General features: G+C 43.3%; 2 long non-coding RNA genes across 2 annotated transcripts; one reads left to right on the top strand and one right to left on the bottom strand.

The window, feature by feature from the left end:
- The first annotated feature begins 37277 nt into the window (after positions 1-37277).
- Positions 37278-40249, top strand: LOC122459178. Its single transcript, XR_006279689.1, has 2 exons — positions 37278-37545; positions 40043-40249. It is a non-coding gene; the product is annotated as an uncharacterized LOC122459178 (long non-coding RNA).
- A 5123-nt stretch (positions 40250-45372) lies between these two features.
- LOC122459179 lies at positions 45373-60961 on the bottom strand. The gene is made up of 3 exons (XR_006279690.1): positions 60911-60961; positions 47091-47262; positions 45373-46478 (listed from the first exon to the last, which is right to left on the bottom strand). It is a non-coding gene; the product is annotated as an uncharacterized LOC122459179 (long non-coding RNA).
- Between the last annotated feature and the right edge of the window lie 11128 nt (positions 60962-72089).

The following is a 72089-nucleotide window of genomic DNA, read 5'->3' as shown; positions in this document are numbered from 1 at the left end:
CCCAAAAGCCTTAAAAGTATAAACATCAATCAGAACATGTTATTCTCGTTTGTCTATGATAGATGCAAACATTTTATACTGAGATATGACAGACCATACACACACACACACACCCCCCACACACACACCATGTAACATAGCTCCAATCTTGTACACATTTCTTTTTAGAAAACTAAGCAATAAAGTTGTAAAGAGCCACCATTTTGTTCTCATAGGAGTTGCACAATGATACAAAGGAGATGCATGCCCCATGCTCTCTCCTGGGAGGTTTCCTTTTGTCCTTCCTTTTTGTTTCCATATTCTTCAATGAAACAACAATGTGGACACAGGGGTGAGTCTGCTCATATGATGCCAAGCTGGCAACACAGAGAGGCTTTAAAAGGGGTTGCGGGAGACTAACTAAGATACATGCACAATACATGACTCACAGAATTGCCCTTGGGCTGCTCTCCTTGTAAGCACTGTCCTGGGTTGGGCTGGGTGTTATGGAGTCTAAGAGGCGCAATCTTTGTAGCACTGAGCATTGTGGAGACTCTGGCCTGCTCCAGGCTGTAGACAGGCCATGGGCAGCCTGGGTAAAGCAGCTGAAATTGTATTCTACTATCCGAACCCCAGATAGTCCAGAATTAGGGCAGCAAAAAAGTTTCCTTTGTCCCATGTCACAGGATTGTGATGTGTATTCTGGCTTCAAAGATCATTAAACAGCAGCTATGGAAATTGGAGACAAAAACATTCTGTTTACACAGTAAGGTCTGCATTGTCGAATCCTGGACTTACCCTCATCTACAGCAACTCTCCACAAAACCGCAGCTTCCAAATGGTGTGGAAAATGGGGGACATCTAAAGTGGCAGAAGCCCCCAGCACGTCTACATGCTTCGGGGTATGAGGGAGGACCTTGGGTGAATCCTGCACAGATAAAAAGTGACTTTATTTTCATTCACACAGCAGGGTAAACAAGAGCTGTGATTGCAGCATTTCCCATTAACTGAATTTCCAGTTCACTGAGATCAGGCCAAGTATGCCCAGTTATTTTCCTGTGCCTTTCACTAGATCTTTGATAATACGTAAATGCCAGTAGTTCTGTGCCCATTCAACAGATGCCCCTAAGAACTGAACAGAGTGAGTTAATTAAGCAGACGTGCACTGAGCATGGGTGTCCTTCAAAGCCCCATGCCTGTACACAATGGAAAGCAGGTAGCTGCTTGCATCACCAGCTTCTCACAATTACCACTGCAGTGGTTTTGACTCTTTCTGATGGCTAACAGAGATGTTCCAGACAGTATTCCAGACAGACAAATACTGATTGGGCTATGCATGGGGGTTGGACTAGATGACCTCCTGAGGTCCCTTCCAACACTGATATTCTATGATAAAAGGGAAGGTCCTCTCATGGATTGGTAACTGGTTGAATGATAGGAAACAAAGGGTAGGAATAAATGGTCAGTTTTCAGAATGGAGAGAGGTAAATAGAGTTGTCCCCCAGAGGTCTGTACTGGGCCCAGTCCTATTCAACATATTCATAAATGATCTGAAAAAGGGGTAAACAATGCAGTGGCAAAAAGTGCAGATGATACAAAACTACTTAAGGTAGTTAAGTCCAAAGCAGACTGTGACGATCTACAAAGGGATCTCTCATAATTGAGTGACTGGGCAATGAAATGGCAGATGAAATTCAATGTTCATAAATGCAAAGTAATGCACATTGGAAAACATAATCCCTTCTATACATATACAGTGATGGGGTCTAAATTAGCTGTCACCGCTCAAGAAAGAGATCTTGGAGTCATCATGGATAGTTCTCTGATAACATCCACTCAATGTGCAGTGACAGTTAGAAAAGCAAACAGAATGTTGGGAATCATTTAGAAAGGGATAGATAATAAGACATAAAATATCATATTGCCTCTATATAAATCCATGGTAGGCCTTCATCTTGAACAATGCATGCAGATGTTGTCACCCCATCTCAAATATATATATATATATATATATATATATATATATATATATATATATATATGAATTGGAAAAGGTACAGAAAAGGGCAACAAAATTTATTAGGGATTTGGAGCAGCTTCTGTCTGAGGAGAGTGTAATAATATTGGGGCTTTTCAGCTTGGATAAGAGATGACTAAGTGGCGATATGACAGAGGTCTATAAACTCATGACTGGTGTGGAGAAAGTAAATAAGGAAGTGTTATTTACTCCTCCTCATAACACAAGAACTAGGGGTCGGGGTCACCAAATGAAGTTAATAGGCAGCAGGTTTAAAACAAACAAAAGGGAATATTTCTTCACTCAATGTACAGTCAACCTGTGGAACTCTTTGCCAGAGAATGTTGTGAAGGCCAAGACTATAACAGGGTTCAAAAAAGAACTAGATTCATTCATGGAAGATAGGTCCATCAATGGCTATTAGCTAGGATGGGTAGGGATGGTTTTCCTAGCCTCTGTTTACCAGAAGTTCGGAATAGGCGACAGGGGATGGATCACTTGTTGATTACTTGTTCTGTTCATTCCCTCTGGGGTACCTGTAATTGGCCACAGTCAGAAGACAGGATATTGGGCTAGATGGACCTTTGGTCTCATCCAGCATGGTTGTTCTTATGTTCTTAAGTCCTTTCCAGTCTGAATGCCTGATTTTTTGTGAAACTATGCAGACATTCTTGTGAAGACTCAGCACTTGGGAATACTTAATGACCAATTGCCAGGGTTAGACATTCCAGATAGGCAGGTTCTTTTGAGAACATAGTCCAAATGTCCTTTAGGATATTTAGATTAGAATATTTCAAACTAGATTTCACTTGTGCTTTTTTAAAGTATCCTGTATTTACAGATATCGACTCAAGACCTAAACAGTATCGTCTCATTGCTTCCCTGTGCTCCACCTATCTGTCTGTGTTTTCTTTCTCATCTTATACTTAAGCTGTAAATTCTTTGCAAGAGGTAGTGTGTCTTTTCTCTACAACAGAATGGAACATGACACAATTGGGTCCCACTCCAAAACTGGGGCTCCAAGATGCTAACTGTATTATAACAAATAATAATCATCTTTAATAATACTGTTAAACAACAATAATATATGTGTATTTCCATTTCTGCAGAAACTGTTGAATCCCACGAAATGGCATTATTGGGAAAGTGGTCTGGCACATCGTAGATTTGGTTTCTATTCCCAAACTCTGCATTCTGTAATTGGGGCTGAGACAATGCCTAATAATAAAGTACCTAAATAGAACACTCTAATTGGCAGAAAATGCTAGAGTCCAATTCATGGTCTCCTGGTTCTCAGTGCAGTTCACAATCCCCTAGCCCAAAGTGTTTTTTGTTGGGTTAGGCCAGAAGAAGAGGAGACACCTGGTATGTGTCCCATACAGACATTCAGTTCTGTTTGGCACGTGGAAGCACACCAAGCAATGCATGCCCAGTTCTGATAGATTCACAGCATGTTCAGTGCTGATAGATTCACGTTTAAAATTTACACCTTGTTTACAGTCTGAATTTGTCTAGCTTCAACTTCCAGACCACATAATATCTTTCTCTAACAGAGTGAAGAGCCCATTATTACATATTTGTTCATCACATATGTACTTATAAACTCGGATCAAGTAACCCTCAACCATCTCTTTGTTAAGCTAAACAGATCGAATTTTCTGAGTCTACTCAAAGTCATGTTTCCTAATCCTTCTGTCCTGTGGCTCTTCTCTGAATCCCCTCATAAGAACATGAGGACAACCATACTGGGTCAGACCAAAGATCCAACTAGCCCAGTATAGTGTCTTCCAACAGTGTCCAGGTGCCCCAGAGGGAATGAACAGAACAGGTAATCATCAAGTAATCCATCCCCTATTGTCCATTCCCAGCTTTTGGCAAACAGACGCTAGGGACACCATCCCTGCCCATCCTGGCTAATAGCCATTGATGGACCTATTCTCCGTGCATTTATCTAGTTCTCTCCAATTATCAACCTCCTTCTTGACTAGTAGACACAGGAACTGGACACTGTTCCAAAAACAATCACAACTGGAGGTTCAAAATACAGAGGTAAAATAACCTGTCTACTCCTACTTGAGATTCCCATTTTAATGCATCCAGGGATTGGATTAACCATTTTACTAACAGGATTGCACAGGGAGCTCATTTTCAGTTGATTGTCAACCCACAACCCCAAAATCTCTTTTCAGGGTTACTGCTTCCCAGTATAGAGTTCCTCATCCTTTAACTGTGGCCAACCTTCTTTGTTCCTAGATCCATACATCTAGACTTAGCTGTTCAATTGCTTGTGAGCAGCTAACCAAGTGATCTAAATCACTCTGTATCAGTGATCAGTCCACTAATTTTTGTCACCTGAAAACTTTATTGGTGATGATTTTATGGGGTTTTTTTTCAGGTCCTTGAGAAAAATGTTGATTAGCATAATGGCAAGAATCAATCCCTGTGGGACTCAACTTGGTCAAATTTGGGGGATATTATTACAGGGCATAGTTCAGCTAAATCTGAATGGATTTTATAGGGCACATTAAAGGCACCTTTCTGACCCCAGGACTATTCTCCAATCAAATGTCAAGTATCTACTGCAAACTATGTAAACACTACAGTTCTTTAGAAAAAAAAGTTGGAAAAAAATTATGATACAAAGTTTGAGGAAACCTTAGTACAGACTCCCAAATGTCCTTCTATATTCTCTCTTCATTTCATTAAGATCTTACCTGGAGAGCTTTGCAGCACCAGGAAGAAGACAGCAAAGAGAACATAAAGTATCTTCATTGCTGAAGTTTGGTTGGGAACTCAATGTCACTGAAGAGAAGAGACTCCAAGATAGACAGGAGATGGAGATACTCTATTTATGGTCCGCCAGGGATTGTGAAATGCGGATCTGTTGAAATTTTGTATTGAAACATGTCACATAGGTTAAGTTTATGATGCAACCTGTTAAAATAATGATTATTATTTGTACAGCACCATAAAAATTCCTGGAGAATTTCAGGGAAATGCAGCTGAAAAATTCCTGCTTTGAAGAAGGCTCAATATGAATATTTATACCTAGCAAATCTGTGTTTTCTGGTTGAAATTCCTTTGAAAATAATGGAAAGCCACCCATTAACTTTAAATGAGGACTCTACTGCAGATAGGAATTATGGAACACCTAGGAAGCATTGGTAGAAAGGTGCGTGAATTTGTATATTTGTTTCATACAATATTTCTCAATGTCTTACACGTATTTAGGGAAATTTCTGAATTTAATGACAGGTTTCAGAGTAGCAGCCGTGTTAGTCTGTATTCGCAAAAAGAAAAGGAGTACTTGTGGCACCTTAGAAACTAACAAATTTATTAGAGCATAAGCTTTTGTGAGCTACAGCTCACTTCATCGGATGCATTTGGTGGAAAAAACAGAGGGGAGATTGATATACACACACAGAGAACATGAAACAATGGGTTTATCATACACACCGTAAGGAGAGTGATCACTTAAGATAAGCCATCACCAGCAGCGGGGGGGGGGGGGAAAGGAGGAAAACCTTTCATGGTGACAAGCAAGGTAGGCTATTTCCAGTAGTTAACTAGAATATCTGAGGAACAGTGGGGGGTGGGGGGAGAAATACCATGGGGAAATAGTTTTACTTTGTGTAATGACTCATCCATTCCCAGTCTCTATTCAAGCCTAAGTTAATTGTATCCACTTTGCAAATTAATTCCAATTCAGCAGTCTCTTGTTGGAGTCTGTTTTTGAAGCTTTTTTGTTGAAGGATAGCCACTCTTAGGTGGCTTACAGACAGCCCCCAATCTGAAGCAAATACTCACCAGCAACCACACACCACATAACAGAACCCCTAACCCAGGAACCTATCCTTGCAACAAAGCCCGTTGCCAACTCTGTCCACATATCTATTCAGGGGACACCATCATAGGGCCTAATCACATCAGCCACACTATCAGAGGCTCGTTCACCTGCGCATCTACCAATGTGATATATGCCATCATGTGCCAGCAATGCCCCTCTGCCATGTACATTGGTCAAACTGGACAGTCTCTACGTAAAAGAATGAATGGACACAAATCAGACGTCAAGAATTATAACATTCAAAAACCCGTTGGAGAACACTTCAATCTCTCTGGTCACTCGATTACAGACCTAAGAGTTGGTGGTGATGGCTTATCTTAAGTGATCACTCTCCTTACAGTGTGTATGATAAACCCATTGTTTCATGTTCTCTGTGTGTGTATATCAATCTCCCCTCTGTTTTTTCCACCAAATGCATCCGATGAAGTGAGCTGTAGCTCACGAAAGCTTATGCTCTAATAAATTTGTTAGTCTCTAAGGTGCCACAAGTACTCCTTTTCTTTTTTCTGAATTTAATGCATCAAAACCCATTACAAAGAGGCTAATGTCCTTTTTAAAATGAGAAATAACATGAATAAAATTGAAAAAACTGTGTGCCAGGAATGTAAGGGGTCTGTATTTTTCTGTATATATAAACTGAAGTTTGTGGTTAGTGATGGGAGAAAACCATGAATTTTCCCTTTATATTCCCCCAATAACAAGCATCAACCTTAAAGAAAACACTCTAAAGTAAACACATAAAATGCTGATGTATCAAACATGTGTATGCCAATGGAACTCGCAGGTACTAGCACTTCTTAGGGTTTGCCTCATTCTCTAAGGAAGGAGAAAATATGGAGAGATTGAGCTTAAACTGCAGTCAGGAAAATGTAAGAACATTTCTAAGGAATCTACACAGGAGTTTGAAACCTCAGTATTCCCTGGGGACTCATTGTAATCAGGGACCAGAGCCTACAAAATACAACCCCCCACAAAGCTTCACGATCCCTTTGGAATCTTCCTCCAAGTCACCTTCTTCTCTTCCTTCCTCCAGCCCATTTCCACCCACTTGTAGGCTCCAGATAGAAAATGTTTAGGGAGGGGACCAAGAATGAGAATCCATGGGGAGGAGGATACCAACAGGGGAATGAGGAGCTGTCCTTCTCATCTCCCAGTCAATGCCCTCTATTTCAACGGTCTCTCTGAGTATGAAGGGTGCTGTTCTCTTCACCTGCCATTTTCTCCACAGCGAAAGGACAAAGGGCACTGGATGCTTCCCTGCTTAGTGGGGACACAAGGAGTGGGCATGTCACCCTGGCTAGCCACCTCACTCGTCTTCTTTCCCTGCTATGCTCATGCCATACAAACAGAGACATTAGATAAAAAACAGCAGTACTCTTGAAGGAAAGTGGCTGGTAGAGTCACACTTGATCATGGCTTTATTTTATCCTTTATGATTTATAAATATTCTGTGGGTAATGGTACACCTTGTATTCTGCTTTTATAGATTTAAAGATGGCATTTGATTCTATTAATTGAGACAAATTTGGGGAAAAATTAAAAAAGATGTGTATTGATCAAAGACTTCTGCAAGCCAATGGAGAATGTACTAATGTTTTCCATTTTTCTACTGGAGAACCTTAGGGATGCCTTCTAATGCCTCTTCTTATTAATTTATATACTAATGATGTGGTGAATGTTTTAAAGGAAGATTTTTTTCTCTAGCAGAAATTAAGAGTAGATCTATCCCGCTCTTATGGCATGCCAATGTTGTGGTTGTTTTATTGCAAACTCCAAGAAGCCTCTTCTGGTTGTTAACTCAATTTTCTTTTTATTTTAACTCTGAAGACCTGGTTCTCAATTTCAATATGAACAAGTTATGATTTTTTAGAAGAACCCCAAAAAATTGAGTGGAAGATTGAAGACAAACCTGTAGAACAAATTTCATCTTTGATTTATTTAGGGATAAAGTTTCATCGTTCCAGACAATCATAAAGATTTTTTTAAAAGGCCCTTACCTCTGCTTAAGGTATGCTCTATTTTACTCACTCATATGATGGGAGCAGAGTTATCCTAGTGCTAAGAATTTTTAATGCTGAAGTAATATTAGAAATACTTTATGAGATCCAACTTTGGTTTAGGGATCAAATTTCCACCTTAGAGATCATTCAAAAGAATTTTTTGAGGAGACTTTTGATTCTCCTAAATTCTACCCTGCCTCATTTTCATGAGCCAACGTAGGTGTTTATTTCTTTTGGTAGTAGTGATTGTATTGCTTTTCTTAAATTTTGGTCTGAGGTTTGTACTCTTCTAGATGGTCCTATCTTTGCCTTCAGGAGATGGAGGATCTATTTCCACAGTAGAAGATCCTCCAATTTATTAAAACTAGGTGATTCTCCACGTCACAGAAGGGGCCTGCTCACTGCCAGTGAGGCCCATGTCAGAAAGTGAGGCCTCAATCCTCAGGGTGATTCCTGCCAGGATATCCAAAACCCTGATCCCCTTCATGTGCTTCTGCTCCCACATCCCTCTGCCCTCCCATTCCACCCCACCTTCCTCCAAAAAATCCTCATGTGCCTATGCCCTCTTTTCACCAATCCCTGGACAGCAAACTCTCAGACTTAGTTTCCCTTTTACCCTAATCCCCAATGGTCTCCTTTGCCCTCCTGTCCCATGACTGACCCCCATCTGCTGTCTCTGGGCACCCCAATGCACAGAGAGCCAGGATCAGTAGGGCAAGGGATGCAGACTCTTCACCTTCCGGAAAGGCCCAGGACCACAGGCAACTGAGCTCTTCCAGCTCCAGCCCTATTAGCCGTGGAGTTCCTCCACCTCCTTGCATTGTGCAATTTGGGTTCATCCATTTCTGGTTCCACACTTTTCTTGTCTACCTTAACACAGTTCTTGAGTTATATCAGGAGGCCTTTTTGTTGGAACTAATTCAGTCTGTCTGTCTCCCTTTTGTACCTTTTACCCCATCAACATTCGTTATTATAGGTAATTGAGACAACTTAAGAACTTACACTGGCTTTTTACAATTAGAGTAAATTTTTAAGCCCAATTATCACAAGACCCCTCCATCAACAGAAGTGGCTCCAATAAAAGATATGATCTGACCCTTCTTGTCTCTCTCATAATAATAGTAGGTGAAGATAGTGTTTGATTTTTAGAGCCTGGAGCAACATAATAACCAAAGAGTCAGAGGAATAGAGTTCAAGGCCAGACGGGATCACTTGATCATCCAGTCTGACCTTTTGTATATCACAGGCCACCAACACTGCCCAGCAGCTGCCCACTAAATCCAATAACCTGAATGTTCTGCATCCCATACCCTGCACGCACACACCGCAGAGGAAGGCAACTCCACCGCCCCCAAAGTCACTGCCCATCTGATCTGAGGGAAAATTCCTTCCCAACTCCACATTTGGCGATCAGTAAAAGCCTGAATATGTGAGCAAGAACCAGTCAGTCAAGCACTTGGGAACTGAAGACGTTCAGTAGCACCTCAGAGTCCTGACCCACGCCATCCAATGTGTCATCTCCAGCTGTGGTCTTTTCTGATGCATCAGAGGAAGGAGACTGAAAAAAAAATTCCCAAAATACACTGCCAGGGGACAGGGTGGAATCCCTTCTTGGCTGGTGCAGGTGGCCAGCTGAAACCCTGAAGCATGAGTTTTTAGAAAAGTAAGCCATGAAACAGAAGTCAGCCCTAGAACTCTTGAGCCCTGCTCCCTATCATCAATATATATATATATATATATATATATCACACTCATAAATTTGTCCATCTCTTTCTTAAAAATCAAATAAGTTCTTTGCACCCACAATTCCTATTGGGAGGCTATTTCAGAACCTCACTCCTCTCATGGTTACAAACCTTTCTCTAATTTACAGCCTGAGTTTGTTCATAGCTAAGTTATACACCTTTGTTCTTGTGCCAATGTTTTCTTTTAATCAGCTATTGATCACGACAATCTGCACCATTGCAGGATCTTGGGTCAACATAACAAGGTCTTTTCATGTTCCCTTATGATTGGGTCTTTGTTTCACAGCTCATCATACAGCAACATAAAGTCATTTAACTGATTTGCTTGGCTTACCACCAATAATGTGTGTAACAGATAATGGAATAGTAAGACAAAACAGCTGTGTATTCCTCTCTGCTGGTAACAGATTATTCTCTACACTTCATTTGTAGATTACTAATTTAATAAAATAAATCAATGAATAAATCATGATCTCTGTTATAGAATCCTAAACATAGCTTTCAAACACCTATATAGTTTCTTAAATTGTAATTGACCAATTTTTATATGTCTCTTCTCCCTCTCATAAAATTATAAATTATACTGCCATAGCAAATAAGAGCAGGTCTACACTACAGTGGGGATCGACACTCTGAGATCCATCCACCAGCAGCTGATTTAGCAGGTTTACTAAAGACCTGCCGAATCAACTGCAGATTGCTCTCCAGTCAACCCCTGTACTCTACTCCTGACTAGAAGAGTAAGGTAAGTTGAAGGAGGATTTTCTTCCATCAACCCCCAGTGGTGTAGACCCCGCAGTAACTCAACTTAAGGTACCTCAGCTCTAGCTACGTTATTCACTTAGCTGGAGTTGCGTAGCGTAGGTCAATTTACCTCAGTAGTCTAGCCATAGCCTGTATCTCTATTTTGAACATATAGACATAAAATATATAATATGGGCAAAAAAAGATAGAATCAGAATCTGTCTCTGCTAACTGATGCGGTTTAAAGGCTTTGGACTAATTTATGCCAATTATTCCAACCTCTTTATAGACAAGTATGGCATTAATAATACTAACAAATTCCACATTTTCTGTATCTTCCTTACAGCTCACAAGTCCTTGCCTTGTGAGTTGTAAGAAGCTACACTCTGATGATATATATATTGTAAATACGCCTGGTCTGGTCCATAGCCTATTGAAGTCAAAGGACAACATCCGTTTGAATGTTGTAAGCATTTTGGTGAACTTTGATGCAGGAATAGTCCTGGGATTGGGAAGGTTCAGACATGACTGAATTTTGACTAGTCAAAATGTTTCCATTTTCCCTCAATTTTTCCTCTTGCTAGAGGTTTGCTACTAAATCCCAACATTCTCTTTACACTGAGCATGCTCTTGATTCTTTCTAGCACACGGAAATTAACATCTGGATGTGACACCGACAAAATGAATCCTCCATTGCTACTCTTGCTCCTTTAAAAATATTTTCTCTCGGGAAAGATGGGAACCAGGAGATCATGAATTAAATTCTAACTTTGTCCACTGAATAGTGTTAGCAGTTCTGTTTCTTTCACGCTCTGCATTGTAAGCCCACACTTCATGCTGTGCTGAGAGCTTACTCAAGATGGAAATAAATCCGAAACCTCTAATATGGCTAGTGCTGTTCCAAATGTATGGTGCATTTTGGTAAATTTAACAGTCATAGGATTTAAAAAAATCTTAAATTTCATGGTGTTAGATATTTAAATCTGAAATTTCATGGTGTTGTAACTGTGGGGGTCCCAACCTTAAAAGGCAGTTGGAGGGGGGGTGTCACAAGGCTATTGTGGGGGTCAGGGTATTGCCACCTTTACTTCTACACTGCTGCTGGTGGCAGCGCTGCCTTCGGAGCTGGGCACCTAGCTAGCAGCCACAATGTTTCCCGCAGCCAGGATATGTTTCCTGAGGTGGGTCTTTCCCTGGCCCAGGAGCAGCCCATACTGGGTAAGAGGAAGTCCCATCCCTCCTCATCCTGGCCAGACTGTAGGGGCCCCAGCCATGGTGCCCCCAGCCCTGCCCCTCCCTGGCTCTGGGTCTAGTGCTCGGAGTTAAAAGGTCCTTGGGCTGGCTGTATGCATGTGTGTGTGTGGGGGGGTGACCATGGCACCCCCCTGACCACAGTACCCTGGGTGGTAGCTCACATCACTCACCCATAAGACCAGCCCATGCATCCCTCACTTTGGCCTTGCTGATGGCCATGGAACTGCTTTTAAAGCTAGTTGCCTGCCTAGTAGCTTCCATTCTCTGGCTGTCCAGCTCTAAAGGCAGCACAGAAGTAAGGGTAGCAGCACTGTGACTCCCCTACAATAGGCAGATTTCATGGCGGAGACCAGATTTCATGGTCCGTGATGCATTTTTGATAGCCATGAATGTAGTAGGGCCCTAAATATGGCATACTCTTCTTTCAGTGTTTTAGCAACACTGTTTCACAGAAAAAATCTGCCGCACTATGTGGTTGGCTTTGTTCTTAGAAATGACATGATCTGGGGTGAAACATATTTACAGAAATGGCAATATATTAATTTAGGTATTGGGCTCAGATCTGAGGGTAATGGATATTTTTGTCAAAGTACAACCTACCTCCATTTTTAAAATATTCAACCTTAAGTGTCCTGAAGGATATTGGTCACAAGGAAACTATTCTTGAGTATTGAGTCTTCACAAGGACATCTGCAGTCTTATAAACTGTCACACATTCAAACGAGGAGGGATTTATTTAATCCTTTCTCATTCTAAAAGTGGTACTTCTCCAATCCTGTGCTGAACTGCTTCAATTGTACTCAGTCAATTAGCAGTTATGATACTGCCTGCTGCATCACTTTTATGAGCTGCTTTCCATCCCTTAAATGGAAGACACTAGGTGTGAAGGACACACTTGCACAGAGCTGTGGTACTTGAACTCTGCAAGCTGGGACTCAGCACCCCTGTTTAATTAACTCAATCTGTTTCCTTCTTAAGCCTGCCATTGAATATGCACAGAACTACAGACAATTCTATAGTGTTCAAACTATGGTAAAGTTGTGCACTGGAAGATAATTAGTGTGACTTGCAATTGGGCTTGTAAATTGAAGTAATTCCCATCGCCAGCTTCTCACTCGCTCCATGTACGCCTCTATGTGGGGGTCTGCATTTTCAGGCGTGTTTGGCGGTTCCTCCACAGAACCATCAGGTGTGTCTTCTATATCAGACGCTACTGGAGAGTCAGCCTTCCAGGGCCAACTGCAAAGGTCATCAGGAGTAGATGAGAACCCCTCAACAGAGCGTTTTCTGGGAAATGTTCTAAATCAGACTCTAAGTGAGAGTCACTAGCACCCCCCCAGGAGCCCAGGACCAGATGCAGCCTCGTCATTCTTAGACATGACAGTTTGAGAGTCTCCACTAATGGGCATCTCTTTTGTCTTTTTTTTCCCTCATCACCACGTTAGCCTTTTAAAACAAAATTTACAGTGACACTGGCCTATAACTTTTTAGCAACCATCTGTTTATCTCCCAAACCCTGACCCCCAGTGTATTTACTCCTCAGCTGCTGTGTACCCTTGAAGTTGTCCCCATTTACCAATGCACCTTTCCATGACTAGACTTGCCTGCTCAGAACTAGAATCACACTCTGGAAAAAGAAAGTATTTTTCAAAGACATCCAGAAGAACTTTTTGGCACACACATGTAGTATGTATTTATTCCTCTGGTCCTATGGCATGAGAATGGCCATTTACCTGAGATATCAGAAGGCATAAAAGCCCAATGAACCTATCACAACAGAAAGAATTTGGAAAAAAGGAACCTGGTCCTCTTGTGAGGAGGAAGGCTATGGTGTGTATGTGTGTGCGCGTGTGTGTTTATAAGAAAAAGAGAGGGAGGGGTGGGTTAAGTGGCTTGAATGTTGTAAATTTCTCTAGTTGTGTTTTAAAGAGTCTCCCGACACCAGTTTGGATTTCCTTAACAAAATACTAGACTTTGACTTAAGTAAAGAAAACTTGCAAGTTGTTTAGGGACACCCCCCCACCCCCCCTCCCAAGTTAGCAGCCACCTTTCTTCTGAGAAGCTCTCAACAAAGCTCCATTTCCACACAGAGGAAGTTCCTGACACGCCAAGATTTAATTAGACTGGTAGAAGACCAGCACCACTAGAGTTACATTGGACATTCTCACCTAATAGGGACTGATATAATTATGATCAATTAATAATGGGAGTGCCTGACACCCATTAACATCTTCCCTCAAGGAAGGTGAAAGCTCCTTCCATACATGAATTAACCATAATTTTGACCCTGTAATTACCAAATAAAAATGAAAAACATGTAACACATCAGAAATGAAGGCACACTGCAGACCTTCTGAGGCTTGCAAACCCTTCCTTGCATCCAGCCCTGTGACCATCCACAAAGAAGCTGATGCCTTTCTAGGCAGCCTTCAGTGAGTATTTATTTATCATGTGTTATTTACATGCTTTTAATTTTTATTTTAATTTGATAATTACAGTTTTATTCCTAACAACCAGCCAGTGGCTCATTGCACCAGACAGTGTCACTGCAGCCTATACAATAATAAGCTGGGATAGGGAGGATATGAATGTGATGGTTAACATCACTCACTCTCTCTGGGACTGGGTAAGATTTGTCAAGATTGATCCCAGAGCTCCAACGGCAGCACAAGAAACGCAGAGTGCACAGTGACTAGACACATGGCCAGATTCTGCCACCCTTCCTGCCAGGGAATAGCTCTTAGTCTGTGAACTATGGCATTGAAATCATTAGGGCTGTCGGTGGAATACGGCAGGATGCCATGTGTGTGCCAAAGCCTAGCTCTTAAAAACTAGCAGGTCTCTTTCTCTAAGGGCTAGTCTATACTGGCAACAGCTGTGCTCAGGGGTGTGATCCTACTCAGACCCCTCAGTAGGCAGTGAGAGTCCAGCTTCTTTATAGAAGCCATAAAAAGTTCTTCAGTTTCCCTGCCTGCAGTTGTAGCCCGGTCACTTCACATTCTCTCCTCTCTCAATAGTTTGAATGAGACAAATCTTGAAAAGGCGCTTTGTATCTGCAGGGGCCATTGGCTCTCACAAGTCCAACGCCTCAACATTTTGAGTCTGTACTTTTCCCTTTTATTTTAAAGCTACTGGTTGTCACAGCAAGAAAACCCAAGAAAAGTAGAGTGACATTTTGTTTTCTTTTTCCAGATAAAAATTGTTAATTTCCTTAGTTTAGATTTATAGAAATCAAACAAACTCTGGACTTCGGAGCATATTTTCACCATCATTATTTTCCATTTCTAAGGCTCTAACTCCACTCTGCAAAGGGTTTGTACAGGAGGTGGTGATACCATGTGGTTGGCGGGGAGACTAACCATCCCGCAACGGAAGTCTTGTGGGAGTTCTGCCCCTAAGAAAACTCACACATGTGCACAGGGTTGGGTGCTATGGAAACAACAGAAGGACTTGGAGGGGTGGATAGGCCATGGCAGTGCCTGGGATCAGGCCAGGGGTCAGGTAGGAACTGCTGAGACCCCATTTCCCACCCTGGAGCTAGCTGGCTCTACCCCAGTTTCAGTAGCTCTTCTTGTTCCCCCTTCTATCCCTCCACACCTCTGCTTGCAGCAAACTCTCTCCTTCCTCTAGGTTTGGATGCATAAAAATAGGAAAACACCCTAAATACACATAGGAAATTGATACAATTTTTTCACAACAAGAACACACCTTGCTGCCAAGCCTCTCTCCACAGAGACCTGTTTCCTGCAATTCCTCTCTCTGCCAAAGCCTAATGAAGTCAATAGGAGCTTTACTGCTGATGTCATTGGGCATTGGATTACACACCAGATTTTAACAAGTGCAACTTTCTCCAGGCAGGGACTTTTCAATTGTATTTCCCTGAAATGTTCCAGGAATTTTGATGGTGCTGTACAAATAAAAACAATTTTAATAACAGATTGCAGCACATGTCTGGTAAATATCAACTTGCATCAAAAAATGTCTGCTGTTCAGTTTATTACAATCCCCAGAGCCCTGTGAATTTAATGGTTAAGAACTTGTGTTAATGCAGAGTTAATGTTGCTCAGTCGTTCCCCTGCAGACCACTATGTTGAGCCAAACTCAAATGACTGAAATCAGGGACGAGCCTCCTTGATACTGGCACATACACACACAGGGGAAAGCGAGACGGGCTCAGATGCCACTCCCCATTCTCAATTTAGGTCTCCCAAGGATGTTGTAGGGGCCATGAATTTTCTTTCGTAAAACTCAAGAGAGTGAGACCATTTTGACCCTCATCACATCAATCATTCTATCTGCAGCTCTGCACAAAAATATATCCCTAAAAATGTTTTTAAAAATAGCTATTTTTGGGGGGTGGGGGTTACATCTATGGAACTCCTTATTCAAAATGACCCCACATTTGGGTTACTAACTCTACCCTATGTTGAAACGGATCTTTAATGGCCCACAGCTGGGCAGATTGTTGTTGGTACCAGTGAAAATTCGGAAATAGTATGCTTAATGCACAGTAATTTATTTAAGAAAGAATCACACAAGCAGTAAAGGTAATATAATCTCCCTAACGAGCCTCAATTCCCAAGTCTCCTAAGTAACTATGTTGGCCTTACACAATATCCTGATTAGCAAACAAAACAGGTATAGCTACCAGTCCTAGATGAAGACTTATTTCCTTCTCTTCTTCTCCCCTCTCAGGTACTTGGTCTGTCAAAAGTCCCTCATAGCAGGGTACTGGTTCCCCAAGGACTTCTGTTTCACATTATCATGGATCTCTTCAGATGTTAATTGAGGAACTAAATAACAAATTTACTCTGCTTAGCATTTATACCTTTTGTTCTCAAAGGAGTCACATGTCCCAAAAATATGCCCTGTAAGTGTTTCACTACTGATTTTCTTTAATTAATATTTCAGAAGGGACTGCAAAATGGAGACAGATGAAAGATCAATTGCTGTTTGCCCTCTAATCAATCATTCAGTTGAGCTCTTAGCGTGATGCCATCCAGAGGGGTCACTTTAACCCGGTCACCCTGTACCAAGCTCACTGATGGTGTGTTTTTGCATTTTCTTTACTTAGTGAGCTGGCTCCTGGCTGATACATTCCAAAGTTCCAAGTTGAAGCATACACACAAACGAGTCTCAATTAACCCATTTAAGTGCAATCTCAGCACTCTTAGTAAATTTCCATACCAACTGTCTGATGCTAAGAGAATCCTGCTCCCAGAATCCTTTAGACAATTCAGACATCCCAACCCATACCAAACTCATGCTTACCACATTCATTAATGTGAATCACAACAATTCATAATAATTTTGCACCGTCCCAACAACCTGCACCATCCTGATTCACACCAAATTTCAAAGGAATTTGACTAACCAAGTTGATTTCAGAGGACGTAGAAAGGCTGACCTTTAAACAGAAATCATGATGTAACCTTAACTAAAATGGAACTGCTGCACCTCTATAATGCAGGCACTCTCTGTCTCCTCTCTATGTTAGTTCCTCTTGTCTCTAGTCAAACTAAGTGCCCAGCTGAACTTAAGCCATATAGGTATTTTACCTTCTCTTTACAGTTTTTGTCTTCATGCTCCAGATAGCACCAGGGAAGAGGTATATAAAATGGAAGGGTAATATTGGGCAATATTTGTCATCCTCTATTAAAAGGGACAATTAATATGTTACATTATAATAATGTATTCTATATTTATTATTCTATATTTATTCCATATTTATTATTATTAATAATAATTATTATTATTATTCTATAATTTATTCTCACTGTTTTAAAGAATTCAAGAAATGACTCCATAGGAAGTACCAGAACTTGAACTTTGACAGGGGAAGAGTACTGGGATCAGGCAAGTGCCTTGGCTGCCCCCTGCCCTGCTCCCAACTCTTCCTCACAACCCTTACCATGACCTCTCCAGGGACCAGCACTGGAGGGGCTTGTCCTTACTGGGAAAAGGCACTGTGTGAGAAAAGGCATTAATAAAGGAACAGGAAAGGTAGTGTAGTGTAGTGGCTATAGCAGCGGACTGGAACATAGGAGAACTGGATTCTATTCCTGTCCCTTGTCTGTTGGGTGACTGATAGGCCTGCCCCAAGAGAGAGTTTGACCAATTAGGGCAAGTTCCAGGGTGGAGATTGACATGTAACTGGAAGCAAGAGTTGGCATGTGACCCAGTCTAAGAACCCTCCTACAACTCTTTGCCAATGAGAGTGTGGTTCAAACAGCTAATAAGTATTCATGAAGTACAACTGCCTTGTCTATACAAGAAGATTAACTTGTAATTTACCACATTAAAAACACCCATTTTTATCTAGTGAAGGCAAGGAATTTCAAGGCAGTAGTCAAGGGGTCTACTGTCACTCACACATCCCACTTCCTAACCCACAAGGCCCCACCTACCAGCCACCATAAACTCCACTCTCTGAGAGTATTACATGTGACATGTGACTGAAAGACATCTACGGCATGTGATTCCTCTACAAATTCCTCCCACTGCCCTCTATCAGTTGTACTGAGTTTCAGGCCTATCATTCCATTCAGAAATATTTTTTATGCTGGCCCGGTTTATTGAGCAGTACAAGTGTATTTTACTTATGGCGTTTATTCACAGTATTCAACACTTACTGAGCAACAAAGTCACAATGCTTTGTGGTTTCTGGGGGGATGGCAGTCACCCTTTGTTCCTGTTCTGGTAGAAACAGATTTATTTTCCCTTTGTCTTGATCACTCTGACTCGTGTACACTAGGTGTCTTTGAAGCACCGCAATGTAAAGTTTACCCTCTTCATATTCATCTAAATTGGTATTTTCTGAGGTGACCGCTACTAAATCATCAGAGGCCAAATACAACATAACCTTCCTTTGCTGTGGGGGTGATTTGCCAAGCCATTTTCACAGGGGCAGGTTTATCTTCACACAGCAAGACATGTTTTTGGTCAGAAGCCTCGGCTGTTAAAAAGGGCCTGCCAATCATTCATCTCTTTTTATACCTGGCTGTTGTTCTTTTCAAAGTATAAATCAATGATTAGTCTGGAGGAAAAAGCCTGTTTCTTAATCTATAAACCACTGAGAAGCTGGAGAAATGTGGGCTTAGCAGAACTATCTTTAAGTGGATACAAAATTGGTTAAACAACCGCAAACAAAGAGTAATTACTAAATGGAAGGATATCAGATTGGAGGGAGGTCTCAAGCTGGGTTTCACATGGATCTGTTCTGCATCCAGTATGGATTTACATCTTTATTCATGATCTAACTGTTGGAATAGAGAGCATAATGATCAAATGTACAGACGACACAAAGCTCGTGGGGGTTGCCTGTACTTTGGAGGATAGAGATAAAATTCTCAAGGGATCTTGATAAATTGGAGAACTGGGCTATACACAACAAAATGAAAAGGAGTACTTGTGGCACCTTAGAGACTAACAAATTTATTTGAGCATAAGCTTTCGTGAGCTACAGCTCACTTCATCGGATCCAATAAAGTGAGCTGTAGCTCACGAAAGCTTATGCTCAAATAAATTTGTTAGTCTCTAAGAAGAAAAGGAGTACTTGTGGCACCTTAGAGACTAACAAATTTATTAGAGCATAAGCTTTCGTGAGCTACAGCTCACTTCATCAGATGCATTTGGTGGAAAAAACAGAGGAGAGATTTATATACACACACACAGAGAACATGAAACAATGGGTTTATCATACACACTGTAAGGAGAGTGATCACTTAAGATAAGCCATCACCAGCAGCGGGGGGGGGGGGGGAAGGAGGAAAACCTTTCATGGTGACAAGCAAGGTAGGCTAATTCCAGCAGTTAACAAGAATATCAGAGGAACAGTGGGGGGTGGGGTGGGGGGGAGAAATACCATGGGGAAATAGTTTTACTTTGTGTAATGGCTCATCCACTCCCAGTCTCATTCAAGCCTAAGTTAATTGTATCCAGTTTGCAAATTAATTCCAATTCAGCAGTCTCTCGTTGGAGTCTGTTTTTGAAGCTTTTTTGTTGAAGGATAGCCACTCTTAGGTCTGTAATCGAGTGACCAGAGAGATTGAAGTGTTCTCCAACTGGTTTTTGAATGTTATAATTCTTGATGTCTGATTTGTGTCCATTCATTCTTTTACGTAGAGACTGTCCAGTTTGGCCAATGTACATGGCAGAGGGGCATTGCTGGCACATGATGGCATATATCACATTGATAGATGCGCAGGTGAACGAGCCTCTGATAGTGTGGCTGATGTGATTAGGCCCTATGATGGTATCCCCTGAATAGATATGTGGACAGAGTTGGCAACGGGCTTTGTGGAAAGGATAGGTTCCTGGGTTAGTGGTTCTGTTGTGTGGTGTGTGGTTGCTGGAGAGTATTTGCTTCAGATTGGGGGGCTGTCTGTAAGCAAGGACTGGTCTGTCTCCCAAGATCTGTGAGAGTGATGGGTCGTCCTTCAGGATGGGCTGTAGATCCTTGATGATGCGTTGGAGAGGTTTTAATTGGGGGCTGAAGGTGATGGCTAGTGGCGTTCTGTTGTTTTCTTTGTTGGGCCTGTCCTGTAGTAGGTGACTTCTGGGTACTCTTCTGGCTCTGTCAATCTGTTTCTTCACTTCAGCAGGTGGGTATTGTAGTTGTAGGAATGCATGATAGAGATCTTGTAGGTGTTTGTCTCTGTCTGAGGGGTTGGAGCAAATGCGGTTATATCGTAGCGCTTGGCTGTAGACAATGGATCGAGTGGTATGATCTGGATGAAAGCTAGAGGCATGTAGGTAGGAATAGCGTTCAGTAGGTTTCCAATATAGGGTGGTGTTTATGTGACCATCGCTTATTAGCACCGTAGTGTCCAGGAAGTGGATCTCTTGTGTGGACTGGTCCAGGCTGAGGTTGATGGTGGGATGGAAATTGTTGAAATCATGGTGGAATTCCTCAAGAGCTTCTTTTCCATGGGTCCAGATGATGAAGATGTCATCCTTGTAGCGCAAGTAGAGTAGGGGCATTAGGGGACGAGAGCTGAGGAAGCGTTGTTCTAAGTAAGCCATAAAAATGTTGGCATACTGTGGGGCCATGCGGGTACCCATCGCAGTGCTGCTGATTTGAAGGTATACATTGTCCCCAAATGTGAAATAGTTATGGTGAGGACAAAGTCACAAAGTTCAGCCACCAGGTTAGCCGTGACAGTATCGGGGATACTGTTCCTGACGGCTTGTAGACATCTTTGTGTGGAATGTTGGTGTAGAGGCTTCTACATCCATAGTGGCTAGGATGGTGTTTTTAGGAAGATCACCAATGGACTGTAGTTTCCTCAGGAAGTCAGTGGTGTCTCAAAGATAGCTGGGAATGCTGGTAACGAAGGGCCTGAGGAGGGAGTCTCTAAGGTGCCACAAGTACTCCTTTTCTTTTTGCGAATACGGACTCACATGGCTGCTACTCTGAAACACAACAAAATGAAATTAAACAAAGACAAATGTGAGGTGCTACACTTTGGGAAGACAAACCAAATGCACAAATACAGAATGGGGGATAACTGGATAGGCAGCAGCGTGCTGGAAAGGTTCTGGGAGTTATGGTGGATCACTACCTCAACATGAGTCAGAAATGTGATTCTGTTGCAAAAAAAAGGAAATGCAACTTTAGGTTGCATTAACAGAAGCATAGATTGCAAGTCATGGGAAAAAATGTACAATGACACTGGCCCATAACTTTTTGGCAGCCATCTGTTTATTCCCCAAACCTGATCCCCAGTTTGTTTCCCCTCAGCTGCAGTGTACCACTGAGGTTGCCCCTTATACCAATGCCCCTTCCCATGACTAGTCATGTCTGCTCAGAACTAGAACCACCCTTTGGCAACATACAGACATTTTCAAAGTCATCCCAAGACCTTTCGCATTGTAGAGGTCATTTCCAGTCATCCTTTCTTTTAGAACCCTGGAGCCTACATTGACCATCAGTTTTTGGAAGAAAGCATTGCATTTTTTCCAAATTCTTTTAGAATAACGAAGAGCTGTGCCTCGCTTACTGAGGAAAGAGAATAGTTCATAACCATTTTCAGATACTTTGTAAAGAGCTATCTTGGTGCTGCATCGCATGAGCTTTCAGTCCTTGTTGTTTTTTTATTGACAACCTCTAAAGCAAATGCTCTGAGTTTGGGAATCTGTGAGTTTTCACTCACCGTTTTCTCAGGACTTCGTGTGGTGTTGACCACTGAAGAAACTGAAGTGTGTTTTCATTTTTCCTTTTTACCAGGGGGTTTTGTTTTGTCCTTTGGCTTTATGTAGCTGAGCTTGGGACTGTCCTAATGCTTTTTCTGTGCTCTTCTGCTGTTTTGTGTTGGTGTTGTTGTTAAAGGTCTCAGCAGATCCCCGGTTCTTTGTTGGCGGGGTCTCTGTAGCTGATTATGCTATCATCAGAAGAGTTGCCCAAGGCTGAATAGGAAAACAGAGATTTCCAATTGATCATGAAATAAACAAACATTTCACAGAACTGAAGCTGGGATACTGTGTCCAATTTTGGCACCACTGTATACAAATGATGTAGAGAAACTGGGAAGGATCCACAGGCAAGCGACAAAGATGATCAGAGGGATGGAATGCAAGCCATATGAGAAAAAGGCTGGAGGAACTGGGTATGTTAAATTTGGAAAAGAGGAGATTAAGGGGGGACATGATAGTGATCTTCAAATTGTTGAAAGGCTTCCCTAAAAAAAGTGTTGTGCAGTTTTCCTTTGAGGATGAGGACTGAGAGGTCAGACACAGAGTGACCTATCGCTGTAAACACTTTCCAAAGACGAGCCTGGGAGCTTAAGTTTATAACTCTGCTAAACACCAAAAATCAAGGACTAAAGAGAGACACTAGATTTATGGTTTATTACAACAATCTGTAATCTGGTTAATCTGTCACTAGCTAACCCCATCTTTTTGTCTTATGACTACAGTGAAGTTAATCAGCCACTCTGCCTTGAATGGTCCCTTACAGTATGTGCTAACCACTTATGCTAAACAATCTGTTTCACCTTGCATTTAGTTGTGATGCTGGGAGTTCCTTTCTCACATCTGAAGAAGAGCTCGGAGTCTGTGTAGCTGGAAAGCTTGTCTCTCTCACCAACAGAAGTTGGTCCAATATAAGATATTGCCTCACCCACCTTGTCTCAATAATAGTAATAGCTGAAAATAGGACTTGATTATAAAGGACCCCATACTAACACCATAATCACCATTGACCTTGACAGTCTGCATAATGGCAGGGCCTTGGGCCAATATAACATTACCATGCAAGGAAAATGCAGACTTATTAGTTAATTGCATAACTGTGTTTGGCACTGGGTGGAATTGATTGCTGATGCTCCAAACCCTTCAAGCCAGCGTGAGATACATGAGATGGAATTGAGAGAAGATGTCAATTACCTGATATCCACCTGACACACCCAGAGCCAGAAAAGACCCTCTGGAGTTCTCAGCCAGTACTCAAACCCTGGCCCCATTTCCCCAGTTCTCAAATCCTCCCTACACACTAAAAAGGGTCTCAGTCCCTTCCAGCTCCCCAAATCCCATTAAGACTCTCCCCCACCCACAACACTTCCTACTAATACCAAAAAGAAAAGGAGTACTTGTGGCACCTTAGAGACTAACAAATTTATTAGAGCATAAGCTTTCGTGAGCTACAGCTCACTTCATCGGATGCATTTGGTGGAAAAAACAGAGGAGAGATTTATATACACACACACAGAGAACATGAAACAATGGGTTTATCATACACACTGTAAGGAGAGTGATCACTTAAGATAAGCCATCACCAGCAGCGGGGGGGGGGGGGAAGGAGGAAAACCTTTCATGGTGACAAGCAAGGTAGGCTAATTCCAGCAGTTAACAAGAATATCAGAGGAACAGTGGGGGGTGGGGTGGGGGGGAGAAATACCATGGGGAAATAGTTTTACTTTGTGTAATGACTCATCCATTCCCAGTCTCTATTCAAGTCTAAGTTAACTGTATCCAGTTTGCAAATTAATTCCAATTCAGCAGTCTCTCGTTGGAGTCTGTTTTTGAAGCTTTTTTGTTGAAGGATAGCCACTCTTAGGTCTGTAATCGAGTGACCAGAGAGATTGAAGTGTTCTCCAACTGGTTTTTGAATGTTATAATTCTTGACGTCTGATTTGTGTCCATTCATTCTTTTACGTAGAGACTGTCCAGTTTGGCCAATGTACATGGCAGAGGGGCATTGCTGGCACATGATGGCATATATCACATTGGTAGATGCGCAGGTGAACGAGCCTCTGATGGTGTGGCTGATGTGATTAGGCCCTATGATGGTGTCCCCTGAATAGATATGTGGACAGAGTTGGCAACGGGCTTTGTGGAAAGGATAGGTTCCTGGGTTAGTGGTTCTGTTGTGTGGTGTGTGGTTGCTGGTGAGTATTTGCTTCAGATTGGGGGGCTGTCTGTAAGCAAGGACTGGCCTGTCTCCCAAGATCTGTGAGAGTGATGGGTCGTCCTTCAGGATAGGTTGTAGATCCTTGATGATGTGTTGGAGAGGTTTTAGTTGGGGGCTGAAGGTGATGGCTAGTGGCGTTCTGTTATTTTCTTTGTTGGGCCTGTCCTGTAGTAGGTGACTTCTGGGTACTCTTCTGGCTCTGTCAATCTGTTTCTTCACTTCAGCAGGTGGGTATTGTAGTTGTAGGAATGCATGATAGAGATCTTGTAGGTGTTTGTCTCTGTCTGAGGGGTTGGAGCAAATGCGGTTATATCGTAGCGCTTGGCTGTAGACTCCTTTTCTTTTTGCGAATACAGACTAACACGGCTGCTACTCTGAAACCTACTAATACCAAGTGTCCGTAAGAGGATTTGATAAATTGTGTACAGCGTGGAAGGGAGAGGCCAAGGGCATATCATCGGTGACCTAGCTTTATTTCTAAAGTGTCTTTCATTGGCACTCCCTCACAGCCACTAGATGACAGTAGCAGCAGAAAACTGTTCTTACTAATTGAGCATCAGTGTTGAAAAAGGAACCTGCTGTCTCACAGTGCAGCCTGCTGGACTATAGTGACAGTGCAGTTAAAATAATCATGGAAAGACAATAGCCTCTGCCTAGTTAAGGCCAGGAAGAGTTTTCAAATTCAGATCCCCCACATCTAATGTGTTAAAAAGAAGTCAATGGACATGATATTTGAGATGCATGGTCCAGTGACTGAGGTTAGTTTCAGGGACACTTTGGAGTGGAATCAGATAAGGCTTTTGGGAGATCACATGATCAATGTAAATAGCCAAGACATTTCCCTTGTGCAAACTTGTTCTAGTTTTTTTATGGAAAATGATGGGTCTGCTTCTGATCTCCCTTGGGCCAATTTCACACCAGTGTAATTACGATGGATTCAGTGGTGCCATTCCTTATTTACACCAGTCAGGATAACAGGGTGCAGAACTAGGTCCTAGACCTTAACAGAGCTTGGCCTGATTTTTTCTGTACTCCTTGACGTGGACTTGTGTGGGGAATTTCTCATAGGTGGGATCCCATGAGCATAACAATATGCTGTTATTTTAATTTCTGCAAGGGAACATCCTGGATATGGCCATATCTGGAGGCTCTGTCAGAAGAGAACAGAACCTTGATGTGGGTATGTTTCAGAGCAAAGGGACAGTCTAGGTGCCATGTAGCTCCAAAATGGGGGTTACACACTGTACAGTCAAGCTGTGACTGAAGCCAGGTCCAATAACAACACAAACCAAAATGATTTGTAACAGGGGTAAGGACTAAATGCAGATCTGCCCACAGGAACTCTCTGCTGTAAGGGCTTCCCCTTGCCCTCCCTTGGTTCTCGTCACAGAGACAGAAAGCAGAAGGCCAGAGTCCAAAGTGCAGGCAATGTGATGTTTACTGGGGCTATCAAGCAAGCATAATCCACAGCTTTGTACACCAGTAAAGCTTTTCCTTCCCCCCACCATCTCTTTTCTTAGCAGGCTAAATTATATCTGTAGTACATGCCCCTGGCACCACCCTTTACAATTTAGGGTCTTTTGGAGGGTCATGAGTCTAGAAGCTTTGGTGCCACCTCTTTTGTACCCCATGGGAGGGGTAGGGAGTGAGGCTCTGTTTCAGCCAGGATCATCGTTTCTTTGGCTTTTTGGTGTTCTTTATGCCTCCTCCATCCCGTGACCCCTTTGCCCCTCCTGACTGGTTGCTTGACCTTGCCTTGAGATAGGAGTCGAGGTAGTCATATATTAATCTCCCACTAAAAACAGCAACACTTAAAACTCTCTTCCTTATCTTTACTCATTGTGCTCTAAACCCCATCTGGTTGTGGGCAGATGCAGCACACAGTGTCTTTGTTCTTTATTCACACATTGATTCATAGATTCATAGATACTAAGGTCAGAAGGGACCATTATGATCATCTAGTTTGACCTCCTGCACAACTCAGGCCACAGAATCTCACCCACCCACTCCTGCGAAAAACCTCTCACCTATGTCTGAGCTATTGAAGTCCTCAAATCGTGGTTTAAAGACTTCAAGGAGCAGAGAATCCTCCAGCAAGTGACCCGTGCCCCAGGCTACAGAGGAAGGTGAAAAACCTCCAGGGCCTCTTCCAATCTGCCCTGGAGGAAAATTCCTTCCTGACCCCAAATATGGCTATCAGCTAAGCCCTGAGCATATGGGCAAGATTCAGCAGCCAGATACCCAGGAAATAATTTTCTGTAGTAACTCAGATCCCACCCCATCTAACATCCCATCACAGGCCATTGGACCTATTTACCATTAATATTTAAAGATCAATTAATTACCAAAATCATGTTAGTAAGACTATAACAATATCAAAAGTTAGATGGGCAAACAAAACCCAAACTTCTATCTTAGGTAAATATACAAGCCTGAATGCTATATTACTCTCACTAACTGCTGAAACATACACAGATGTTTAGACTATTGTCTGAAAACACCCATGTGTGGCATTAACATGCAATAGGGACTTTTTAGGGTATTATTGTTATTATTATTATTATTATTATTACTATTATTGTAAAAGAAATGGATTTCTAATAAGAAGAAGAACAATAGAAACAGCCTCCAACCCCAACCACTGCACCTCCACCACAATACACACTTGCCCGTTGCAGCAATATGATCTCATGCCAATTTGATTTTATTGAAAGGAAAGTGACAAATTTTATATAGGTGATGTAAAGGCTCCCCTCTGGAGTTTCTCCATCTTATTGGGTTCTTTACAGCCAAAATTATTTTCAGAGAGCCTGCCTAGACAGTCAGACCCACCGTTGCCTGTTCAAAGAAAATAGACTCAGATATATTCATGTGTATAACAACAGGGATAATATAACATTTTATTTCAAATCAAAGACACAGCAGGTATTGCCCAGTCAATGAATGATGAGTGCAGATGGTTGTGGTTAACTCCAAAGCAGGGAATTCATTTTCCCTTTTGAAAGATTTCTTACAGAGTTTTAATTGGGATAGTCATATGCATCTAAACAGGGGAATTGGCGATCTCCCTGGCTTAATGGGTAAATACCAAACTTCTGAACATGGGATCTCCCTTGCCCTCACCAATTACTCTCCAGTAAGGAAGATAGGTCCTTTGCTTCTATTAACATGCTTCTTGTTAACATTCTGCAAAGTTAAAATGGTGATCACAAAAAATAAATCCAGCTGTCACATGATAGAAAAAAGAACCAAAAAATAATTAAATATCAGAGCTGGTCAAAAAAAGCAATCCAAAATTGTAATTGAAATTGTGTGCCTCTTGTTGGTTAAAATTAAAAGCTCTATGGAAAAATTTAGTTGAAATTTGAAATTATATAATAATTTTTTAAAGAAAATTATGCTGTAGAATTATGGCACTCAGATCCACACACAGTTGTTATATAAAAAAAACCCTTTGTCCGGTGCTGAAAAAAAAAATGACAACAATGTATTTAGGTGATAACTAATTCTGAAAGAATGGAGAGAAACTTCAATTCCTCCTGAAGACTGACCCTGTTCTTGTGGCCACTGAAAACTAGCAGCATTACCTGGTGATAGAACAGATCTCTGTGCATGCTCAGTGAGCCAGGCAGGAGGCAGCCCTGCATCTGCTAGCATGGCCAATCCAAGCTAGCTCCCTGGTTCCCATCTGTAGACCCGAGGGGCTCCCAGCTTCATATTACCTGACTTCAAGCTGCCTCTCCAGAGTTTCTCTCTCTCACACACACACGCACACACACACACACACACTCATTCTCTTTGAAGTCTAACGTAGCTCAAAACTCTAAGATTTTTCTTTTTTGTATACTACAGTGTCAGAATTGGAAAACAGCTGCCTGTCTGCAGAATGCAGCCATTTTGTCTCCAAGTTGCTGCAGACTGAGGTGGAGCGGGCACACGCAGGTATGCGCTGTCTCCTGGACACTTTACATTTGTTCTTTCCTCTTCTTTTCCCCATTCAGAAATGAAATAACAATGCTCTGGCAACAGATAGGGGCTGGGAGAGAGTTATTCCAATGCATGAACAACCCATGGCTAAAGTAATTAACCCTCTGCTGCCCTTTTTGCAGGGATATGTCATGCTAGAGCTGGTACCGGGTTTCCAATGACTATAGGTTGATGGTGGGGACAGCTACCTCCTACTTGTCTACATCTCAAGCTGTCTCTGGGACCCTGTGTGAATCCTGCACAAAGAAAAAGAGTCCTGTTTACATTCACAAGACAGGGTAAATTAAGAGTTGGGATTGCAGCATGTTGAGTGTTTCCCATTCACTGAGAGCCAGCCAAGTCTTCCCAATTATCTTCCCATGCATCATTTTACTACAACTTTAACAGCTGTATCTCTGTGCACCTTCAGTGACCACCCCTTAGGAGAGAACAGAGCGACATAATAAAAGAGGTGCGCTGGTTCCCTGGCTGCAGAGTTGAGAACTGTCGCCGTAAGCATAATTGTCCTCCACAGCCACGCATCTTTAAGGGATGGAAAGCAGGTAGCTACGAGCATCGCCAACTTTCCTTAATTGCTATTGTGGTGTCTTTCACCCTTTCTGACTCCTAACAGTGATGTACCAGTCAATATCATAAATGCTGATAGATGGGTTGAATGACGGGGTGCGAAGAGCAGTTTGGGTGTATGAGGGGGCTTGGGGCAAGGGGGTTGGGGCCACAGTTCCTCTCCAATGGGAACCGCGGAGCCAGTGCTCGGGGTGGTGCAGGGGCAGTGTATGGAGTCTCTGTTGCTGTTCCTCCATCTAGGACATGTTGCCACTTCTGGGGAGCCAAGCAGAGACAGATAGGGCCCTGCGCCAACCGGACATTTAATGGATATCAGAAATGATGGTTTCTAGAGCTTTCTGGTTGGTAAAGTGCCAGATAACACAGCTTTTACTCTACTAACATATAGATATAATGTAGGTCTAATGTAGCACAAGTCTGTATCCTCATACAAAATGAAAAATGATGGCACTGCTAGTAATACTAACAGCATACAACTACCTCATGATGTCCTACCAGTACCAAAATATGTTCATACTGTTCACACACAGTTTGGACTGGTTTCCTCCACAAGATTGCAATGCAGAAGAGCACCTACACAGCAGCTTCTTATGCAACTATTGTGGGTGCCAAACCAGACAGGGCCACAGTCTCTACTACAACCTTGAAATGTAAGGAAATGTCAGAAGCTCTAGGGTAGCAACATGCCGTTCAGACAATGGATTGGCAGCTGTATGCTGTTGCTCTACAAGTGAAATAGACTGTCCCAAATAAGCTTGGTTCCAATGTGATTCCCCCGGGGTTTTGTTCACAGCTTGTGCTGTTTTATTGCATGCATTGGGAATTTTGGGGGAGACTCAGGATTGCTAGAACTTCTTGTTGATCCTGATGTGCATGCAGCTTAGCTGCAGAATGAATGCTTGCTGATGGGCAATTCAACCATCCTCTTACATGGCTTGACTCAAGAATTTGAGACCCTGAGTGCTCTGAAATATTATTCATTTGTTAAATGGTGTCAGTAGGGAGGAGGTACTCATGTAATTCCAGTGTTTTCCTGGCAAACCTTCAAAAGGCATTTGAATCTGATGACACTGAATCCTTGCAACATGTAATTAAAGAGCTGATCATGCTGTAATTTAACATATGCTACCACAAATGGAGGCCCTCCAGACACAGGGGTGTGCCCAGTCTCCTATATTCAAGTTCTGGGATCATTTTCTTGATGTTATGCAGATACTACTTCTAAATGTACATGCAGAGCGAAGGGCTCATCGCACCTACACACACAGCTTGCCATGCTTCCATACTTCTTTACGACTAACAGGCCTAGCATTTCCAGATGAATATCAATCTACATTCTTGATATGTTAAATCTCCCTGAAGAAGTGCACAGTGCCTCTGAATCAAGGAAATTTGCTGTGTCAGAGACTCCTGGTTCTTTCAGTGGAATTTGGAGTGACATGGGAACAGAGAAAACTGCCATCAAAGGCTCAAAGTACAGCAGTGGGATTGCTGGACTGACAAAAAAGAAGCTATCCCTTGTCAGATGTACCCTCACAAGACATGTCCTCAGTAAATATACAAAAATTATGAAAAAAAGAAGCGGTCTAACAAGAAGTAATGAAGACAACTTCCACAAACAAGTCCTTGCCTCTACATTGAAGAATATGTTACAGCTCTTACCAGCCATGTTATAAACAACGTGACTAACCCATTTGACCCTGAACCTCAGCCAGAGGTACTTATCCACATATCTAGTGCATGTAATATCAACGTACAAAAGTCTCTACTGAAAATAGCAGATCTTGGTGAAGTACAAAGGGAGAGATTTGTGAGAGGTGCACTTGATTCTGATTGGACACTTAGCTTCTTCAGCCCATTCAAGAAATCTGGCTTCAAAGCATTTGCTGACATGGCCAAGATGGTCAAATTTCAGTCTGGCACGGGAAGAACAATCACTGCAGGTTTCAGTCCAGAAATTGTTTTCTGCAGAGCCGTATCCTTAGCGAGATGCAGAGATGACATTTCAATGGCAACTGCTGTTAGTCACCCAAGAGGACCTGTACCTATGCCCCTCTTTCATGCTGATGGGACAATGAGAAGAACAGACAAAGGTGAATTAAGGCATCAGATGGAAGTTCACACTGAAAGAATCCACGAGCCAAGAGCATGCAACAAAGAAACCACAGTGTCCATCAGAGATGCCCTGGCTGTCAGACAAATGATGGCTGGACACAGATTACACACATTCTATGGATTGAGTACTTCTGGAGATCCTAAAAGGATTTGGCAAAGCTTATTCTTTAATCAAAGTTTTTGAGATATATGACAACAATAACTGTGAAAACTGCAGAAAGACAGCACCAGAGAGGATCTAAATTTGGATGCAAGAAATACCAAGTGATTGGTGCATACCCTGTGCCTTCATGGAAAAAGTTTCTATATGTAGCCTCCAACAAGCAATCACTTGTAAAATTTCTCTGTGAAAATATGGTTCAAAATACAATTGAGAGAGTAGGAGCCCACCCAAAACAAAAAGTCCTTCTTGCTGGAGGCTTTTCCAATGATGAAGTAGAAAAGCCCATCACCAGTAGTGTTATTGAACAAGCTCAAGACTTTTACAGGATTCAAGAGGAAGCAGACACAAAGATGCATCTGCATATGCATGTGCCATTATGGCTTTTGTATACGTGGTGTCAAAGGAGGCATAAGGACTCTGTCATCTGATGCAAATGCTTTGGTCCTTGCTGTTCTCTACTCTCTCAAAATGGAACACGTAGATAACGTATTGAAACAGGCACCACAACTGACAAGTGTCGCTTCATACCTGTGTATGCTATTTGTGATGCACTGATTCCTGACTTCCGTGTCATACCTCCTGTGGCGCATGCATTAACAGGATGTGACTCTGTCTCACACCTGTTTTGGGTTGGAAAAAAACAATCTGGGTTTAATATTGTCAAAACAAAGGGAGCTTATCACTTCTGAGATTGTGCAAAATTAGGCAGAGAGTGAGAGACAAGCCGCAATTTCTTCAGCAAGGAATTTGGTAGCTGCACTGTATGATCAGAGCAGGAAAGAAAAGGAGACCCACAACAACCTATACTGCCTGTACCTCAGTGTAGGTATCAAAAAGGACAAGTCAAGACCTTGTTTGTGCCTGTACCTGTAGGAGTAGCTGCACAATCAGCTGGGTCTGTAGTAAGAACAATCTTCTCTGCAGAAAACTGTGCACGTGCAGTGAAGACTGTGGTAACCCACACACTCTCAACAGAGATCATAATGATGAGCGAGACGGTGGTAATAAGACTAGAAATGTCACCACTGCTATTACATTTCAATGATACTTGCAAAATGTATTATTTTGTTTAGATTGTTGTTGTGGTGCTTTGAGATCACAAACAAATCCAATTTTATGTCCTGAACTAATACACAATCATTAAACTAACAGAAACAAATGCAATAATCAAAGGGATTATTTTAATGTGTTGATGGTGTCACTGTTTATCCTGGGAATGGCACCACCTGACAGCTCCACATCATACTCTTCTTGCAGTAGACTTAATAAGCTTTCAGATGCCATATGATGTGCTTGTGTATAGACAGGGTACATTAAATTCATCAAATCAATGGTGTCTGCCATTCCCTTATTATACTTGGGTTGTAAATTCTTTGGTGCAAGGACTGTCTCATTGTTGTGTTTTTGTACAGAGCTTGGCACAATGTGTTTCTGGTCTATAATTGGGGTTCCAAACTTAAAAGTAATCTAATAGTAGTAATAATAATAATAATAATTAATACACATCTATGACTTAGAAATACTAGTTTGGCAACTAGCAGGGTATAGCCTGCCAATCCACCCAATACAGAGATTGCAGGTAAATCTATAATTATTAAGAATCCTAGAAAGAGGAACTCAGAAGATCTTAGCTGGCCTGCAGGCTCCTGGCCCAGTGTGTTGTATGGAGGTGGGCAACTCCAGGTCAAAATCATGCAACTGTCCAAACAGAGCAAGAAAACTGGAGATCATTGTAGAGCAAGAACTACTCCCTGTGAAGGATGATGGCAGAATCTGCCTCCATATCTAGTCATTGTGCCCCGTGCATTTCTTGTGCTGCTTTTGGTGCTGTGGAAGCAAATCTACCAAATCCCAGGCTCTCCCAAGCAGAGTGGGTGCTGGTGTTCATTTTCTCCGTTTTCCAGCCTATTATTGCATATGCCTGCAGTGACACTGCCTGGTGCAGTAATATGGGCCAGTGGGCTCTTATACATTCTGATATCTTCAGTAAACAAATATTCTCATAACAATGGGACCAGACTGATACAGACATACTGGGGTGGGACAGGGGGAGGGGGAAGACAGGCAGGAAAGAGAGAGAGAGAGAGAGAGAGAGAGATGGTAAAGTCTAGACATGACATCGACTAAAGAAGAGTTTAAAACTCTTTGTTGATTTTTTTACACTTAAAAAGTGTTTCATTCAAATGCTTTTTAAGCACTTAGTAGAAAAACTTTATTGAAAAAAGATTCAAGAACTCCACCACTTCAGCTCAGGGTTAATGAACCTCACAGACATGTCCCCGAGGACTCCGAACATATCTCCAGCAAAAGAGGGAAGACCGGACTTGATTTTTTTAAAAATATTTCTAAGCTAAATAACAAGCAGAGGGGAAAACAAGAACAATTACTCTTCAGATCCTTAACGCTTTATAAAGAGGCCAAAAAGAGCACGGACCCAGTGCTATTTTCTTCTTTGTGCTTAGTTTGAAATAACCAGAGTTAAATATCATCAGTGCATTCGAGTATTAGGACATGCCTGACCTGGTGCATGAAGAAGAATTACCATGTCCTGCTACTAAAGGATGAGGGAGGGCATCTGTTTCTCAGAAGATATTGGTAGCTTCAATCTGTGAGGGGGGTGGCCAGACCCCTAAGATGATGGGAGAGGAGTAGTGGGCTACCGATTACCCTCTGGAAAGTCAATAGGGTGATGGGTCATCTCCTCAAGATGGGAAGAGGTCAGAAACGGATGGGCCTCCCCTCTGGAACAGAGCACCAGTAAGGGGAAAGGGTGGAGCTATTCAGAAGGAGGTTCCATTGTCAGGTACCTAAAGAAGAGGACGTTTGATGGGACACAGAGAGAATATTGATTCCCCCCAAATCCTCCTGAGGGATTGAGATTTTGGGCACCACTGAGAAAGTGAATCTTCCTCCAACTTCAGCAAAGTTTTGCTCTGGTTTCCAGTTGGCTGTGAAAAGAGGCCAAGGTGGAGTTTATTGGTGGTGAAAGGGGAAGGGGAGGAGGTCTTTTTCTTTTTTGTGCAGGAAGTGAATTTTATTTTATCTAGACCAATTTTGTCCATCCGTACCTCTGACACCCACATCCTGCAGCCTCTCCCAAAGCCAGGTGTGTTCATCAGTGTGGCAGCCAGTGTCAATTAAGGACAGATGCTTGGGTTCCAGTCAGCAGCTGGAGCAGTCCCATCTGGAGCATCTCCACCTGCGGGGAAAGTGTGGTGTATTGAAAACAGTATTAAAATTGTAAACTAAAACTTTAAATGCTCAAGGTTTTGTCCTGATCCTGGTTGCAGTCTAGGGGACTTTGCAGGGAATCATGCATGCTAGGCTCAGCAAAGTCAGTCACCAACCAGACAGCCGAGAATAAGTGAAGTGAATTGTGCCTCTCTGTTTTAGAAAGCAGCCTGCTCGTTCACTCTCTCTCTCTCTCTCTCTCTCTCTGTTTTGAGGGTTCTGTGTGTTATTTTCTGAATTCTAAGAAATAAAGTAGTGTCACGTTGCAACTTTCCAGTATGAGTATTTTTGTCTCTATCTAACTTCTCTGTCTGTATGGCATGGACATAACAGGGAAAGAAGGGGACTGAGGTGGCCAGATAAGCTGACGTGCCTGCTCCTTGTGACCCCTCTGGGCAGGGAAACATGTACGGTCCCTGTCCTGTGTCTGTGGAGAAAGTGGTAGGGGAGGAGGCCAGCACTCTCCATCTACAGAGAGAGAACTGAAATAGAGGGCAATGACTAGGAGACAAAAGATTCAGGTCTCTTCCAACTTCTCAGTGCCTTATAGATGCCCCCCCCCCCAAAAAAAACAAACACATTTTTTGTATCTGGTGCTTCCTGCTGAATGGAAATGGGGGAAAGAAAAAGGTGATGACAGGAAGGGAGATTTTAAAAGGGGTTGTGAATCTTCATGGAGGTTTGTATTTTGTCAGTTCTGGGCCCTGGTTAGAATGAATCCCCCAGAGAACACTGAGGTGTCAAACTCCTCTATAGAACCCTTAGAAATGATCCTAAATATTTTGACTGCAGTTTAACCCCTATCACTTTTTGTTCTCTCTTCCCTGAAAAATTAGACAAATCCTGAGAGGGTGCTTAGCACCAGTGAATACACATGGCTTCCACAGGTTGGATACATCAAAACTTTATGTCTGTACTTTAGACTGTTATCATTAAGACTGATACTTGTTATGGGGGATCAAAAAGGAAAACTCACGGTTTTCATGCATCACTAACTTTAAAGTTCTTCAGTTTAGATTTACAGGGGAAAAACCCATAACCACACATTCCTGGCACATAGTATTTTCAATGTGATCCACTTTATTTTTCACTTAAAAGAGGATTGTAACCTTCTTTTTAATGGAATTTGATGCACTAAATTAAGAAAATTCCAAAATTACACATAAAATATTGATGAAAATTTTCCAAACAACTACAAAAACCCACCCAGTTGCTTCCTGGGTAAAGCTGTGTTCTGGAATTATGTTATACACTAGGACCCTCATATGACACCAATTGGAGGCTTTCCACTGACTTCAAAGGGTTTTAGACCAGGCAGGCAATGTTTCCTAGGTGTAAATATTCATATTATAACTTTCTGAATGCAGGGAGTTGTCAACTGTATTTCCCTGAATCCTCTAGGAATTGTTATGGTGCTGTACAAATACATATCTTTATAATTAACAGATTGCACCACATACCTTGTAAATGTCATTTGTATCAAAACAAGGTTTCAACAGATCAGCATATCACAATCCCCAGCACCCTATAAATGGAAAAAGTGTCCCTCTTCTGTCTATCTTGAAGTCTCTTTTCCCAAGTGACATTCAGTTCCCGGCCAAGCTACAGCCATGAAGATACTTTACCTTCTATTTGCTCTCTTCTTCTTGGTGGCACAAAGTAGTGCACAAGGTAAGGTTTTAATGAAATGTAGAGAGACTATAGAAGGATATTTGTGAGCATGTATTAAGTTTGCCTAAAACTCTGTGTCATTTTTTTTTCAAAATGTTTTTGAAAGCGATGCAGTGCTTGCCTGGCTAACAGCAGATACTTGAAATTTGGCTGTGAAATAGTGCTGGGGTCAAAAAGTGCCCTTGCTGTGCCGATGAAAATCCATTCAGATGTGTGGAACTGTGACCTGGAAAAATATCCCCACATTCTATCTCATGGGGTTCCTTCGGGTTTGGATCTTGGTCCTCCAGTATATATCATTTGTATCAGTGACCTGGAAGAAAACATAAACTCTCTGCTAAAGTTTTCAGATGACATAGAAATTGGGGGAGTGGTAAATATTGAAGAAGACAAATCACTGATACAGAGTGATGTGGATCGCTTGGTAAATGTGGTGTAAGCAAACAATATGCATTTTAATGAGGCTTAAAATAAATGTCCACATCAAAGAACAAAGAGTGTAGGCCTTACTTGCAGCATGAGGGCCTCTATCCTTGGAAGCTGTGACTCGGAAAAGGATTTTTGGGAAAATGCTGGATAATGAGTTGAACAGGAGTTCCCAGTTCGACGCTCTGGCTAACGGGGCAAATGGGAACTTTGGTTGCATAAACAGGGGAATCTCAAGTAGGAGTAGAGAGAGTATTTTACCTCTGTATTAGGCACAGGGGTGATCACTGATGGGACACTGGGTCTCATTCTGGTGTCCACAAGTAATGACGGATGCATGTGGACACTATCTAAAGGATATATTGGTTGCAATGCTCAGTCAAATTTAGCCCAGCCACCCCTCCACGATTTTGGGTGCCTTTCACAAACTTCCCCTTTCATTCCCTCTCCCCACCAAGGTAGCCCTGAGGCCAAGCAGAACTGAACATCTATGTGGGACACATTCAAGATGAACCAGATGAAAATACCCCTTGTTTTAGGGGATGAGGAACCAGGTTGGGAACCAGGAAACCATGAATTATATTCTAACTTCTTCTGCTCACTAGTGTTAATTATCCGAGGTTTCATATCCCTTATTATTAATTGATGTCTCACACCCCAATGGTAGAGTACACAATCTGAGACTAAAGTGGGGCAGGTCATTGTCTCAATGTCTTAGCTACACTGACTCCCAGGCATAAAGTGTCATATTTTTTGTGCTTGGCTTCAATACTGGAGATGCTGTTATGTCAAGTTGAAGCAGGTTCTGCAGAAATGACAATGCCTCTGCATTATTTATTTATTTAATGATTGAGTTACCGCCAAGGAGCCCCAGCCATGGACTGGTATCCCATTGTGCAAGGCTCTATGCTAATGATCAGCAGAGACACACTCCCTGCACCAAAGAATTTACTGTGAAGGACACCTGTGCTCCATTTTAATGCTCTGCAGTGTGCAGCCAAGAATCCAGTGCATCTGGTTCATGAATTCACTCTGTTCTCTTCTTAGGGGCAGCCACTGAATGTACAGAGAACTACAGCCATTTAATTACTGTTACAGATCTGGTAAAATGGTGTGCAGGAGCATAATTGGGCTGATGTGTCGAGGTCTCAGTGAATGAGAAATACATTGAATGAAAAACGCTCATCATAGCAATCACAATTCTTTTATCCTGCTGTGTGAATGAAAATCAAGACTCTTTTTATATTATCTTTGTGCAGTTTCTCACCGTCATCTCTCTGGCTCTTGGGCATGTTTACGTCGTAGGGGTAAATGCCAGTTTTTCGGTTGTCCTTGATGGACGAGGCGTATTGGACGCTGCGGTAGATTTTTTCCCTGCTGTAGATAGTGGGTAAGTTCAGATTCTACTAGGGAATCATTCGTGGGTGAATAGAACTATTTGTTTCTCTCCTTTATATATGTGAGCTGTCTAATGCCCTTGGAGGCTTTGCACACAAGGCACAGCCCAGAGGCAGGGGATAAAGGAGGCTCCTCTGGTTGCCCTAATTCTGGACACTTTGGGAGCTGGATTGACCCTAGTTGAGTTCTCTTACTTGTAGATATCTTACCCTGCTGCCCATGGCCAGTCTACAGCCTGTAGTAACCTCATAGTGCTCAGTGCTATAGATATTGACCTTCTGAGACCTGATAACCCCTTAGCACCATGTCCAGTGCCCCCCCCCCCACCCAAGACAGTGTTTGCAAGGTGGGATGCATAGGACCAGTTATGTCAGCCATGTGTTGCTCGAACATTGGGATAACTCTCCTCATACCACTTTTATGGCCCCGCTATGTCACGAGATCATCATAATACGGACAGGGGCTGCAGACAGACTCACCCCATATGCCTACATTATTATTTCATTTTAGAAGAGAGAAAACAACAGGGATGAATAAAAGCAGTCTCCAGGAAAGAGCCTGCATCATTCTGCAGCAAGGGTTTGCCATAGCCCACTATTAAATGTTTGAACCTATCACACACCAAGTAATATAACTAGCCATGCATTGGCTTCTGATTGAGGCTTTTATACTTGGTGAAGTTAGAGAATTCAGACTGGAAATAGAGCTAAAATTATTAATAGTGATGATAATTTACCATTTGAAAAATTTACCAAAGATTCTGTTCCATTCTCTGTCAGTGACAATTTTTAAATCAAGACTGGATGATTTACTAAAAAAGAAAAAAATCCTCTAGAAATTAGGTTGGGGAAGCTCTGTGGCCTGCATTATACAGGAGGTCAGACTACGTGATCACAGTGATCCCCTTCTGGCCTTGGAATATATAAATCTTGGAAAATTAAAGTGCACTACATTAGTACATTTAACAGCTGATTAAGTTACAGTTTAAACATGAAGATTTCCACTGTAAAGTTAACTTGGGTGCAGGGCTGGCCCTAGACCAAATGGTACCCCAGGCAAGGAGCATCTTTGATGCCCCCCCACCCCTGCATTTGTGAAAATTTTGAATACCTAATATTTGATTACGACAGGTTTCAGAGTAGCAGCCGTGTTAGTCTGTATTCGCAAAAAGAAAAGGAGTACTTGTGATGAAGTGAGCTGTAGCTCACGAAAGCTTATGCTCAAATAAATTTGTTAGTCTCTAAGGTGCCACAAGTACTCCTTTTCTTTTTGTTAATATTGGATTGCACCCTCAGCAAGTTCACAGCTGACACTAAGCCTTGGTGTGAGGTAGATACACTGGAAGGTAGGGATAGGGTCCAGAATGACTGAGACAAATTGGAGGATTAGGCCAAAAGAAATCTGATGAGGTTCAACAAGGACAAGTACAGAGTCCTGCACAGAGGATAGAAGAATCTCATGCACCGCTACAGGTTGGGGACTGACTCGCTAAGCGGCAGCTTTACAGAAAAGGACCTGGGGATGCTAGTGGACGAGAAGCTGGATATGAGTCAGCACTGTGCCCTTGTTGCCAAGAAGGCTAACGGCATATTGGGCTGCATTAGTAGGATCATTGCCAGTTGATCGAGGGAAGCGATTATTTTCCTCTATTCCGCAAATTGGGGAAAGTCCAGCAGAGGGCAACAAAAATGATTTGAGGACTGGGGCACATGACTTATGAGGAGCGGCTGAGGGAAATGGGGGTTTATTTATTCTGCAGAAGAGAAGAGTGAGGGGAGGCTTGATAGCAGCCTTCAACTACCTGAATGGGGGTTCCAAAGAGAATGGAGCTCGACTGTTCTCAGTGGTGGCAGATGACAGAAAAAGGAGCAATGGTCTCAAATTGCATTGGGGGAGGTCTAAGTTGGGGATGATTTAGTTGGGGTTGGTCCTGCTTTGAGCAGGGGGTTGGACTAGATGAGCAGGGGGTTGGACTCCTGAGGTTTCTTCCAACCCTAATCTTCTATGATTCTACGATTTACAATCTAGGACTGTAAAACATTTTATTTCAAACATTCTATTTTCCCTTTTGTCTCTAACAAAAAACCCCCCAGCATGCTGAGCCTGGTGCCCCCCAAGTCCAGCACCCCAGGTGGTCACCTGGGTCCAGAGGCGCCAACTTTCTGATTTCATAGGGGACACTTGAACCCCTCTTTGCCCTTGCCTGGCCTCTTCCTGCCCCATTCCCCCCTCCTCCCCTGAGCGTGCCCTGTCCTTACTCTACCTCTTCCTGCCCCTGCTCTTCCCCCTCCCAACCCAGTGCCTCCTGCCTGCCGCTAAACAGTTGAATCTCCTGCTCTGGAGTTAACCAGGGATATCTGCACTCACAATTCAGTGAGGGGGAAATTCCTGCTCTACCTTTGATTTGAAAGTAAATATAACAATGTCCTTGTTTGAATGGATATAAACACAGAATCTGAGTGTTTCTTTTCTTTTTGCTTTATGAAAAGTGAGCAATGGCATCAGAGATTGTCAATGCAGACCTCTGGGAATCTGGCAGATGATGCCTTGCTTCTAAAATCCTTGGATCCTTTTCATCTGGACTGTAAAGAATCTTGTGAGCTGGAAAAAATCCATGGGGGAGCCCTTGTGTCACCCATAATAGCTTGTTTTTCTCCTTTTAATAAAAGTAACTGGTTGTGGTGGTGTACTGCAAACATGCGTCAGAGTGTATTGATTGGCGCACAGAAGCTGTTTTACTATTTCTTTTCCATAAAAATCAATTTCCTTTTAAAAATTATAAATATATAAAAACCAAGGCCTTTATCATATATTAAATACACCCTGGGGTTTTCCTAGACCAGAGAACATATATATTAATATGTTTCAGTGAGTGCCTGTGAATAAATTCTTTACTGTTCCTTACAGCTTTTTCAAATCAATTTGGTTTATGTTATTTTCAGATGAGTTGGGTCCAGTCAGAATTAACAACTCACCTTTGTACCCCACAACACTTCGATCGTCCTTCTTTTCAGCTCTGCTCTGAAACTGTACCACTGCCAGGTCCTGTTCTGTTATGCCAGAGATTCCAGACATGGCTATGTGCAGCAGGTTCTCTTGCAGGAATGGAAATGGTTGCAGAAATCTTCCAAATATTTAAATGTGCATGTGGGACCCCAAGAGCTCTGAGAGAGATTCCCAAAAACAAGTCCATATTGAGGAGAAGAAAGGAGATCAGGCAGGCTGCTTTAGAAGGGATGAGGCCTTAAGACTAAGGGGTACCTGATTATTATCTATAATTAATTACGTGGGGATCAAATCTATAACAATGAGCTCTTCAATCTAGCAAAGAAAGGTGTACTGCAATCTAATAGCAGGAATTTGAAGCTTCACAAATTCAGATTGGAAATAAGGTGTAGTTTTTTAACAGTGAGAGTAATTAAATCTTGAAAAAATGTACCAAGAGTTGTGCTGGATTCTCCATCACTGACAATTTTGAAATCAAGATTGTATGTTTTCCTAAAATATATGCTTTATGAATTATTTTCGGGAAGTTCTATGGCCCATGTCAAACGAGAGGTCAGACTACGTGATCATGATGATCCTTTCTGGCCTTGGAATCTATGAAAACCGTTGTACATGAAAAACTGAATGGAAAAATATATCCAATCAGCCCCTGAGGAAGCACCTCTATCCCATAAAGTGTTATTGTTTTTCTTTTTTACTATATTGCTTGCCCCAAGTGCGCGAGGTTTTCTTTCAGCCAAGACTAAATCACTCACCCAACAGGGGAAACTGAGGCACTGACCAAGTCTGATGATGAGAAGGTAGTCTGCTTCCAGGGTAAAAATGTACTTTCAAATCAATTCAATCAAAAAGCCAGTCAGTGTGTGGACTAGTCCTCACACCAAGGTCCATCCTGACTCAGTGTGAAAAATTGGAAATTAGCACAAGGATGCATGTGTGAAAACTGCAGTGATAGCAGGTAAAGTGCAGCATTCTTGGAGATGTGTTACAGAATTCCTGAAGCGCTGTGGTGAGCATAAAATTGCTCCCATGCTTCTGAAGGATGGAGGTGTTGTCAAGCATACATGTGTGATGACCACTGTGCCTTCTTGGCCAATATTCTTGGTTTAAACTAGAGCCCTTCAAAGCTTAAAGTACAAGTGTCTACAACATGAACAAAAGAGCCAGCTTCTACCTGTAGGCTGTAACAGACTCACAGCCTCCACAGAGGGGGATGTATAATACACACTGACCAGTGAATGACACATGTATATCATCAGAAGCACTCACTCTTCAATGCAATTCTAGAAGTACCTGTCTGCTTTTCGGATTTCTGTTATTTTCACACCATGAGGCTGCTTAGTACATACTCTGAGCCTTTGCATTTTTCTTTTTGGAATTCCAGGGCAATTGCAAAATTTACTTGGGGATTTCAAAATTAACATTGCTCAGAATTTCTTTTTTATGGATTAAACATGAAGGTTCATATAGTAAACATAAGTTGGTCACATTGCAAATCTGCAGCCCTTCGTATTCATGTTCTTCTTGTTACCTGCTTCATGTACCATAAACTATACAGGACTCCAAGCATGCTCAAATTAATGTTGAAGCAGGGAGAGGTCCTAGTGAAGCAGTAGGGAGGGGTGAGAGACTTTCCCAGCCACTAAAACACCACAGAGACAGCTTGAGGGAAAGGGATGTGAAGCTGGGAGCTCCATGCTAGCAACTGCAGTGCTGTTCTCCTGGCAAGTTCACTGAGCTTGTACATTGTAAACATTCCCAAACAGTTGAGTTTAAACATAACACTGAATTGGTTTAGATTAAAAATAACACAACTTTATTGAATTGCAAAGAGATAGATTTTAAACGAGTACTGTTGTCAGATGTTTGGCTGCGTGTGTTTTCTCTCTGTGCCATCCCAGCTCTGCGCAGACAACTGACACAGCAGACCTTGATCGAACTTCCCAATGACCACAAGATCCGTTAAGGTATGAAGGCACTAGGTCAGGTTTATTGACGATGAAGCTCAGTAATAGCACCAGCAGACTCTACGGGTACACTCAGGCATATATGCCCGTGACAATGGACACAGCTGTTAGTGGCGGGACTTTCTGCTGTCACCTAGGCCAGCCAAAGACACTCCCTCTGAGACTTCATTTTATATAGCAATACAAACAAGTTACATATTGCCTCTCTCAGGTGGTTAGTTGTCACCATCTGACGTGGCTAGCTACCACCCATTACCTCACACATTTTGGTTTGATCAAAACTTTTCTATCCATCATACTGTTATCTTCACCTCTCTTTAAGAGAGGTCAGCTTGTTCCTGTTATTTTTGTGGAACGTGTTGGTATCGAGGTCTTCTGGTACCACCCTTCTGGAATGTGTTGGAGGGCATGTCCTGTGGCTAGCACTTCTTAGGAATGTGTGTGTTTTTGTAATACCAGCCCTGTTCTTGCCATGTTCTGTGAACTTCCATGCAGGCAGAGCTTTACTTCTGCTCACGGCCTGTCTCTTGCTAACTTTGCTTTATATTAGCAAGGCTTGACCACTCCTTTAGTTCAGGCCTCAGGCCTCAAACCAGGCCTCTGATATGTCTAGGCTCTCTTCTACTATATTTCCCCACTTTTTGTCTTTTTATGGGGAGGCTGTTTACCCATTTTCCCAGACAAGCATAGTGCATGGACTGAAGATGACATAGTGGGCTAAACACTGTTATGTAGTCACTTAGCTTTTCCATCCATACATTCATGCTCCATCTGTTCCATAGTCTGCACATTCCCTCATATGACTGATGTACAGATTTTATTTTCCAATTAATATTAGTCCCTTATGGTGGACCTGGAAATGTTAGGCCCAGGACTTCAATTGAGGAATGAAGTTTTATGATTGAGCCTTAGAGGCACTCCCAAATAATTAATATATATTAATAATATGGATATGGTGTATATATATATATATCAGGGGTGAAAGTAAGTCTAGGGACTTACTGGTACAGGGCTGGGCTGGGGCCAGCTCTGGCCCCCGGAAGGGGTGGGGCCTCGGGCGAAAGGGGCAGGGCTGGGGGAGGTCAGAGCCAGCCCCGGCCTACCCTGTACCAGCAAGTGCCTCCTTCCCCCTCCCCAGGGTAACAGCAGCAGCTGGGGGCTCTGCCAGCGGTTTAAAGGGCCCTGGGCGGCAGCGGTGGCCGGAGCCCTGGGCCCTTTAAATCGTCCCCGGAGCCCCACCACCGCTTGCCCAGGGCTCCGGGGACGGGGCTCCGGCCGCCACTACCGCCCCGGGCCCTTTAAATCATCCCCGGAGCCTGACGGAGCCCTGGGGAAGTGGCGGCGGGGTTCTGGGGACGATTTAAAGGGCCCAGGGCTCGGCCGCCACTTCCGCCCTGGGCCCTTTAAATCACCACCCCAGGCCCGCCACCGCTACCCCAAGGCTCTGGAAGCAGGGCTCTGGCAGCAATTTAAAGGGCCGGGGGCTCCAGCTGCTGCTGGGAGCCACAGGCCCTTTAAATTGCACCTGGGGAAGCCAATCCAACCCAGTACGGCGCACTGACTCTTGCCCGTACGCCCTGCTGGGGTGTCCCGGCTTACTTTCATCTCTGAAAGATAGATAGATAGATAGATAAAATGTATGTGTACATATGACACTACCTTATATTTAAGCATAACAATCCTTTTATAATCTGGTTGTGTAGTCTGGCCCCTCACTTTGGTGACACATATAGCAACACACTCCCATTAAGCACAGTTACCATCTGTATCATCAGTAGGCTGAGTTCCTTAAAACACTGGGATAGGTACTATCACAGTGTGTTCCACAGTGCCATGTCCATGAGAAGTAAAACATAAAATTGGAGTAGTGACATTACAAATGAGGATTTATACACAAGTTTTATGTAATCAGTTACTATACAGTACTGTCCATCCATGTTATAGGTTACCCTTACTGTTGATTGTCACCCTCTGGTAAACTTTGCTGGGAAGGAAACAGGTACGGCTAGCTCCTCTGTTCTATTGGTTGCATTGCTCTGTGATACACCAATAGTTGACATAGATCCAGTTGTCTTTTGTAGATGCGGTCTTCCAGATAACCTACTGAATGTACAGTAACCAATGTATCAACTGTTGCTCTGTCAGGATTTAATACTGGTACCCAGACACTGAACAAGATTGTTTTGAATAACATGTGCCCCACTTAGGATGCAGTGTCACTGACCCAAATTATGACTCATACTAACAGGGAATTTGTTTACTCAATTTGTAGTTACTCAGGTGTACCTTTATGGTATACTCAGTTAGGATTCCAGACCATAGGGATTGCTACCCAGAAAGGTAGATATGGAAATATTCATTCACATCTTCATTTTTACCAATGTAAATCCAGAGTGTGGAGGTATAGGGTGGGATGGAGGGGAGTTACTGAGACAAAGGCAGAGACAGCCAGCTTGAGTCTTGGTGGTTCCTACCTACTCCCTGGCCTAATCCCAGGCATTGCCATGGCCACTCAACCCCTCCAACTCCAGCCATGGCACCCAACCTTCTGCATGTGTGAGTTTATATGGGGGCAGAGTTTATATGGGGGCAGATGTGTGAGTTTATATGGGGGCAGAGCCTACACAGGATTTCCATTGTGGGGGATTTAGCTCCCCTGCCATCCCCCATGGTACTGCCACCCCTTGTTGAAAAGAATCTTTAATGGTCCACAGCTGGGCACATAATTACCGGTACCAGTGAAGATTTGATTGCAATATGTTTAATGCACAGTAATTTATTTGAGTAAGAATCACACAAGCAGTGAAAGTTACATAAAACACATCTTCTTAATAAGCCTCAATTCCCCAAGCATAAATCCTCAGTAACTATGTTAGCTTTACACAGTATCCTGATTGGCAAACAAAGCAGGTATAGCCACCAATTCTAGATGGGGACTTCTTTTCTTCCCCCTCTCAGGTATTTGCTCTGTCAAATGTCCCCTGAAGCAGGGTCTAGGTTACCCTGAGGCCCTCTGGTTCAAAAGTCCCACAATAGTCCCTCATAGCAGGGTCTCGGTTACCCTGACGCCTTCTGTCTCACAGCATCACAGACCTCTTCAGATGTTAATTGGGGAACTAACTTAACCTATTTACTTGCTTAGCATTTATACCTTTGGTTCTCAAAGGAGTCCCATGTCCCAGAAATATGCCCTTTGGTCATATCATTACTGGTTTTCTCAAATTAATATTTTAGAAGGGACTGCAAAATGGGCACAGACCAAAGATCAATCAACATTTACACACTCATCAATCATCCACTTGAGCTCTTAGCGTGATGCCATCCAAAAAGGGCCATTTTGACCCTTTGTCCGCCTGTACTAACTGCAATGATCGCACGTTTTTACCTCTTCTTTACTTTGGTGAGCTGGTCTCCCAAGGCTGATATATTTCAAAGTTTGATGTTGAAACATACACTCAAATCTAGCCTTTATTAACCATTCAAGTACTATTTCAGCACTTTCAATACACTTGCACACTATCTATATAATGCTAAGAGAACCCTCAGAATCTTCTAGCAAATTCAAACATGCCAAGCCAAAGTCATTCTTACCACACTTATTCATATCAGCCACAATAATTCATAATAATTCAGCACCGTCCCAACACACCTCTGACACCCATAAAACCAGGCATAGTCATCAGTGTAACAGGCAGAAACCAATTAAAGGCAGATCCTTGGGTGCCAGTCAGCAGCTGGAAGCAACCCAGCTGGAGCATCACCAGCTGTGGAGAATGCATGGTATGTTGAAAATTTTATTACAGTTGTAAGCTGTCAAAATACTCCTGGTCATGCCTGCAGGCTAGGGAAGCTGGTGAGCAGCGCTTAGCAGCCAGTCAGCAGCCAGCCAGCCTAGAGTAAGGTGGGGTGAGTTGTGCCTCTTGTTACATTGTTACCATTGCCATCTTTAAATCTATAAAAGACGCATACAGTTAAAGCATACCTTTAACCACAGTCTATTTGTAAACCAAATAGGAGAAAATAAAGCAATTATCAATTGTGACCTTCCTGCAAGAGTACTGCTGTTTTTATCTAACTCCTCTGTGTGTATGGCGAGAACATAACATGGAAACAAGAGGAATGAGATGGCGAGTTAGGCTGACGTGCCTGCTCCTTGTGTCCCCACTGGGCAGGTAAGCAATCCAGCGCCCCCTGTTCTGTCTCTTTGGTGAAGGTGGCAGGACAGGAGACCAGCACCCTCCATCCACAGAGAGACAGTTGAAACAGAGCACAATGACTGTGCAATGAGAGGTACAACTCACTGCCCAGTCACAGCTCCTCACTGCCCTGTTGATGTCCTCCTCCCCATGGATTCTTATTCTTGGTCCGCTCCCCTCACCTTTTTGTGTTTGGTGCATTGAAATGGGAGGTGGGAAAGGAAGGAGATGACTGGGAGGGAGATTCCCAAGGGTGTTATCAGGCTTTGTGGTGGGTTGTATTTTGCTCTAAGCGCAGGTTAGAATAAATCCTCCAGGGAACATTGAGATGTCAAACTCCTCTATAGAACCCCTAGGAACTTGCTTACATTTTCCTGGCCGCCAGTTAGTTCCAATTAGTCCTTGTTCTCTCCTTCCTGAGAGAATGAGACCAATCCTAAGAGGCGCTTAGCACCTGAGACTGCCATTGGCATCCACATGTTTGCTGCAACAACATTTTATGTCTCTGCTTTAGATGGTTGTTGTTGAGGCTGCTGCTTGCTATGGGGAGAAAAGAAAGGGAAAAATCATGAATTTCTCCCATCACTAACTATAAAATTCCTCAGTTTAGATGTACAGAAAAACAACAACAACAACAACAACAACAACAACAAAAACAGACCAATACATTCCTGGCACACAGTATTTTCCATATTATTCATTTTAGTTCTCATTTTAAAAAGTATTTTAACCAATGGGTTTTGATAAATGAAATTAGAAAAATTCCATAAATACACACTGTAAAATACTGATAAATACTATTCAAAAGAAATACACAAACACACACACCCATCTGCCAATTGCTGTTTAGATAGAGGTGTGTTCTAGAATTCCTCTCTACACTAGGACCCTCATGTAAAGTCAGTGGGCCTCTTTCCATTGACTGCAAAGAGCTTTTGAATAGGCCAGGCCTGCTAGGTGTAAATATTTATATTGTAACTTCCTCAAGGCCGGGACTTGTCAATTGTATTTCCCTGAAATTCTCCAGGAATTATTATGGTGCTGTACAAATAATCATTATTATTAACAAATGGCAGCACAAACTTAATAAATGTGACATGTTTCAAAACAAGTTTCAACAGATCCTCATTTCACAACCGCTGGCAGCCCATAAATAGAGACTCTCCATCTCCTGTCTATCTTGCAATCTCTTCTCTCCAGCAACGTTGAGTTCCTAGTAAAACTTCAGCCATGAAGATACTTTATGTTCCCTTTGCTCTCTTCTTCCTGGTGTTATAAATCACTCCAGGAGAGATTTTAATGAAATGAAGGGAGAATACAGAAGGATATTTGTGAATCTGCCGAAAACTTTGTATGATAATTTTTTTCCTACTTTTTTTTCTGAAGAGCTGTAGTGCTTTCCTGGTTTGCAGCAGATGCTTAACTTTGGTTGGAGAATAGTCCTAGGGTGAGAAAGGTGCCTTTAAAGTGCCTTTGAAAATCCACTCAGATTTGGCTGAACTATGAGCTGTAATAATATCCCCAACATTCGACCTAGTGGACCTACATGAATCAAAATTTGCTACTGCTCTAGTCAATATTTTTATTAAGGATCTGAAAGACAATATAAAATCATCACGGATAAAGTTTGCAGGTAACAAAAAGTAAGGGACAGGTAACGGATACGGAGTGATTTGGATCACTTGGTAAGCTGGGTGCAAACAAACAATATGTTTTCATAAAGATAAATGTATGGATATGGGCACAAATAACATCGGCCACACTTACAGGATGAGGGATCCTATCCTTGGAAGCAGTAACTCTCAAAAAAAGTGCATATTTTGGGTGAATAAACAGCTGAATGCGAGCTTCCAGTGCAATGCTGTGCCCAAAGGCTTTAATGCAATCCTTGGATGCATAAAGAGGGGAATCTCAAGTTGGAGTAGAGAGGTTTTTTTACCTCTGTATTTGGCACCTCTAGGTGTGACGTCTTCTGGAATACAGTATATAGTTCTAGTGTCCACAACTCAAGAAGGATGTTGCTCTATTGGAGAGCGTTCAAGAACACCCACAAGAATGATTAAAGGATTAGAAAACATTCCTTACAGTGATATTCTCAAGGAGCTCAATCTATTTAACTTAACAAATAAAAGGTTAAGGGGTGACTTAATCTTAACTTATAAAAACATAGGTGAGGAACAAATATTTAACAATCAGCTCTTCAATCTAGTAGAGAAAGGTATTACTTGATCCAATGGCTGGAAATTGAAGCTAATCAAATTGAAACTGGATATAAGGTATAAACTTTTAACAGAGACAGTAATTAACCAATGGAACAATTTACCATGGATTGTGGTGGATCATTCATCAGTGCGAACTTTGAAATCAAGATAGAATGTGTTTTCTAAAAGCTAGAATCTAAGAATTATTTTGGGGAAGTTCTATGGTCTGCGCTATGCAGGAGTTCAAGTTAGATGATAACAGTGGCTCCTTCTTGCCCTGGAATCTGTGAATTTCTCAGGACTGTGCATGCTGTGAGTCTGTCAGCACTGAGCATGCATTCTTTGGTGTGCTTCCGTGAGCCAAAGAAAACTGCCACACACTCTCAAAGAAACTGTGGAACCACCTGATCAACATCCTCTACAGCAAACAGGGAAAGATTAAGAATGAGCTCTCAAAACTGGATACTCTCATAAAGAACCAACCTTCCACACAAACTTCCTCGTGGCTGGACTTTACAAAAACTAGACAAGCCATTTACAAAACACACTTTGCTTCTCTACAAAAGAAAAAGGACACTAAGCTATCTAAACTACTATATGCCACAAGGGGCCACAACAATGGTTCCCGTAACCCACCCAGCAATATTGTTAATCTATCTCTTAGCCCAGCAGAAGAATCTGTCCTATCTCGGGGCCTCTCCTTTTGCCCCTCCACCCCCACAAACATGATACAGTTCTGTGGTGACCTAGAATCCTATTTATGACGTCTCAGACTCAAGGAATATTTCCAAAACACCTCTGACCAACATATTAACCCACAGAGACCTTCCTGCCAACACTACAAAAAGAAGGATTCTGGGTGGACTCCTCCTGAAGGTCGAAACAGCAGCCTGGATTTCTACATAGACTGCTTCCGCCGACGTGCACGAGCTGAAATTGTGGAAAAGCAGCATCGCTTACCCCATAACCTCAGCCATGCAGAACACAGTGCCATCTACAGCCTCAGAAACAACTCTGACATCATAATCAAAAAGGCTGACAAAGGAGGTGCTGTCGTCATCATGAATAGGTCGGAGTATGAACAAGAGGCTACTAGGCAGCTCTCCAACACCACTTTCTACAAGCCATTACCCTCTGATCCCACTGAGAGTTACCAAAAGAAACTACAGCATTTGCTCAAGAAACTCCCTGAAAAAGCACAAGAACAAATCCGCACAGACACACCCCTGGAGCCCCGACCTGGGGTATTCTATCTGCTACCCAAGATCCATAAACCTGGAAATCCTGGACGCCCCATCATCTCAGGTATTGGCACCCTGACAGCAGGATTTTCTGGCTATGTAGACTCTCTCCTCAGGCCCTTCGTTACCAGCACTCCCAGCTATCTTCGAGACACCACTGACTTCCTGAGGAAACTACAGTCCATTGGTGATCTTCCTAAAAACACCATCCTAGCCACTATGGATGTAGAAGCCCTCTACACCAACATTCCACACAAAGATGGACTACAAGCCGTCAGGAACAGTATCCCCGATACTGTCACGGCTAACCTGGTGGCAGAACTTTGTGACTTTGTCCTGACCCATAACTATTTCACATTTGGTGACAATGTATACCTTCAAATCAGCGGCACTGCGATAGGTACCCGCATGGCCCCACAGTATGCCAACATTTTTATGGCTGACTTAGAACAACGCTTCCTCAGCTCTCGTCCCCTAATGCCCCTACTCTACTTGCGCTACATTGATGACATCTTCATCATCTGGACCCATGGAAAAGAAGCTCTTGAGGAATTCCACCATGATTTCAACAATTTCCATCCCACCATCAACCTCAGCCTGGACCAGTCCTCACAAGAGATCCACTTCCTGGACACTACGGTGCAAATAAGCGATGGTCACATAAACACCACCCTATATCGGAAACCTACTGACCGCTATTCCTACCTACATGCCTCTAGCTTTCATCCAGATCATACCACTCGATCCATTGTCTACAGCCAAGCGCTACGATATAACCGCATTTGCTCCAACCCCTCAGACAGAGACAAACACCTACAAGATCTCTATCATGCATTCCTACAACTACAATACCCACCTGCTGAAGTTAAGAAACAGATTGACAGAGCCAGAAGAGTACCCAGAAGTCACCTACTACAGGACAGGCCCAACAAAGAAAACAACAGAACGCCACTAGCCATCACCTTCAGCCCCCAACTAAAACCTCTCCAACGCATCATCAAGGATCTACAACCTATCCTGAAGGACGACCCATCACTCTCACAGATCTTGGGAGACAGACCAGTCCTTGCTTACAGACAGCCCTCCAATCTGAAGCAAATACTCACCAGCAACCACACACCACACAACAGAACCACTAACCCAGGAACCTATCCTTGCAACAAAGCCCGTTGCCAACTCTGTCCACATATCTATTCAGGGGATACCATCATAGGGCCTAATCACATCAGCCACACTATCAGAGGCTCGTTCACCTGCTCATCTACCAATGTGATATATGCCATCATGTGCCAGTAATGCCCCTCTGCCATGTACATTGGCCAAACTGGACAGTCTCTACGTAAAAGAATGAATGGACACAAATCAGACGTCAAGAATTATAACATTCAAAAACCAGTTGGAGAACACTTCAATCTCTCTGGTCACTCGATCACAGACCTAAGAGTGGCTATCCTTCAACAAAAAAGCTTCAAAAACAGACTCCAATGAGAGACTGCTGAATTGGAATTAATTTGCAAACTGAATACAATTAACTTAGGCTTGAATAGAGACTGGGAATGGATGAGTCATTACACAAAGTAAAACTATTGCTGCTTTCCCTGGCCTAGTGGTTTGGAGAGTGGCCTGAGGTGTTGGAGGCTTGGGTTCAATTCCCACCTCTTCCTTAGCAAGAAGATATTTGAGCAGGCATCCTGCTGCCCCATATTTCCCCATGGTATTTCTCCCTCCCACCCCACCCCCCACTGTTCCTCTGATATTCTTGTTAACTGCTGGAATTAGCCTACCTTGCTTGTCACCATGAAAGGTTTTCCTCCTTCCCCCCCCCCCCGCTGCTGGTGATGGCTTATCTTAAGTGATCACTCTCCTTACAGTTTGTATGATAAACCCATTGTTTCATGTTCTCTCTGTGTGTGTGTATATAAATCTCTCCTCTGTTTTTTCCACCAAATGCATCCGATGAAGTGAGCTGTAGCTCACGAAAGCTTATGCTCTAATAAATTTGTTAGTCTCTAAGGTGCCACAAGTACTCCTTTTCTTTTTGCGAATACAGACTAACACGGCTGCTACTCTGAAACCTGACCATCTGTATGGGACACACACAAGGTGTATCCTCTTCCTTTGCCCTAATCCAATGAAAATACACTTTGGTCTATGGGATTGTGAACTGCGCTGGGAACCAGGAGGCCATGAATTGGAATCCAGAGTCTTCTACTGATTAGGGTAAAATATTTAGGGCTTTTCTATACTTTATTATTAAGTGTTGTCTCATGCTCCAATAAGAGAATGGATAGTCTGGGAATAGAAACTAGATTTTTGGTATGACAGAGCATTTTTCCAATGTGTGTTTGCCTTCGTTACTAGAAATGCCATAGTGTGGCATTGGAACAGTTTCTGCAGAAATGGCAATGCTCCTGTAATATTGCTATTTAGCATTATTATTAATAATAAGTATTATTATTTATTATTACACTGTTAGCACCTAGGAGCCCCAGTCATGGATTGGAACCCCATTGTGTCAGTTTCTGTTCTATTGTACAGCAAAGACATGCTCCCTGCTCCAAAGTATTTATTATCCAAGTATAAGACAAGAGAGAAAACACAGCCAGATAGGTGGAGCACAAGGAAGCAATGAGACAATACTGTTTAGGTCTTGCGCTGATATCTGTGAGTAGTGGATACTTTAAGGAAAGCACGCCTAAAATCTAATTTTAAATACTGTAATCTAAATATCTTAAAGGACATTTGGACAACATTCTCAAAAAGGACTGGACTGTCTGGCATGTCTAAACCTGACAATTGGTAATTGAGAAAGTATTCCCAAGTGACAGGTTTCAGAGTAGCAGCCGTGTTAGTCTGTATTTGCAAAAAGAAAAGGAGTACTTGTGGCACCTTAGAGACTAACAAATTTATTTATTCCCAAGTGATGAGTCTTCACAAGAATGGTTGTTCAGAGTCGTACAGACAACCAGGCATCCAGAGTGAAAGGAATTTGTTCAAACCCTTCTGTTTCTAAAAATTCCAGACACACAACTCAGTGCTGAGCTAGTTCAACCCTGCTCAGCCAACCTGCATTTATGATATTGACTGGTCCATCACTGTTAAGATTCAGACAGAATCCAAACCACTGCAGCAGTCACTAAGGGAAGTGACCTGTTTTCCATCCTGTACAGGTGTGGGGCTGTGAAGGACAACCATGTTCAGTGCTAGGGTTCTGAAACATGTTGCTACGGAGCCAGCACATCTACTGAATTAACTCACTCTCTTCAGTTCTTAGGGACAGCCAGTGAATGGTTACAGAACTACAACTATTTACTTATTATCAAAGATTTAGTGAAAGGGTGCACAGGAAGACAACTGGGCAGACCTGGCCTGCTGACAGTTAACGGGAAACTCAGTTAATGAGAAACACCCATCATTCGGCAATTACAACTCTTGCACACCCTGCCGTGAGAATGAAAATCAAGACTCTTTTTCTCTATGCAGGATACATCCAGCATCCTCCCACTAACCACGGAGAATGTATTCATGCTGGGGGATTGTGCTTCTGTACCAGATGTCCCTCCTGTTATAGACGGATTGGATGGTACCGTTCCGGGATTCCTTGCTGTAAATGGAGGATAGGTTCAGGATCCCCCAAGGCAGACATTATTGTGTAATCAGAATATTTGTGTCTCTAATTTCTATAGCAGCTGTTTAATGACCTTGGAGGCTCAGAACACATGGCATAGCCCTGTAATGTGGAATAGAGGAAAAATTTTGTGCTGCCCTGTTTCTGGACTATCTGTGGCTTACCTGTTAGAAAAATGGCTCTCAACCTTTCCAGACTAGTGTACCCCTTTCAGGAGTCTGATTTGTCTTGTGTACCCCAAGTTTCACTTCACTTAAAATTACTTGCTTACAAAATCAGACATAAAAAATATGAAAGCATCACAGCCCACTATTACTGAAAAATTGCTTCCTTTCTCAATTTTACCATACAATTATAAAATAAATTGATTGGAATATGCATATATATATATATTTATATAGTGATGGGGCAAGGTCAGATGGCTATAGAAAAGTAGTCTTATTGGGATCCGGGAAGTGGGCTGGCAAAGCCCATCCACTGTTAAAGGATCCCCCCCAGCCTAAAAGGGGGATCCACAGGACCTAGATACCCAAAAAATTCCGGGGGACAACTAATGAAATAACAGGGACAGGAGTGTTGTCAAAGGATCAAACAAAGGGAACCGGACGGGGACACCGAGCAGAGAACCCCGGACAGCGCCCACTGCTCCTCAAAGGCGTCAAGGGAGTCAGAGGATGCCGCCCAGAGAAACTCTGCCCGGATACGTGAACGGACCGAGGATCGGAAATAGGCCCCGCAGTCACAGGGGACTCCATCGGCCAACCTCCTCACTCTGGTTTTATAGATGGTCATTTTAGCTAGGGCCAGGAGGAGGTTGACCAGGATATAGAAAAGTAGTGGGAGATAGATGTATGAGCTCCAGGCTAAACAAATCCCTGGTACCAGGTTAAGTGAAATGGAAGCTGCTCCAGGTCAATTAAGACACCTGGGGCCAATTAAGAACTTTCCAGAAGGCAGGGAGAAGGCTAGGTTGATTGGGACACCTAAAGCCAATCAGGGACTGGCTGAAACTAGTTAGAAGCCTCCCAGTTTGTCAGGTGGGTGAGCATGTCAGGAGCTGTGGGAAGAAGTTGTGCTGCTGGAGAGGCTGAGTAGTACACACCATATCAGGCACAAGGAAGGAGGCCCTGACGTAAGGGTGAAGTGGAGCTTGAGGAAGTGGGGACTGCTGTGGGGGAAGTAGTCAGGTAATTGTACATGTCATGTTTCTAAAAGGTCAGCTACCATAGCTGATACTATTAGGGTCCCTGGGCTGGAGCCTGGAGTAGAGGGTGGGCCTGGGCTCCTCGCCCCCCCCCCCCGCCACCTTTGCCCCCTGATTAATCACTGAGACTGGGAGACAACAGAGACTGTGCAAGGAAGGATAATTTCTCCTCACCTGCCTCGCTGACTTATGATGAAAATGGCTCAGTAGACTGTGACCCTTGTCTCTAAATAGAGAAGGGTTACGTGGAGAGTCACAGTGACCTCTGAGGCTAGTGAAATCTGCCAGGAAACGTGGGACCCACATAGGCAAGGACAGAGCTTTGTCACAATATATATATTATATATATATAATATATATATATATATTGTACTTGATTTCACTGTGATACTTGAGCCTACTTTTCACTTGTGAGTCTTGTCTGAAGCCAGAGCCCCAGGTGACATTGCTCAAGCATGTAACTTAGTTTTGTGGGGCCCCCTGTGGCATGCGGCCCCAGGCAATTGCCCTGCTTGCTACCCCTTATGCCGGTTCTGCACTTGTGATCCTCCCCCCAAACAAATCCCATGACACCCCCAGGGTTGTGAAAACTGATCTAGATGAGTGAGTACCCCTGGAAGACTTCTGGTGCCCCCAGGAGTACGTGTACCCCAGCTTGAGAACCACTATGTTAGAATAACCTTACAATTGCTTTACCCACTCTGCCTAGGAGCAGCCCAGAATCTCCACAGTGCTCAGGGCTACAGAGATTGCTTCTCAGAGACCCAATAACACCCAGCACCAACCCAGGACAGTGATTGCAAGGGGAGCAATGTAGGGGCAAATATGTGAGCCATGTATTGCAGTAACTCTCCCACAACCCCTTTTAAAGCCCCTCTCTGTTAACAGCTTGGCACCATACAGACAGGGTCTGTGGCCAAACTCACCCCATGTCTACATTGTTGTTTTATTTTAGAATATGGAAAACAACAGAGAAGGACAAAAGTAAAGTCCCCAGAGAGAGCATAGGGGATGTGTCTCCTTTGAATCATTGAGCAGCATCAATGAGAACAAAATGTCTACTCTTTACAACTTTAATGCTTAGTTTGCCAAAAAGAAATGTGTACAATTTTGAGCTATGTTACAGGGTGTGTAAGGCTGTGTAGGTATGTATATAGGTTCTGTCATATCCCAGTATAAAATGGAATCTATCAGAAAAAACTAGAACAATAAGCGACATGTTGGCTTCTGATTGAAGCTTATACTTTTAAACCTTTCATGATTTTTATAGGTCACCTTCCCAGTCACTAATGGAAGGATTCTATTTTCAATAACTAGCTAAGGCCAGATTCAACAATTGAATTTCCTTGGTAGCACTCACCATAATGACAGCTGCCAATCCTGATTCAATTTTAACCCCTTCGTCTCACATGCTAGTCCATTTCTGGGGATGTATCACTGAGTGATTACCTGTCCTGTCCATTCCCTCTGAATCACCTGGAATTGGCCACTGTCGGAAGACAGGATATTGGGCTACATGGACCATTGGTCTGACCCACTATGGCTGTTCTTATGTTCTTATTTCTGGATATGAAAGGCCTGCTGTCCTCAGACTGAAGGCACTTGGTAGGACCTGTTGTGAGGCTCTCGGACAAGAAAGAAAGCAGGGAAGAGCAGGAGGGCTGATCTTTACAATAAGAAATAGCTTAACAATGAAGCCTGCAAAAGAAAACAGGGAGAAGCTCAGAGAAGAGCTGAATAGAGGAGAATTTGTGAGTCCTACATAAAAACAGCTGAAGGAAAGAAATGTTCACTCAACCTCTGAGGAAGCATGCCTAGACCAGAGAGTTTTGTTTTATCATTTTGAGTTTTATTTGTCTCAGGTGGGGGAGGTTTTGTTCAGCAGGGGCTAGACCACCCACTCAATAGGGGGAACTGAGGCACAGACCAAGTCTGATGATGAGAAGGTAAGCTGCACCCACACAGTATGGATATAACCATGATTTTCCCATAGTTAAAAATTATTGTCAAATAAGTCTGTTCAAAAATGGAATAACAATAAAACACGGTTTTTGGTCTGATCCTCACTACAGAGTCCATCCAGAGTGATCCAGTGTGAAAAATTGGAAATGAAGAAAATTATGAATGTGACAATTACAGATCCAGCAGCTGCAGTGAAACATTCTCAGAGCTGTGCTACAAAACCTCTGGGTCCAGATCCTGCAAACATGAGGAGCCGTGCTGAACACAAAGTTGATCCTGTGTGTGTTTGTGGAATGGGGGCGCTTTTGAGCACACCTGTGTTGGCTGCCATGGCTTCTTGGTCAGCACTCTGTGATTTAAACTAGAGCCCTCCAATTCTTGCAACAGAATTTCAAATATCAAGAATTTTTTAAAGTTTGATGAATATTTCAGAGACATTTTTATATGACATTTCCAGCAGCTTTCATATTTAAATTTCCTGGAGTTCTTTTTTATTAACGACACATCTGGCTTTATTTTTTTTTCTTTTTGTGGTTGTTACTTTAACCATGTGAATGTTAATACGAAGGACTTTTGAAAGAAAATGAGAATCTGCCTCCTTTACTGGAGAGTTGGGGTAAAGGGAGGAGAGAGCCATGTTCAGAAGTCAGGTGTATTTACCAGGTAAGCCTGGCAGGCATCCAGTTCACATGTTTAGCTATATCTGACTATCTTCTGTGACAGGGTGGGGCCAGATGGCTACAGGAGAGTGATAGAAGGCAGATATATTAGCCCCAGAATAAGCAGGTCCCTTTTCCCTGGGTAAGGTAACTGATAGTTCCAGAACAATCAGGCACTTCCTGGCACCAGTTAAGGCAGGCAGGCTAATAAGGACACCTGGAGCCAATTAGGAAGCTGCTAGAATCTATTAAGACAGGCAAGCTAATCAGGGCACCTGCTTTAAAAAGGACCTCACTTCAGTCAATGAGGGGTGCGCAAGTTGCTGAGAGTGAGAGGGCATACTGCTAGAGGATTGAGGAGTATAAACACTATCTGGCATCAGGAGGAAGGTCCTGTAGTGAGGATACAGAAGGTGATGGGAGGAGGCCACAGGGAAGTAGCCACGGGAGTTGTAGCTCTCACACAGCTGTTACAAGAAACACTGTCGACAGCTGTGACCCACAGGGCCCTGGGCTGGAACCTGGAGTTGAGGGTGGGCCCAGATTCCCCCCAACTCCCTAATGGATACACGAGGAGTTGTCCTGGACTGTGGTTCCCACCAGAGGGGAAGGTCCCTGTCCTGTCCCCTGACCCACTAGGGACTTGGTCCTGCTTTGAGCAGGGGGTTGGACTAGATGACCTTCTGGGGTCCCTTCCAACCCTGATATTCTATGATTCTATGATTCTATGATTCTATGATCAGCAGAGACTGTGGGGATTGTTCTCCTTCCGTTTCCCCATGCTGGCCAGTGATGAAGTTAGATGAGTGAATGGCAGGTTTGAGCCACTTGTAAAAATGGCCAAACTGAGGGCTGCCATGAATCTCTGAGACGAGCAAATCCGCCAATAAGCGCAGGACCCACCAAGGCAAAGGAGGAACTTTGTCACACTTCATGAAAACTTGAAGAATGTTGCAGCAGGAAAAATGAATCCCCTGCTCTGGAGCTAGCCAGCAATATCTGCACTCACCGCATAGTGATGGGGAAATTCCTGCTCTGCTATTGATTTGAAATGCAGTGCCACATTTTCCTTGTTTCAATGCATATAAACATAGAATTTGAGAGTTTCTTCCCTTTTTTGCAGCTCAGTGAGTGAGTGATAGCAGCAGAAATGGTCAATGCAGGATCTCTGAGAATCTGGCAGATGACACCTTGCTTCTAAAATCCTTGGATCCTTTTCATTTGGGCTGTGAAAAATCTTGTGAGATGGAAAAAATCCACAAGGGAGCCCTTGTGTCACCCCTAATAGCTTGTTCTTCTCCCTTTAATGAAAGTAACTGGTTGTGTTGGTGTATTGCAAACGTGCCTGTGAGTGCTTTGATTGGTGCGTGGGGGGTGTTTTGCTATTTCCTGACTATAAAAATCCCTTTCTTCTTTTCTTTTAAATTAAATATAAATATTTATATTTATATAAATAAATATATTTAATTATGTCATTGTCATATGTTAAATCCACCAGAGCTGTCACTAGACGAGGGGACACGTATTTGTATGTCTCAGTGAGCTCACTGAGGTACATCTTTACATGTTCCTTCCTCCTTTAACAAATCCTCTTGACTGGTGGTGTTTTAAGAGGAGTTGGGTTCAGTCACAGCTTGGCTGCACAGTGTGTAAGGCCCACTTCAGTGGCCCATGGAATGTTGACTCTCTTGCTGCTTCCCTCACCTCCAAATCCTCTGCCATGAAGTCCCTTTCTCTTCTCCCTCAGCTTCCAGTCATGGCCATGTGCAGCAGGCTTCTGTGCAGGAATCAGAATGACAGCACAAATCCCAAAGACCCAGGCTTATAGAAACCTGACTGAATTTGCGCATCTGGCTGTAACTGAGGCAGTCACATGGGGTCCTCCCATGGAGAGGGAGAAACAGTGGAACTCACAGCCGCTTTGTTATTTCTGTGTAGCATCAAAATATTGTTACCTACAGCTTTTCTCCACAAACCAGCTCCTTTTCTCAGTGCCCCCTGCCCTGCTCCCAACTGTCCCTCACAACCCTTACCAGGATCTTTGCTGGAGCAGACTTGGAGGGACTTGTCTTTACTGGGAAAAAGCATAGTATCAAATAAGGGGTTGATGTTTGAACAGGGAAGGCCGTGCATACTAGTGGCTGAACAGGGACATTGGAGACCCAGATTCTATTCCTGTCTCTGGCCTGTTGGGTGACACATAGGCCTGCCCCAAGTGGGAGTTTGACCAATCATGGTAAGTTCTGGGCAGAAATTGACATGTAACAGATTGAAGCAAGAGTTGACATGTGACCCCCTCAATGAACACCTCCAACCACGCTTTACCAATCAGAGTGGGGTTCAGGCACATAGCACTACCCCAACCGTGGGTTTGACTAATCAGTTCTGGGATGGGTTGACCCATCTGGAAGAGGGTCATGTGACCTTTCCAAGAACTCCTCTTGCCACCCTATACTAATCAGAATGGCTTTCAAACCCATAGGACCACCCCAAGAATGGATTCGACCAATCATGACAAATTTTGGGGTGGAATGACTCACCAGGAAGAAGGACATGTGACCCATCTAAGATCTCCTCCCACCACCCTCCACCAGCAGGAATGGGTTTAAACCCATGGGCTCTTCTGGAAGGAAAACTGTATCAATCAGAACAGGTATTGTGCAAAATGAAATTCAATAAAGTCAAATGTAAGGTGCTACACTTAGTGAAGAAAAACCAAATGCATTGTCAAGGTTCCTTCCCCACTCTGAACTCTAGGGTACAGATGTGGGGACCTGCATGAAAACCTCCTAAGCTTATTTTTACCAGCTTAGCTTAAAACTTCCCCAAGGTACAAACTATTTTCCCTTTTTCCCTTGTACTTTATTGCTGCCACCACCAAGTGTCTAACAGATATATAACCGGGAAAGAGTCCGCTTGGAAACGTCTTTCCCCCCAAAATCCTCCCTAAACCCTACACCCCCTTTCCTGGGGAAGACTTGATAAAAATCCTCACCAATTTGCAGAGGTGAACACAGACCCAAACCCTTGGATCTTAAGAACACTGAAAAAAGCATTCAATTTCTTACAAGAAGAATTTTAATATAAGAAAGGTAAAAAGAATCACCTCTGTAAAATCAGGATGGTAAATACCTTACAGGGTAATTAGATTCAAAACATAGAGAATCCCTCTAGGCAAAACCTTAAGTTACAAAAAGACACAAAAACAGGAATCTACATTCCATTTAGCACAGCTTATTTTCTCAGCCATTTAAACAAACATAATCTAATGCATATCTAGCTAGATTACTTACTAAATTCTAAGACTCCATTCCTGTTCTGTCCCTGGCAAATGCATCACATACACAGACAGAGAGAGACCTTGTTTCTCCCTCCCTCCAGCTTTTGAAAGTATCTTGTCTCCTCATTGGTCATTTTGGTCAGGTGCCAGCGAGGTTATCCTAGCTTCTTAACTCTTCACAGGTGAAAGGGTTTTTCCTCTGGCCATATGAGCAAAGGCTGAAAGAACTGGGTATGTTTAGTCTGGAAAAGAGGAGATGAAGGGGGGACATAATAGCGGTCTTAAAATACTTGACAGGCTGCCATAAAAGAAACTGAGAAAAAAATGTTCTCTAATGCCATAGAATGCAGGATAAGAGGCAAGGGGTTCAAACTGCGAATAGCAGATTTAGATTAAATATAAAGGAAAACTCCCCAACTGTAAGAACAGTAGGACAATGGAACAAATGGCCTAGGGAAATTGTTGAATGCATGACATAGCACATTGTTTAGCATAAGTAGTTACCATATATTGTAAGGCATCTTTCAAGGTAGAGTTGCCCATTAACATCCCTGTGTTGAAATGACAAAAAGAGGGGGTTATTGGATTACAGATTGTTGTGATAAACCATAAATCCAGTGCCTCTGTTCAGTCCATGTTTCTTTTTTTAGTGTCTAGCAGAGTCATTGATTTAAGTACCCAGACTCAACTTTTCAAAATGTTTGTGCAGGTTTCCTTTCAGGGTGAGGACTTGTAGATCAGACATAAACATGTTCAAAAGACCAGCTGTTACCTGGGGTTCTTTCAATCCAAAGCTCTTGGTAACTTTTACTCTGTGCGAGGTGGTGTCAGGAAATAAATCAGGGGAGACACGGCCGTCCAAACGATAGATGGCTGGGCACAAACAGGACAACACAAGAGTGCTTTCACTTAAAGATACACTTTACTTAGTTTCAAGCACTCCCACACATCGACAACAGGTTAGTAAAACACCCCCAACTCTCGATAATTACCAAAGCTGAGTGTGGCTCTTGAGTGGCACAGCAGCAGCCCGTCTGCCAGTGGGGAACACAAGATGTTTCCAGAGGGAAAGTCCAGAAGAGTCCAACTACCTCAAACTTTCCCCCCTTATTTATACATTACATTTAGTAATAGAATGACGTGTCCCTTAAAAAAAACATGTTCCAAGCAAGCAAACAGTTCCAATGGGCAAGTAAGAGGCTTTCTTCTGATTATTGATTAACCAGGTGTGGATTTTTCCCCGAGTTTGAAGCCTTGAGACCCTGTTAGACACAGTTCTGAGGGAACATCCTGCTCTTCTAAGATGCCTGTATCAGCAACTTTAACACAATTCTTATCAGGAAGCACGTGGGGTCAAGCTGCCCTTTCTGTGGCACCCAAAACCCCCCTTCCCTCTTGCCTTAGTCAAGCTGAGGCTGTGACATGGCCAATTTACAGCCTCCTGACTTGGCTGCTTTTAGCAATAAGCCATAGTGGTTTCAGGCAGTTTACTGGTTTGAGATATCTCACCATACACAGCCTGGGAGCTTAAATTCATAATTCTACTGGATGTATGGCTTATTACAGCAATCTGTAATCAGATAACCCCCTCTTCTTGGCCTGTGACTGCAGAGATGTTAACAGGACGCTCTGCCTTGAATGGTTCCTTACAATATGCATTAACTACTTATGCTAAACAATCTGAACCACCTTGCATTTAGCTGTGATGATGAGAGTTCCTTTCCCAGACCTAAAGAAGAGCTCTGTATGGATCATAAGCTTGTCTCTTTCACCAACAGAAGTTGGTCCAACACAAGATATTACCTCACCCCCCTTGTCTCCATAATACTAATAGTTGAAAATAGAGTTTGATTATAATGGACCCCGTACTGGCACAATAATCACCATTGATCATGACAGTCTGCATCATGGAAGGGCCTTGGGCCAATATAACATAATAATGCAAGAACAATGCAGACTTATTACTTAATCACATCACGGTGTTTGGCATTGGGTGGAATTGATTGTTGATGTGCCAAACCCTTCAAGCCAGAGTGACATACATGAGATAGAACTGAGAGAAGGTATCCACCTGACACACCCACAGCCAGAAAGGACCCTCTGAAGTTTTCACCCAATTCACAAACCCTGGACCCACTTCTCCAGCTCTCGAACTCTCCCTACACACTTAAAAGGGCCTCCACCTCTTCCAGCTGCCCAAATCCCATTAAGATCCCCCCCACTACCTCCTAATGCCAAGTGTATATATATATATTTCTGAAGTGTCTTTCACTGGCACTCCTTCCTCACAGCCACTAGATGACAGTAGCAGCAGAAAGATGCTCTTACTAATTGATCATCAATGTTGAAAAAGCAACCTGCTGTCTCACAGTGCAGCCTGCTGGACTATAGTGACAGTGCAGTTAAAGTAATCATGCAAAGACAATAGCCTCTGCCTACTTAAGGCCCGGAAAAGTTTTCAAATTCAGATCCCCCACATCTAATGTGTTAAAAAGAAGCCAATTGACAAGAAATTTGTGAGGCATGGTTCAGTGACTGAGGTTAGTTCCAGGGAACCTTTGGAGTGGAATCAGATAAGGCTTTTGGGAGATCTCATGACCAATGTAAATAGCCAAAACTTTTTCTTTGTGTAAACTTGTTCTGGTCCTTTTATGGAAAATGATGGGTCTGACTCTGATCTCCCTTGTGCCAGTTTCACACCAGTGTAACTATGATGGATTCAGTGGCATCACTCCTGATTTTCCCCAGTCAGCATAAGAAGGAGCAGAAAGAGGTCTTAGACCTTAACAGAGCTTGGCCTGTTCCCCTTGATGAGGATTTGTGTCTGGAATTTCTCAGAGCTGGGGTCTCATGAACACAACACGCTGTCATTTTAATTTCTGCAAGGGAACATGCTGGACATGGCCACACAGGGAAGACCTGTCAGAAGAGAAGGGAACCTGGAGATGGGGATGTTTCAGGGCAAAGAGAAGGTCTAGGTGCCATGGAGCTCCAAAGTGGGGGTTACAAAGTATACAGTGAAGCTGTGACTGAAATAGGGAAAGGACAAAATACTTAGACAAATTAGATGTCTTCCAGTCAAGGGCCTGATGAAATGCATCCTAGAATACTCAAGGAGCTGACTGTGGAGATATCTGAGCCATTAGTGATTATCTTTGAAAAGTCATGGAAGACGGGAGAGATTCCAGAAGACTGGAAAAGGGCAAATATTGTGCCAGTATATAAAAAGGGAAATAAGGACAACCTGGGGTATTACAGACCAGTCAGCTTAACTTCTGTACCCAGAAAGAAAATGGAGCAAATAACTTAAGCAATCAATTTGCAAACATCTAGAAGATAATAACGTGATAAGTAACAGTTAGCATGGATTTCTCAAGAACAAATTATGTCAAACCAACTTTATAACTTTCTTTCACAGGGAACAAGCCTTGTGGATGGGGGAAAGCGGTAGACGTGGTATTTCTTGAATTTAGTAAAGCCTGTGATACTGTCCCAAATGATCTTCTCATAAACAAACTAGGGAAATGCAACCTAGATGAAGCTACTATAAGGTAAGTGCATAAATCATTCCCAGAGAGTAGTTATCAGTGGTTCACAATCACGCTGGAAGGGCATAATGAATTGGGTCCCGCAAGGATCAGTTCTGGGTCTGGTTCTGTTCAATATCTCCATCAATTATTTAAATAATGGCATAGAGAGTACACTTATAAATTTTGTGGACGGTACCCAGGGAGGGGTTTGAAGTGCTTTGGAGGATAGGATTAAAATTCAAAATGATCTGGACAAACTGGAGAAATGGTATGAAGTAAATAAGATGAAATTCAATAAGGACAAATGTAAAGCACTCCATTTAGGGACAATCAGTTGCACACATACAAAATGGGAAATGACTTCCTAGGAAGGAGTAAAGCGGAAAGTGATCTGGGGGTCATAGTGGGCCACAAGTTAAATATGAGTCAACAGTGTAACACTGTTGCAAAAAAAGGGAACATTATTCTGGGATGTATTAGCAGGAGTTGTAAGCAAGACACAAAAAGTAATTCTTCCACTCTACTCCACGCTGATTAGGCCTCAACTGGAGTATTGTGGCCAGTTCTGGATGCCACATTTCAGGAAAGATGTGGACAAATTGCAGAAAGTCCAGAGAAGAGCAACAAAAATTATTAAAGGTCTAAAAAACACGATCTATGAGGGAAGATTGAAAAAAATGGGTTTGTTTAGTCTGGAAAGAGGGGACATAATAACAGTTTTCAAATACATAAATGGCTGTTACAAGGGAGGAAAAAATTGTTCTTAACCTCTGAGGACAGGACAAGAAGCAATGGGCTTAAATTGCAGCAATGTTTAGGTTGGACATTAGGAAAACACTTCCTAACTGTCAGAGTGGTTGAACACAGGAATCAATTGCCTAAGGGGATTGTGGAATCTCCATCTTTGGAGACTTTTAAGAGAGGTTGGACAAACACCTGTCAGGAATGATCTAGATAATACTTAGTCCTGCCATGAGTTCAGGGGACTGGCCTAGATGACCTCTTGAGGTCCCTTCCAGTTCAATGATTCTATGATTCTATAAAAACAACAAGGAGTCCGGTGGCACCTTAAAGACTAACAGATTTATCTGAGCATAAGCTTTTGTGGGTAAAGAACCCACTTCAGATGAATGGAGTGAAAATTATAGACACGGGCATAAATATACCAGTACATGACGAGAAGGGAGTTACCTTATGAGTGGAGAACCTGTGTTGACAAGGCCAATTCAGTTAGGATGGATGTGGTCCACTCCCAATAATTGATGAGGAGGTGTCAATACCAAGAGAGGGAAAATTGCTTTTGTAGTGAGCCAGCCACTCCCAGTCCCTATTCAAAGCCAAATGAATGGTGTTAAGTTTGCAAATGAATTGTAGCTCCGCAGTTTCTCTTTGAAGTCTGTTTTTGACTTTTTTTTTGGTTGCAGGATGGCTACTTTTAAATCTATTATAGAATGTCCAGGGAGATTAAAATGTTCTCCTACTGGCTTTTGTATGTTACCAGGCAACGCTCACCTGTGTGCCAGGCACCTGATACTGTTGACAGTAAAGGAGATCCTGAGTATCCCAGTGGTGATGCTGGATAGGTGGGACTCCTCTAATTACTCCTTTGCTGCAGCCCTTTTATTTGTATAGGAAATTAAAATTGGCAGTGCCTCCACCTGGCTGGGCCCTGTAGATACTCAATGGTGCACCTTGGGAGCCTCCAGGAATAAACCTAAGGTAATCCGTGCATTGGGTCTAGCTCAAAATGCCAATTCTAAACAATATACACCCCATATACGCTTAGATTGGAGTTAACACACCTTTAATTTACAGTTAGAGAAATCAATTAACAAATAGTTTACAGAAGTAAACGAATCTTCTCTAACTTGCATGTACACTGCAACTGTTTACCCCACCCCTGAGTGAACCCTCCTCTGGATTTCAGAGTTCTAAACACTTGCTTCCATGGGCGTGATTGAAGATCGTGAAGCTGGGGACAGCGCCTCTGTTGCTCCAGTGAATCAATCCAGCCAAGGCAACGAGGGGCAGAGACAGTCTAACTTGGAATCATGCCAAGCTGCACAACCCCTCTGGAGACTGGAGTTGTTTTAACCAAATGTTAGTAGCTCTGGGTTCTAGTGCATTGAGAAGACCACTCTGCCTCTTCTCAGACTCAGACAACCCCTTAACGTCTTTTTGCCTTGCCCCTTCCCTTGGCCCTGGTCTACACTAGGTGTTGAGGTCGAATTTAGCAGCATTAAATCGATCTAACCCTGCACCCATCCACATGACAAACCCTTTTTTTCGACTTAAAGGGTTCTTAAAATCGATTTCCTTACTCCACCCCCGACAAGGGGATTAGCGCTGAAATCGGTTTTGCTGGGTCAAATTTGGGGTACTGTGGATGCAATTAGATGGTATTGGCCTCCGGGAGCTATCCCAGAGTGCTCCATTGTGACCGCTCTGGACAGCACTCTCAACTCAGATGCACTGACCAGGAAAAGGCCTGCAAACATTTGAATTTCAATTTCCTGTTTGGCCAGTGTGGCAAGCTGCAGGTGACCATGCAGAGCTCATCAGCAGAGGTGACCATGATGGAGTTCCAGAATCGCAAAAGAGCTCCAGCATGGACCGAACGGGAGATACGGGATCTGATCGCTGTATGGGGAGAGGAATCCGTGCTATCAGAACTACGTTCCAGTTTTCGAAATGCCAAAACATTTGTGAAAATCTCCCAGGGCATGAAGGACAGAGGCCATAACATGGACCCGAAGCAGTGCCGCATGAAACTTAAGGAGCTGAGGCAAGCCTACCAGAAAACCAGAGAGGCCAATGGCTGCTCCGGGTCAGAGTCCCAAACATGTCGCTTCTATGATGAGCTGCATGCCATTTTGGAGGGTTCAGCCACCGCTACCTCAGCCATGTTGTTTGACTCCTTCAATGGAGATGGAGGCAACACAGAAGCAGGTTTTGGGGACGAGGAAAACGATGAGGAGGAGGTTGTAGGTAGCTCACAGCAAACAAGCAGAGAAACCGGTTTTCCCAACAGCCAGGAACTGTTTCTCACCCTGGATCTGGAGCCAATACCCCCCCGAACCCACCCAAGGCTGCCTCCCGAACCCACCAGGCAGAGAAGGGACCTCTGGTGAGTGCACCTTTTAAAATACTATACAAGGTTTAAAAGCCAGCATGTTTAATGATTAATTTGCCCTGGCATTCGTGGCTCTCCTGGATATACTCCCAAAGCCTTTGCAAAAGGTTTCTGGGGAGAGCAGCCTTATTCCATCCACCAGGGTAGGACACTTTACCACTCCAGGCCAGTAGCATGTACTCGGGAATCATTGTAGAACAAAGCATTGCAGTGTATGTTTGCTGGCATTCAAACAACATCCGTTCTTTATCTCTCTGTATTATCCTCAGGAGAGTGATATTGTTCATGGACACCTGGTTGAAATAGGGTGCTTTTCTTAAGGGGACATTCAGAGGTGCCCGCTCCTGCTGGGCTGTTTGCCTATGGCTGAACAGAAATGTTCCCTGCTGTTAGCCACGCGGTGGGGGGAGGCAAAATGCGACCTTGTAACGAAAGCACATGTGCTATGTATGTAATGTTAACAGCAAGGTTTACTGTGAAAGAGTGTACCCATTCTTCTATAAAATTTGTCTTTTCAAATATCACTGTCCCTTTTTTTTTCTCCACCAGCTGCATGTGTTTCAAGGATCACAGGATCTTCTCCTTCCCAGAGGCTAGCGAAGATTAGAAGGTGAAAAAAACGCACTCGCGATGAAATGTTCTCTGAGCTCATGCTGTCCTCCCACACTGACAGAGCACAGATGAATACATGGAGGCAGACAATGTCAGAGTGCAGGAAAGCACAAAATGACCGGGAGGAGAGTTGGCAGGCTGAAGAGAGTAAGTGGCGGGCTGAAGAGAGGGCTGAAGCTGAAAGGTGGCGGCAGTGTGATGAGAGGAGGCAGGATTCAATGCTAAGGCTGCTGGAGGATCAAACTAATATGCTCCAGCGCATGGCTGAGCTGTAGGAAAGGCAGCAGGAGCACAGACCACTGCTACAGCCCCTGTGTAATCAACCGCCCTCCTCCCCAAGTTCCATAGCCTCCTCACCCAGACGCCCAAGAACGCCGTGGAGGGGCCTCCAGCCACCCAGCCACTCCACCCCAGAGGATTACCCAAGTAACAGAAGGCTGGCATTCAATAAGTTTTAAACTTTTAAAGTGCTGTATGGCCTTGTCCTTCCCTCCTCCACCACCCCTCCTGGGCTACCTTGGTAATTATCCCCCTATTTGTGTGATGAATTAATAAAGAATATATGAATGTGAAGCAACAATGACTTTATTGCCTCTGCAAGCGGTGATCAAAGGGAGGTGGGAAGGGTGGTTAGCTTACAGGGAAGTAGAGTGAACCAAGGGGCAGGGGTTTCATCAAGGAGAAACAAACAGCACTTTCACACTGTAGACTGGCCAGTCATGAAACTGGTTTTCAAAGCTTCTCTGATGTGCACCGCACCCTCCTGTGCTCTTCTAACCGCCCTGGTGTTTGGCTGTGCGTAACCAGCAGCCAGGTGATTTGCCTCAACCTCCCACTCTGCCATAAATGTCTCCCCCTTACTCTCACAGATATTGTGGAGTGCACAGCAAGCAGTAATAACAGTGGGAATATTGGTTTCGCTGACATCTAACCGAGTCAGTAAACTGCGCCAGTGCACTTTTAAACGTCCAAATGCACATTCTACCACCATTCTGCACTTACTCAACCTGTAGTTGAACAGCTCCTGACTACTCTCCAGGCTGCCTATGTATGGCTTCATGAGCCATGGCATTAAGGGGTAGGCTGGGTCCCCAAGGATAACTATAGGCATTTCAACATCCCCAATGGTTATTTTCTGGTCTGGGAATAAAGTCCCTTCCTGCAGCTTTTGAAACAGACCAGAGTTCCTGAAGATGCGAGCGTCATGTACCTTTCCCGGCCATCCCACGTTGATGTTGGTGAAACGTCCCTTGTGATCCACCAGTGCTTGCAGAACTATTGAAAAGTACCCCTTGCGGTTTATGTACTCGCTGGCTTGGTGCTCCAGTGCCAAGATAGGGATATGGGTTCCGTCTATGGCCCCACCACAGTTAGGGAATCCCATTGCAGCAAATCCATCCACTATGACCTGCACATTTCCCAGGGTCACTACCCTTGATATCAGGGTAGTGATACCCTTGATTTCCCAGGGTCACTACCCTTGACATACCTTTAATTGCGCTGGCTACTTGCATCACAGCAGCCCCCACAGTAGATTTGCCCACTCCAAATTGATTCCCGACTGACCGGTAGCTGTCTGGTGTTGCAAGCTTCCACAGGGCTATTGCCACTTGCTTCTCAATCGTGAGGGCTGCTCTCATCTTGGTATTCTTGCGCCTCAGGGCAGGGGAAAGCAAGTCACAAAGTTCCATGAAAATGCCCTTACGCATGCGAAAGTTTCGCAGCCACTGGGAATCGTCCCAGACTTGCAACACTATGTGGTCCCACCAGTCTGTGCTTGTTTCCCAAGCCCAGAATCAGCATTCCACTGTATGAACCTGCCCCATTAGCACCATGATGCCCACATTGGCAGGGCCCGTGCTTTGAGAGAAGTCTGTGTCCATGTCCTCATCACTCTCGTCACCGCGCTGACGTCACCTACTCGCCCAGTTTCGCTTTGCCAGATTCTGGTGCTGCATATACTGCTGGATAATGTGTGTGGTGTTTAATGTGCCTCTAATTGCCAAAGTGACCTGAGCAGGCTCCATGCTTGCCGTGGTATGGCGTCTGCACAGAAAAAAGGCGCGGAACGATTGTCTGCTGTTGCCCTGACGGAGGGAGGGGTGACTGATGATATGGCTTACAGGATTGGCTTACAGGGAATTAAAATCAGCAAAGGGGGTGGCTTTGTGAGAAACTGAATGGCCGCCTCAAGGATAGAACTCAAAACCTCAAGGATAGAACTCAAAACTGGGCTTAGCAGGCCGTTGATTTCACAGAGGGAGGGAGGGAGGGAGAAGAAAATGAATACAAAACAAATCTGGTCTATTTCTTGTTCTGAGCCACTTCATCTATCTTTATACATCATGCTGGCAGCAGACTGTGCAGTACGACCACTAGCCATTGTCACCTCCTGGGTGCTCGGCAGAAGACGGTGCAGTATGACTACTGGCCATCGTCTTCTGCTAGCTGCAGATTAAAAGACAGTGCACTGCCGGTAGGACTCAATCGCCATGAGACGAAACAAGGGAAATGACCTGGCTGAGTCACTCCCATGTTTGCCCAGGCACCTGGTTAAAAGAGCACGCAGGACTACGTCGATGACGGCTACCTGTCATACTGCACTGTCTGCTGCCAAAAGGCAATAAATTGCCGTTGTGTAGCAATGCAGTACCATGTCCGCCAGCACCCAGGAGACATATGATGATGGTTAGCTGAGTGGTCCATGCTTGCCATGGTGTGGAGTCTGCACAGGTAACTCAAGAAAAAAGGTGCAAAACGATTGTCTGCCCTTGCTTTTACAGAGGGAGGGAGGGAACGGGGTCCTGACGATATGTACCCAGAACCACCCACGACAATGTTTTAGCCCCATCAGGCACTGGGATTTCTACCCAGAATTCAAATGGGTGGTGGAGACTGCGGGAACTGTGAGATAGCTACTCACAGTGCAAAGCTCCGGAAGTCGACTGTTGCCTCGGTACTGTGGACACAGTCTGCCAACTACATGCACTTAGAGCATTTGTGTGGGGACACACACACTCGACTGTACAAAAACGCTTTCTACAAAACCGACTTCTATAAATTCAACCTAATTTCATAGTGTAGACATACCCTTGCAAGCACTTTCCCAAACAAGGGTGGTGGTTACGCACAGTTCCTTCTCTGCAGGCCCACCTCAGTCAGCTCTAGGCACAGTAACAGTCTCTGCCCTGGCTCCAATGTAGCCACCAACAGCCTATAGGTTCCCTGCTCAATCAAAGCTCCAGCAGACTCTCAGAAGCAGATTCTGGCTTCCTAGTAGCAGCTCCTGGTATCCAGGAGCGCCCTCAAGCAATCTCAGTTCCTCTTCAAAAATGGAGCCCACCACATGCTCTCCCTGCACTCCCTGGGAGAATAAGTCTCTCTCTCTTCTCTGAGTCATCATGGGAGTTGTAGTCTGCAAGACTGGATTGCAGGTCTCAGGATCTTCCCAATTAGAACACTCCCAGTTTAGTTCAGAGGCCCCTCTCGTAAAGGGTGTCTACACCTATAATAGCAAATACTGGTGGGAGAAAAGGTATGAAAGGGAGACAGACAGACTGAATTAGTACCAACAAAAATGACTCCTGATATAACTAGGTGATTGTAATATGCTGGACTGCAGAAATTTTCTGTGATGAAAGTGATATTTATCAGATATGTGCTGCACTCTGTTGATTATAATTACTATTGCCTGCGCAGTTCTATCAAAATTCTTGGCATATTTCAGGGAAATGCAATTGAAGAGTCTCAGCTTCAAAGAAGTTAAATCTGATGTGACTGGGCAAGGCCAGATGGCTATAGAAAAGTAGTCTTATTGGGATCTGGGAAGTGGGCGGGCAAAGCCCGTCCACCGCTAAAGGATCCCCCCCAGCCTAAAGGGGGATCCACAGGACCTAGATACCCAAAAAATTCTGGGG

Source organism: Dermochelys coriacea, chromosome 3 (genome assembly GCF_009764565.3).
Source record: "Dermochelys coriacea isolate rDerCor1 chromosome 3, rDerCor1.pri.v4, whole genome shotgun sequence".
In the NCBI taxonomy this organism is placed as follows: Eukaryota; Metazoa; Chordata; order Testudines; family Dermochelyidae; genus Dermochelys; species Dermochelys coriacea.
This window is presented reverse-complemented; position numbering and strand designations above follow the sequence as displayed.